Here is a 71,607-nt window from a genome sequence, read left to right as displayed (position 1 = left end):
TTATCAGTTTATTGCCACAAATTCCACAACCCGGAGTTGCTATGAAGGTACAATTATTTTCCAAATATTTGTAGTTAATTCTACTTTCCTCAATTCTCAGTAGGTTATTGCCTGCAAGCTAGCTAGCTAGCTGTAGTTGACTGTCAGCAAATATGCTAGCTAACTCACAGTTTTTTTGTTTGTTAATGTTTTGTTTACAAGCTAGGTAGAGAACAATAAATAGATAGCTAACTAGCTTTATATATCCAGCTAACGTTAGCTATGTTGAGTGAGCTGAGTTCAATCATCTCTATATGTAGCATTGATGCTTAGTAACTAATGTAGCTAGCTATTAGCTACTGTCAGAATGAAGCTAGGTACAGTTTGTACAGTTTGTTGCCGAAATAGGCTAGCTAGCTACTTGGCTAGATTTTCGTATCTAACTGTATATGAGTTAGCTAGCTAGATTAAATAGTTTATTCAGGCAAATTCTCGATAATCAGTATTCATGTTCAATGTCAGTAGTATTGATGATTGTCCCCACCACCAAGGGAGAGTAACACAGTAATAGCTTGATGTTTTGCATATGTGTCTAACGCTAGGCTACTAGCTAGCACGGTCAGTAGATTGACTGTTTGTCTTGCCTTGTTTGTGATTGATATTTGTGATTTGAATGGATAGTTCAAATCCTCCCTCCCAGGAAGAAATGTTCTGGTCAATTATTGATTTTTGGAATGTATGTTAGTTGTCTGTAGGCTGTTTGTTTTCTGCATCTGTATAAATCCTAACGCTCATTGGGCATAATATTTAGCCTTTACAGTGGGAGTTCTAATGTTCATATACAATTATCAGATTGTTACCCACTTAATGATTTTTTTTTTACGTTCTACCATCTATCTTCAATGAATATGCATTAGTAAGGATACAAACACATACTTTATTTAATTTAATCATGATACAATCTCAAACTTAGACAGCTGTGGTATTTTGCAGATATTAATGGATGATGATTGGTAGAACCTTGTGTATATTCAGATCTGTAGGGGACTCAATGCAGGTACAAGTCAATGTACACAAGCTGATTTACCAGGAGAAACTGCACCTTCAAGAGAAACACCCCCACAACGCATCCAAAAAATGTAAATATATTTAGACTAACAGCAGCAGAAAATGGAACAGTATTACAACAGTATTACAACAGTTGTAATGGGGTGCGTGCTGGTGGCAGGGAAGTCAGGCGCAGGAGAATGAACTTGGTATAAACGGAGCTGTTTAATAAGTATTCAAAACCTCCGAAAACCAAAATGTACAACATAAAATAAGAGGGTGCAAAACCCGTCGCTCACCAGAACAACTAGAATGCATAGATACAACAAACAATCACCGACAAGGACATGAGGGGAAACAGAGGGTTAAATACACAACATGTAATTGATGGAATTGGAACCAGATGTGATGGAAGACAAGACAACCAATGAAAAATGGATCAGAGATGGCTAGAAGGTCGGTGACGTCGACCGCCGAACACCGCCCGAACAAGGAGAGGGACCAACTTCGGCGGAAGTCATGACAACAGTATTACAACAGTATTACAACAGTGGTAACAATAGTAGTACACCAATTTATGCACAAATTGACGTGTTGCCTGAGTAAATATATTCCTATATTTGACTATTGCACAGTACTATTGTTCATGTAACAGAGACTAGTATAAAAAGTAATGGGCAAATGATAGGGCCTACGTTTGGAAACGGATTACCTCATTGATAGAGATGGGAGTTGAACTGAAATTGATTTTGTGGAATTATCTTCCCATGTTAATACAGGGGAATGCATTCTCTTGTATTAAATTGCCAGGGAACAGATATTTAGTTGTCATTTGCAGCCTCTCATCGAGGTAATTAGTCAGTTAGTTTATTCGATGCATGAATCATTTCTCCACCACACACCTTCGCTTTCTTACACGTTCTCCCCTGCAGACAAAAGTATCCCATTTAGAGAAATGTTGATAGGATGTGTTGGATGTAGGTCTATTAGGACCGGTCATCATGCAGTCCCTGGGCATGTCTAGTCTATTGTGCCATCGTCAGTCGCCACAGAGCTATGGGCTATGCTTTTCATTTCCTCAGCCATAACAAAGTGACGCCTCCAGCCTCTCATGTGGCTGCAATATTAAGAGTATAATAGCCTGTGTTACCTTGACCACTCTATTTTTAGATGTTTTCACACTTGTAATAACCTGTGTGCAAAACATTGCGCCATCAAGCCAATCTGTTTGTAGGTATCACTGTGATAATGACTATAGTGTGTCTGGTGTTGCACAGATGGGTCCTAGCTCAAGGAGAGGAGGCTTGTCGACACTACAGGGCTGTTGCTGGTGATGTTTGACAGGGATAACTCCTTCTCACGTCTGTGGAGCTCTGCAGTCTCTTAACACTGCTGTCTGTGTTCTCCAGGCGGGGGCCTCGTCCATGTGGGCTTCATGCTGTGGTCTGCTGAATGAAGTCATGGGCGCAGGGGCAGTGAGAGGCCAGCAGCCTGGGTTCGGAGCCGGTGCCGGACCCTTTCGGTTTGCCCCCAGCGCAGGATATTCCACATATCCGCCCACAACCTCAGGGAGCCCCAGCCTCGTATGTAAGGCTTGTGGCCAGGCCTTCTCTGTCTTCAGGAGGAAGGTAGGTGTTGGGTTTGGGGACCATTGGGGTAGCTAGTAGACTTATTGTGTGAATGGCCTATGTCCCAGATGGTTAGAGGGTGTTTGATAGGCTTTGGGGTAATCAAGAAGGAACCTGTTTGGGTGTTTGAGCCATAGAATAGTTTATAATTGGTATTGACTGAGGAGACACTATAACATTTAATGCACTGATATTATTAGATATTTTATTAGATCTGATCAGAGTAGCCCTTATATGTTTATTCAAACATACACACCCTATTACAGTAGGCCTACATGTTAAGTAAGGGCCAGTGTTGATTAGTTCCGTCCTTAGACGTAATCTGATGTGTCCTCCGAGGGAGCCAAGATAAGAGATGCTGAATACAGCCAGTTACGTCATGAGACTGCACTTACAAGCCCATGGCACAGCAGTGGTAATTGCTACACTCCAAATCAAATTGTATTTGTCACATGAGCCGAATACAACCGGTGAAGACCTTATCGTGAAATGCTTACTACAAGCCCTTAACCAACAATGCAGTTTTAAGAAAAATAATAAAATATTTACTAAATAAACTAGAGGGGAGAGAAAAAGTGACACAATAAAATACCAATAACGAGGCTATATACAGGGGGTATCGGTACCAAGTCAATGTGCGGGGGTAGAGGTTAGTCGAGGTAATTGAGGTAATATGTACATGTACGTAGGGGAAAAATGACTATGCATAGATAATAAACACCAAGTAGCAGCAGTGTAAAAGAAGGGGGGGGGCAATGCAAATAGTCTGGGTAGCCATTTGATTAACTGTTCAGCAGTCTTATGGCTTTGGAGTAGAAGCTGTTAAGCTATGTTGAGAAAACCACATGTTTTTGTTCTAATGTAGTCTGTGGTAAAAATAAAAAAAGACAAGGACTTAGGCTACTCCTTTAGTCTAGATTTAGATCAGTGTGAGGTTTTGTGGCTGATGCATGCTAATGCTATGGTCTGAAGTTTGTTGGAAGAATTTCTAGGTAAGCACTGTGCCTCATCAAAGGTCTAACCAGAATTAATCAAATGGCAGGGGGAAGGGGGTCTGTTGTGATGACAGAGGGAGATGACGTCTCCATATTGCTGGGTTGAATTCCTTTACTCTGTCTGAACTGGTCCCTCTGCTGCTCTGCGTCACCATGCCAACACAGCGCTTAATCATGCCGCTTGCGTGTTATTACTGTTTGATGTTTGTGACATGAAGTGAAGAACTGCCTGCCTCCCGTCCGACTGTCTGGAGAGGGAGGGGAACAGATGCACATGATTGAAAAAATGCAGTAACGGAAAAAAGACATCAACCTTCTGCTTCCTAATGGCTTATTTTGGGCTCCAATATCCCACATTCCTCATCTGTCCAACATAGCCTGTGAAGGTTATATTGATGATTTCAGAATCTGTGTTGCTTTGTTCAGAACAAACGACCATTCAAGGTGTATAGAGGGAGATGTTTGCACCATTTAATAATTGAACGAGACATGATTTAATCTTCCATCTGCATGAATGTTTTAGTGGAGACAAGTTCTACATGCAGGATATTGTTAGCCTAGAGTACTGGGCAGGCTTTGTGGATCTTATTAAGGCACAGTGTGCCCTGGTGCCTACATTAGTCTGTGTCCATGTCACTTAGCCTGTCTCTCCACCTGCTTAATGCACACACTCTATCTCTCTCTCCCCCAGCATATCTGCTGCGACTGTAAGAAGAGTTTCTGCACTCTGTGCTCTGTGCTTCAGGAGAACCTGCGTATATGTGCCACATGTCACCTGCTGAAGGGGACGGCCTTCCAGAGACCACAGCTGATGCGGCTGAGGGTCAAAGACCTGCGGCAGTACCTGCTGCTACGCAACGTCCCCACAGACACCTGCAGGGAGAAGGAGGACCTGGTGGACCTGGTGCTGTGTCACCAGGGGAGAGAGGGGGAGGAGGACCCCGACAACCCCCTCTACACCCCGCCCCCCTCCGCCGCACGTTCCACCTCCGAGCTGTCTGCGCTCTCAGTCTCCGCCTCTCAGGGGGAAGCTCTCAGCAGGAGCGACAGCTCAGGGACAACCAACCAGGTACATGTGATGCAGGTAGAGAGTGAGTGTAAAAGGTGTTACGTGTGCTCTGACAGTGACTGAGGTCTAAATTAAGAGATGACTGCTACAAATACCTGTACTTTGCCTGCTCAGCTGGTGCAGAGAGCAGTAGAAGCTTTACTATGAATGGGAACATAGTAGTCCCCAAGGTATCAGTGGACTAAACAGCAGGTGATTCATCCTAATCCCTGCCTGGACTGGAAGGATTTATCGTGCTCTGTGGAGGTTTCTGTCTGAGTAGGCCTGTTGCGGTGACCATATTACCGGCAGACATTACCACCGTAATATTCCACGTGACCGTTGAGTCATGGTAATCTCCTCTTATGCACTCAGGACTTGCATTGGTAGTACCCAATTCACTAACGACCATCAGGTCCACTGGAGGCTGCTGATGTAACATTCCACTGATTCTGCTCCAGCCATTACCACGAGCCCATTCTCCCCAATTAAGGAGCCACCAATCTCATGGGATCAGGTCCAAATGGCCTGGTACTCAGGGCTCTGTTGTCCCTCCAACAGGTCCTAATGGCCTAGTACTCAGGGCTCTATTGTCCCTCCATCAGGTCTCCTGGCCTGGTACTCAGGGCTTGTTTATTGTGGATGTTGTTTCAAAGCCAACGAAATGGACAGTGCTTTCTAAGGTGACGATTAATTCAAAACACCCATATGCATATTAGAGCTGATGCATACTCATAGGCCTATATACTGAATGAGCCCAAGCCTGAAAATAAACACTGAATTAAAAAAATGATTGTGCCATTATACAATACATAGTCTAATAGCCTACCGCATATTACGCATGACAGAAAAACTAAATGATTTTATGTAATTGGTCCAGCCTATACTCCAAATGAGTGTGGACTGTATTATCATGCATACTGGATAGACTGGTTACCTCATGCTACACTCCAATCTTTATATCCATGAGTCTGGGAGAGAACATATAGGCCTAGGCGATGCCGTTGGTTCATTGATTGTGCAGGGTGGCTTACAGAGTTAGCCTACAATTGTAGAGAATTTGTATTTGATTTTGAATAGCTTAGTATTAGGGATTTTTATAATCAATAGGCTGACCTATTACCTTTAGTTACAGAATATCTCAAACCTCCACTGATATACCATCTGGTGATGAAGGGGGTCTCATTGTCATGGAAACCCCTCACAGTGAAGCCTTCAGACTGGGACATTTCCAGGAGCCTGTTTTGGAGCTTGCTCTCCTGTTTATACAAGCCATGACCATCTCTCCTTTATACCATCTCCTCCCCTCTCTCCTTCATTCCTTTCTCGAGCGAGCCGAGTCGGGGTTTCAACAGTTTAATGAAATATGTTTTGTTACTATTGACAGATTTCACTTGGTTACTATTAACAGATTTCACTTGGTTTCCCAAATTTAAGCACTGGGTAGCTGCACGAACAGGGTTAGAGAGCCAATGGCATAGAGTTTGGGGGGAATATCACTTGTCATGCAGTGAGAGGTTGCATGCACCTCTAACAGTGGTTGATGAAATCACCGGAGTATCTTACCTGGCATGAGTGAAAAATGCATTTGAGTGCATACAGGTGACATGTATTTGTTCACCTGCTCGTGTTCCGGCCCATTTGATAATGAGCCATTGTAAATTGAAACACTTTTTTACATAATATTGAAGACAAAATTAAATTGAGAATAGTCTGATGGGTGAAAATATGATCACTTGATGAGAGAACAGCAGAGTGAAGCCTGAGGCAAGGAACAGAGCACAAGCTTTTTTATGCGACTTTCTCAAATCATCAATAGACTGTAGTTGCATCATGCAGCCCATATATGTTTTGATTTCTAATACATTTGTATCATTCTCAAATAAAGTTGCCAAATAACTCTAAACCTAGCATATATAGGACCTGTTTCAAATGACAACTTTTACGCTCAACATAGACACTTTATATGCACACTCGCTCCAGAATGGGAAAAATATCCTTTCTATTTAATTCAGCTAAGTTCAATAATATTCTTCCTACTATGAAGTCATAGAAAATAATGGCACAGAACTTATAAGCATATCTTGTCTGATAAATGACCAAGCCTATGGCATGGCGCATAGCCAGATAACATACAGTAGGCCAACTCGTATTCTGTTCTTCTTCTATTTTAGGCCTGCCTAAAATAGTGGAGTTATTGTGATGGTGTATATTAAATAGATTTGACTTTTTAAAATGTAGATGTTCCAAAGGCGCGCACCAGTGACTTGTATGCCTGGAGATGCTAAACGTGTTTATGCTAATTAACGGTCAATTACCGTGAGACTGGTAGTCTATTGCATGACAATAACCGGCTGACAAAGTGTAACGACCGCCACGGCCCTCCGTCTTTGTCATGTTTGTTTTGTGTGTACAGGATATAGGCGACGCCACGTCTCTCTCCCTCCTGAACCTGGCACCCAGTGAGCACACACCAGAGGTAAATGATAAACCTCACTCCTAGTAGGCTGCTAACTGTAGAAATATGTCACACAGCGTCTGGAGCTTATTCAGAGGGGTGCAACATTCTCCTGTCCTATTTGACCCTTTCTTTCCAGTGCAGTATGTGTCATGTATGTAATGGCTTATGACTCTCCACTCTCTCCTGCAGGTGAGCCCTCAGACGCGGCCGCGAGCGCGGGCCTCTCTCTCAGACATCTCCAGCCTGAGGGACATCGAGGGCCTGTCCGTTAGACAGCTGAAGGAGATCCTGGCCAGGAACTTTGTCAACTATTCAGGCTGCTGTGAGAAGTGGGAGCTGGTAGAGCGCGTCAGCCGCCTGTACAGAGAGACGGAGGAGAACATGAAGTCATGTGAGTAGCAGTGAGCCTGGTTCCAGATCTGTTTGAGCTGGCTTGCCAACTGCTATGGCCATTACCACACCATGTTTGCCCAACAAAATGGTGTGCAGTAGTTATTTTATCTAAATGTGTTTTCTTTCTTTCCTTCAGTGGAAAATGTCAACACAGCTATAACTGCAGGTAAAATGTCACTCCTCTGTCTGTCTTTTGTGATGATATGTAGTCTGTGGAACAGGAATGGAAAGTACAGCTACTTGACATGTAAACCCTTCAGTCCTCGTCAATGATTTTCTAGCTCAGAGTTCCTGTATCCCATCAATGCTTTGTACCAGGGGTAGATGCTGAGTTGATTTCTGTAGTACAAAAATAACATCATCAGTATTTACTGACTGTTGCTTTACTCCTTCCACACAAGTGGTGGCCTTGCCCCCTCCTCCCATCTGCAATGGAGGGATTGGAGGTAAGGTATCTGAAAAGGGCACATTTTCCCCTGGTCTCTCTTACTGTTGACCTGGTCACTCCTACCATCTCATGGCCCCTCAGCCTGCATGTAACACAGGCATCCAACCTCATACACAGCCCTCTGTCATGCATGCAGGAAGTATCACCTTACTTACTACATGTGGTCCCACTACTACTACTACTGCACATCCATCATGCTGTCTTTGTATCTTATCCATACCAAAGGTACCTTCATGCCATCTGAGCATGTCTAGTTACTGGAGGTTCTCAATGCCCCTATTCATTGCCAAGTAAGAACCAGTCACCCATGTGCCATCTTTAAGTTTATTACCTAGAAAGCCAAGATGTCTGTTAATGACTTCACACATTTCTAATAAAGCTAAATCTATACAGCTGAATTCACTGATACACCGTCAGGTGATGAAGGGGGTCTCATTGTCATGGAAACCCTTCATAGCGAACATTTCCAGGACCCTGTATGATGCTTGCCCTCTGGTTTATACCAGCCATGACCTTCCCTAAGATAAGGCACTCTGGATACAAGAGCGAGGAGATATTTTAGTGTGCTCTCTCACTGGTAGTGCCAGTCTCTTCTACCTCTTCAGGGCTTGACATCATCATTGCTCTCCTCCACTCTGATCTGTATGGAATGTCCTGTTCTTCTCTGATTCCTCCCCTCTGTCTTCCTCCAGATGGGGAGAAGGCCCAGCTGACCAACGTGGATGACAACCTGTGCAGGATCTGCATGGACTCCGTGATCGACTGCGTCCTCCTGGAGTGTGGTCACATGGTCACCTGCACCAAGTGCGGCAAGCGGATGAGCGAGTGTCCCATCTGCAGGCAGTACGTCGTGAGAGCCGTGCACGTCTTCAAGTCCTAATGTCTCAATCCACCACTTCCACCATGTCACATCTTCAAAACATTCACATCCAGAGAAACAGATCTGTGTTGTTCTGTCCCAGTTGTGTGTGTTCTGTTGTTATCCCCTGAATCGCTTACATTATTTGTAAACTTGATCATGAATTTGAGAAATGCAGTGTGTTCATTTTTTCCCACTTCATTTCTTTCTTGGGACGAATCAGTGTTTGACCAATGAAAAGGAGGGAAGCAGTCTACCCTTTATATTAACCCATTCCATTTCTAAACACATCCTTGACGTTTTCTCATCTACCGTATTTTTGTGTTATGCTTTTTGCTTACTTATGTTGACTTTTAAACAAGAATGTGAGCTGTGTGTGCGTACCATCGTTCCCAGGTACCTACAGAGTGAACCACTAATTGTGACTGTCCCAATGACCCGAACCGTATCATGTAATGTCTGCCCATATAGTGGTCTATTTTAATTTGGAAGGAAGTCTCACATTTATTTTAATTCTGTCATAACATCTTAACATTGAATGTTAAGATGAATAAGAAAATGGGTGCTAAATACATTCAAATGTTTTTCCTGTTTTCCGTTTGTTAGTATACCAACTTAAATTGTGGATATCGTCACTGTCCTGAAACCTTATCTCCCCAAAAAAACTTCAGGAAATGAGCATATTTTCCCATTAACGAAAATACAATTATGAAACTTCAGAAGCTATTTCAAATACATTTTCTTGGTCCTAGAGTCAAATGTTCAGAGTACAACATTGAGGGGAGTTACTGCTTTCAATAGATGAAAAACACAACTAAATAAAAAAAAAAAGATGCATTATGAGCACGTAATGCCATCAGACAGCAAACATATGCTTAGAATATTTTCAGTTCTCTTTCTTGGAAGTGGAGGGAATATTGTCTTTTTAATTAATACATTGTTATAGTTAACACAACTAATCAAATATATAGCTGCAAGTTAACTGCCACTTGTGGAATATAAAGTATATTGAGGAAAAGTGACTTGCTGTACAGTTGCATATAATGTTTCATATCAGTATGAGATGTACATATCTATTTTTTTCCATTTGATTTGAATGTGTAATTGAATTGAAGATTTCCCTCAGATTAGTTTATTAAAGAGTAAGGTTTCACTGTCCGGTGGATTGAAATGTGTTACTGCATTGGTTTGCTTGAGTGATCTGTCCTCAAATTAGAAGCAGAGCATGATGACAGTCTGTATGGTTGCGTCCAAAATGGTGCCCTATGGGGCTTAGAACAGTACATGGCACCCCATACCCTATGGGGCTTAGAACAGTACATGGCACCCCATGCTCTATGGGGCTTAGAACAGTACATGGCACCCCATGCCCTATGGGGCTTAGAACAGTACATGGCACCCCATGCCCTATGGGGCTTAGAACAGTACATGGCACCCCATGCCCTATGGGGCTTTGAACAGTACATGGCGCCCCATGCCCTATGGGGCTTAGAACAGTACATGGCGCCCCATGCCCTATGGGGCTTTGAACAGTACATGGCACCCCATGCCCTATGGGGCTTAGAACAGTACATGGCACCCCATGCCCTATGGGGCTTAGAACAGTACATGGCAACCCATGCCCTATGGGGCTTTGGTGAACAGTACATGGCAACCCATGCCCTATGGGGCTTTGAACAGTACATGGCACCCCATGCCCTATGGGCTTTGAACAGTACATGGCACCCCATGCCCTATGGGGCTTTGAACAGTATATGGCACCCCATGCCCTATGGGGCTTTGGTGAACAGTATATGGCACCCCATGCCCTATGGGGCTTTGGTGAACAGTACATGGCACCCCATGCCCTATGGGGCTTAGAACAGTACATGGCACCCCATGCCCTATGGGGCTTAGAACAGTACATGGCACCCCATGCCCTATGGGGCTTAGAACAGTACATGGCACCCCATGCCCTATGGGGCTTAGAACAGTACATGGCACCCCATGCCCTATGGGGCTTAGAACAGTACATGGCAACCCATGCCCTATGGGGCTTTGGTGAACAGTACATGGCAACCCATGCCCTATGGGGCTTTGAACAGTACATGGCACCCCATGCCCTATGGGCTTTGAACAGTACATGGCACCCCATGCCCTATGGGGCTTTGAACAGTATATGGCACCCCATGCACTATGGGGCTTTGGTGAACAGTATATGGCACCCCATGCCCTATGGGGCTTTGGTGAACAGTACATGGCAACCCATGCCCTATGGGGCTTTGGTGAACAGTACATGGCACCCCATGCCCTATGGGGCTTTGAACAGTACATGGCACCCCATGCCCTATGGGGCTTTGAACAGTACATGGCACCCCATGCCCTATGGGGCTTTGAACAGTACATGGCACCCCATGCCCTATGGGCTTTGAACAGTACATGGCACCCCATGCCCTATGGGCTTTGAACAGTACATGGCACCCCATGCCCTATGGGGCTTTGAACAGTATATGGCACCCCATGCCCTATGGGGCTTTGGTGAACAGTATATGGCACCCCATGCCCTATGGGGCTTTGGTGAACAGTACATGGCAACCCATGCCCTATGGGGCTTAGAACAGTACATGGCAACCCATGCCCTATGGGGCTTTGGTGAACAGTACATGGCACCCCATGCCCTATGGGGCTTTGAACAGTACATGGCACCCCATGCCCTATGGGGCTTTGAACAGTATATGGCACCCCATGCCCTATGGGGCTTTGGTGAACAGTACATGGCACCCCATGCCCTATGGGGCTTAGAACAGTACATGGCACCCCATGCCCTATGGGGCTTAGAACAGTACATGGCACCCCATGCCCTATGGGGCTTTGAACAGTACATGGCACCCCATGCCCTATGGGGCTTTGAACAGTACATGGCACCCCATGCCCTATGGGCTTTGAACAGTACATGGCACCCCATGCCCTATGGGGCTTTGAACAGTACATGGCACCCCATGCCCTATGGGGCTTTGAACAGTATATGGCACCCCATGCCCTATGGGGCTTTGGTGAACAGTACATGGCACCCCATGCCCTATGGGGCTTAGAACAGTACATGGCACCCCATGCCCTATGGGGCTTAGAACAGTACATGGCGCCCCATGCCCTATGGGGCTTTGAACAGTACATGGCACCCCATGCCCTATGGGGCTTAGAACAGTACATGGCACCCCATGCCCTATGGGGCTTTGGTGAACAGTACATGGCACCCCATGCCCTATGGGGCTTTGGTGAACAGTATATGGCACCCCATGCCCTATGGGGCTTTGAACAGTAGTGCACTATATAGGCTGAGGATAGGGTTCCATTTTGGACATAGGCACTGAGACTGGGTGGAGAGGTTTCCTGCTCTTAAAATACCAAGCACTGTACACAGTCAACTTCCCTTTGGAAGGGTATGCTAAACAAATTGTGCAAGGTCTGGTCTTTGTATTTGGGAATGTTTAACCTTTTATTTTGGTAATTAAAGATGAATTACATTAGTTTGACTTTGTCTACTTGTCTGGTATGTTGTGATGCCCAGACCACTTTGTCTTGGCAGGCCTTTGACAAATGCAATTAACAATTTGATAAATGGGAAATTGCTTCAGGAAAATGAATGCAATCCTGTCGGGTGAACTTGTGTTTAGAGTGCTAGATTATGCCGTTGTCTACGAGAAGACAGCTGCAGAGAGCAGCTTCCATGTGACAAATGCTGAATGGAAAGATACAAGCATGGTTGATACATGATCTCAGAGTTGGGTGAGGGGGTTCCAAAAATATGCTCACATGCCAATGTTATTTCCTGCTCATTGAAAGCGAAGCCACCCGAGATCACCAGTGACCCTGGCATTTCGGAAATATTCTGCCCTATCAAAAAGGTCACAACTGAGGGTAAAAAATGTCATAGTATGAGAAGTCAGATTTTATACAGAGAAATATACTTTTAATGACAATCATAGCACTTGGTTTTAGATTTCCAAATATAAAACTACATCATGTGCATCTGTGTGGCCAACAGCATTCACTTGACATTGTACGCCACAATCACAACACATAAATAATGACAATTATATTATTTGCACAAAACCACAGATATGATTATGGATGATTACTCAAATATAAATAAAGAAAATGTAAAATAATGACAAGATCTGTCAATCTTGGAATTAATGATTGGATGAGCAAATGCTCTTTCAAAGAAACGTACTGCACACCAAGTCTGGAAGCCACTTATTGTATTTATGGGTGAAAAATGATTCAATTACTTTACACACTCACATTATGTGGCGGCAGGGTAGCCTAGTGGTTAGAGTGTTGGACTAGTAACCGGGAGGTTGCAAGTTCAAACTCCTGTGCTGACGAGGTACAAATCTGTCATTCTGCCCCTGAACAGGCACCCTATGAGGCTTTGGTAAACAGTACATGGCTGTCATTGAAAATAAGAATTTGTTCTTAACTGACTTGCCTAGTTAAATAAAGGCAAAATAAAAAATGATGGGCTCTTGCTAAAACATGTGTAACACGAGATTGCATTTTCCTGTTTCATACAAATTTCAAAAGGTTGAGATTTAAAAATACATTTGACTAACTCTTCATATTGGTTGACTGATTCATTTCAAGCTGTATTAATTAAACTACTTGAGCAACATTTATTTAAAGATGCAGAAATCGCACGGCATTTCCTGGTTGCAAAAATTTTAATAGTTCACCCAAATTTTAGTTTGTGGCAAAATAAGCAAGTATAGTGTAGAATACCATCTAAACTACTGTGAAATATATTTTCCATAACCAAAAATATTGTATTTTCAGCTGTTTAAGGCTGGTGTACAAAACCGAAAGCAAGGGGAAGCATAGAAACAACTGAACTCTACCGCTTCTTGGACTTGCTTTCAATGACAGGTCTATAACGCACATTTCTATGTGAAATTGGTCAGGTCACCCCAAAAGTTACATATTGCAGCTTTAGACTTTTATAACGTGTATTTTATCATGGTTTTATTTTCATGTTTTATGCAAAGTAAATCCAGTCCAAGTCAGTAACTACCGTTAAACTGTAATGTCAACTTCAGAGCATCACAGGATCCAAAAATATATATTACCATCGGTGTCAAGGCAAACTGATATAAAGGATCTGTAGGTCAATATTCAGTTCTATGACATGCATCGGAGGTCTGTTCATAGGTTGAAATCTGGAGTGTATCTGGTACTGCATACATAAACTTCACTGAAACTTAAAAATGTTTTGCCCAATGCATGAATTGTTGTATAAAACAAACCTAAACAGTAGAAACAAATCCCCAACAAATTCAATATAACAAACCTTAAAAAAAATAAAAAGAATGTACAAACACAAAAAGAAACACTCATGCACGCTGTTTTCCTTCACCATCTCCTTCTGTCCAGTAGCTTTATGTCTTCCCCTTTCAGCACAAGGATTCTACAACATCCAGAAAGATCGATGCAAAAACATCTGCCCAGTCCATTTACACACCTCTGCTTCTCTCCTCAACTCATGTGACATTGTTCGTTCAGAAATCTAACACGGTATATTCTCCAATGAAGAGGAAATAAACATACAAAACCAACCAGTTCAGGCTTGATGGGGGAAACCTTGTCTTGCTCCATTTAGTGCAAAATGTAGTTCTTATGTTGTGTACATCTTGGCCTGTGTCAGTGTGCCTCAATGAACTAGCCGAGTTTCTGCAGTAATTTGTCCTCTTTGAGGCCAAACTGTACACTTACAGACATCTCAGCTATGAACTGTTCACAGGCCGTCTTGGTCACCTGTTTGCAGTAGCGTAGGTCAATGTGACAGATGCTTCCACAGCGCTTGAAGAAGGTAAGGGAATGGTCTGTCACCCTATTACAAACTGGAGGCGGAGACAAAAACAGAGCCAGGCATAAGGAAACGTGTACAGAGCCGGATTGAATATTATGTACGCTAAAATGCAACAAAGACGATAGTTAAACTCTTAATATAAAATCGAGATAACAGTTTAAGAATAAATACCTCTTCTATAACCTCTAATATTAACAGACATGATAAAAAGTGAAATAGCAGAGTAACTTGAAAACAGCCTCTGTGCGGTTGCCCCTATTGTTCATACTGACTGGCTGAGGTTTCCTACCTGACAGGTTGATCTCTGTGAGGGAGTCCCTGGTTGTGGTCCCTGCGGCCGTCAGCAGGTTGACCGACTGGTCGTTGATGTGGTTGCAGTAGCTCAGGTCCAGTTGTGAAAGTACCGGCATATGTCTGATAATCAGACGCAGAGAGGCGTCTGTGATGTCCAGCCCGGCCAGACGCAAGTCCATAACGTTCCTCAGCTTACAACGGTTGTCCAACTGGCCTGAGGGTGGAGAGGAGGAATAAAAGGAGTAATTTCCTGTCTCGCAGTCAAACATGGCGAGTAATGGCCTTCATTTTGGTCCTTTAAATAAACACATGTGAACTATCTAAAGATCCCCTCACATTTTCTTCCTAATGGGTTTTAAAAAGAGGAGCTTCACAGTCCTGTCACACCCAGGATAACCACCAGGGGGTGGTTATAACGTAGCCGCGTCAATTTCACACAACTCCCCCCTCCGGTTGCCGGTGGTTACCTGGTCTGTTGTCGGTCGGAGGCGAGAGCAGGTCCCTCATCTGGGCATCTTTGAGCCCCTCCACCCACTGCACATCCAAGGTGCGCAGCAGAGGGCAGCTTGAGGTGCAGAGGGCAGACACAGCCACCCACGAGCACCCGGAGAGCAGCAACACCCGCAAACCTGCAGGACAGAGCGGAGTAGTGTCAGATGAGTTGCAACGCCGAAATAGAGACACAGAGGGATGGACAGTCTCTAATCTCGACCCAAACCATATTTCTCTCTCATAGATCAGTGTGACATGGCCATGGTACATACCTGGTAAGCGGTTTATAAGCCAGCTTAGTTGCTTCTTGGAGATGTTGGTCCAGCTGAGGTCCAGTGAGAGGGGCTGTCTGCGGATGATGCCACTCAGCATAAGGGGAGTGATAGATTTACAGCGGTTCAGATCGATTATGGTCCACAGTCTTTTATCACAACACCTGTCAGAGATAGACAATGGAGACACACACTCACTATTTGTAATGGACAGGTGAAGGTTTTAGATACCTAGATTCAAATATACCAAGTGTTTATGTTTTTAAAAGGCCCGCGATGTGAAGTAACACAGTTTGAGTAGAATGGAGCTCTCACCATCGGTTCCATGTCTTGCAGACACGCATGCAGACACACAGCTCCTTGTGTGTGATATGTCCGAAGATCTTCACCCAGACCTCTCGCTGCACCGCGTGGGTTTTCCCGTCCACCAGGGGCAATCTATCCGGCGGGGGGCTGATGGGGGGCGGCCGGATGACGTGGCGCTCCATTTGGACACACTTGGGTGGGGAGCGTGGGGGCAGGGGCCGGGTGCCAGGGGAGCTCCTGTTGAAGCCCAGAGGGGTGATTTGGCCGGGGTAGAAGTGGCGCAGCTCCCAGGGAGTGCAGTTAATTTCCTTGGTCCAGAGGTGTGGCCGCTCCCCTCCTAGGTCACTGCCATTGCGGAAGCTCCTCTTTGGCTCTTCATTCTCACTCTCTGGCTCCACCTTCAGGGGCTGGCGGTTCTCATTGGCAAGGCAGTCCTCGGTCTTCTGGATCTCCTGGTTCAGTGCTTTGCTCAGTTCTTTACTCAGTTCTTTGTTTGGTAATCGGCGTTTGCGGCACGCTTTGGGACGTGGGCCCTTCTCCTGGGGTTCACTGCCCCCCTCACTACTGGGGCCAGCCCATGGAGAGCTGCAGTGAGACTGGTCACTATCTAGAACAGGAATTTTGAGAGGAGGCCTGGGCAGGCTTGTCTTTGTGTCCTCGTCATCCTCGTACTCTGCCTCCTCCTCGGTATCTCCTAAACGCCCTCTCCTCTCCAGGCCTCGCCGGTACAGAGAGGCCTTCTCCTCTTCATTTACCTCCTCCTCTTCAGTCTTGATCTGATTAAGGAACAGATGTCCATCTGACTTTCCCTGGAGATAGGAAGGTTTAGTTAGAGAGTATGTGCAACTATGTATACCAGAGCACATAGCATCCAGACTTTAAACAAAAGGAGTTGCTTGGCATAGCATGAAAATTGCCACCCATAGTGAGAGTGTAACGTTATACTAACAAACACAAACCACATGATAAAATTGGAGTATCTCTACCTTCTTCCTCACATCAAAGTCCTCTTCATAGTCATCGTCGAAGAGCTTCCTCTTCTTCCTCAGTTTGTCCTCAGGTCTGGGCCGAGGCAGGGTGCTAGGGGACAGGACAGGGGGTTGTCTGTGAAGGGGCTCCCATTCCTCAGGTCTGTGTCTGGGAGTCTCATCCCTCTCAGGCTTCCTCTTGACTGTAGACGTAGAGGTGGACTCGCCCTCCTCCTTGACCACCTTCTGCTCCCTCAGCAGAGAGCCAGGGAGGTTGGACGCGTACTTGAACCCTGGTCCCCTTTTTTGCTTGCAGACCAAAAGGTGGGGAAAAAAGGAGACAACTTTATACCTTTTGCTTATCACAACGTTGTCAACAAACTGAGCTACTGTTTCACAAGAGTTAAACGAGATCAACTGTGACTACCACTTCTAGAGAATTAGGTGTTGGTTTCCCCTGTAACAGAAAGGGCATTGGTAAGTAGCACTGTAAGTAAACGAACAGGAAGTAAAAACCACAAAGTAAATGCATTATGAAATGCATCACACTTGAAAGAATGTAACTCTTTGGGGAATGTTTTCCAAAGATCACAGCCCTGTTTATTAAGTCAATGCAAATCCAACACCAGACTACAAAATATGTTATGGCAACTGAAATCAGTAATATACCCAGTAACATGTACATTGTATATTTCTGCACATACTTGAGGATAAATTATGAATTCATACAGGTACTCACTTTTCCTGTTTTGCCAGCGTAGTTGCATTTGGGACATTCCCAACAGTTGGGAAGTTCATCATTCACCACGCCAGAGGCATCTTTAACCTGAAAGCCATGAAGTAAAAGAGCTAGTTGACAAGAAGGGCAGACAGGGAGTCAAGAATAAAGTACAATGTTTTCACCTCAGAGAGAAAGCGGGAACTGAAAGCTGGGTCCACTTAACGTGAGGCGGTGAAAAACACGTCCTTTTCCCCCTCAGACAATCAAAGTGAGAATCTCTGGACAACCGACAACCTCTAGCATCTGATATAAAGACCGTCACACAAATTCCTATTATCAAAATGAAAAATGTATATTCTTCAGCAATACTTTACCTATCACCTTAAGAGTATTATGTGCATGGAATACCAAAGGCAGTCACAACTTCCCTTCATTTGAACAGGTTTGAGCAAGATCATGCTATGGTTTGGCAGAATGGTGCATGAGTCACTTTGCATTTTATTTGCATCCGGCTCGACCCGGCAATGTCAACAACACTGCAAAGTTCTATTCTTATGCCATGTGATTTCAGCTGGACACTTCTCCTTCCCAGACACTATATTAGCCTTCTGTAAGTCAATCTGGAGGAAGGAAATTGATGAGCTGGTTCAGTCCGTGTCAAACAACAACAGGAAGTCCCCACCACACCAACGCCTCAAGCTGCCTTGTAAAACTGTCTGAAAGTCAAACGCAGTGAATCACCTACCACTGGTACAGCAGCAAACATTCCAGGATACAGTATTACCCTCAAATGAGTCACAAAGCATATAAAAACCATTCAGGCGAATCTCTCACACACACAAATGATGAGTCATCAAACTCATCAAGTGGGGGCTTGGCCTCGTATCCAGTCATGACTTGACATGCTCATCCTAGCTCACCTTTAAGCAGTTGGGGTGAACAATCTCACTGCAGATGGAGCACTCCATGAGCATGATGTTGAACTTGTCCTCCTCTTCCTCCAGGGAGTCCTCCTTACCTGCTTCTCCACACACAACACACACAGCCGTGTGGGGCAGGACAGGCTGCAAGGGACCAACACAACATTCCGTGAAACGCATTGATTCAGACACATTGGGTCTACTATGCCAGTGTGCAATACAATTCGGAAATGGTGTTCATAAGTTGCAACTGGTCATTCTGTGTTTCCTGTTTTAGGAGAATCATTAACAGACATTGGTGACGACGCCAAGCCGTAGACAAATGTCCACCGATTGGACAGAATCTAGAGACCATTGACACATGAATGAGTCCTACTGTGCCAAATTAAAAAAATGTTAGCACTCACTTTCTGTTGTCTCGCTCTGTATCATTGTACTTCTGGTCGGTTCTTTTACGCTGACCCTGGTTTTAAACCCTGAACCTCTCATTATGGTTTGTATGTCAAATGCACAGTCTCTGCATGTGGCACAGCACTGCATCATTGAATAAGACAATATTGGCGAACTGAACTCTCTGCTAAATAGTATGAATGATGAAAAGCCTGTGTGGTTTCTTTGGCTTTACTCACTGCAATGCACTGCCTCATGATACAGGACTGCTTCATGCGCCCTGGTCCTCCAAACTTCTTCATGTCTTTACAGAAGTGACAGTCTCCACACTCGGTTCGGAGGCACGCCTCACACTTTCGGCAGCGTGTTCTCCTGCGTCTGGCGCCAGACGCACTGCGATTCGACGGCAGCTTGACCGCTGCTGACGTCCCCATCTTGGGCTTTGGCCGGTTGGCTGCATGCTGCTGCAGAGAGAAAAATGATACAATTCAAGTTGAGGTGGGCAATTTAAAATGGACACCGTCACCCAAGACAGTAAATACCATCGACTTCATTAGTGAACACAAAGCATCTAGTACTGTATGGTCTAATTCTGACATTTACAAAGCTAGTGAGACAGTAGTGCAGAGGCCACCGGCTGTGAGCCACAAACGTTTCTAGATGACAATGCCAAATCTGCATATCAGCGTTTGTCCCCCCCCCCCAACAAAAAATATTCTCCCAATGCCAATGCTCTTCACCCAAGCCTAGAGCCACCAGAAAAATAAAAACATCCAAATGAGAGATTCTCTATGCAATTACTGAGAAGCATTTTTGTGCTGCAGAGGCGAGCGTTTCCTTGGAAACACAGTCCCCCATCTTTTCCTTTTGAATAGAATAATGAGAGGAGGTGGGAACTAGCAGAGACATAATGTACTTTAACTTTAATGGGAGGGGATTAGGATTATTTTGAAATAAATCATTTTCATGACTCCTCTTGCAGCAGTAAGGTACACAACTTGAGGTCATGGGAGATATGCTGGGGAAAAAGTTAAGAGATGAATGTGTTGTAAATGGGGTTATTCATTCCCCTGGTGGCTGTTCTTACTGGCACTAAAAACACTTTGTTGTGGGATCGATGAGTAAAATAGCAGGTAGATCCTAAGAAAGGACCATTCTCCTTCCCTGGCAGGCTATAGCATCGGGAGTGGTGGAGATGGACCTATAGTGATCCCTGAAGGGAAACTAAACCGAATAGATGTACACCTCAAGTAGAATCTGCTGGTTGTCACAAAGAGCCCGCAGTCCCAGTCAAGCATGGTGACCTGCCTACTATCTCCCGCAAAGGACATCAGTGACCCGCACAGCTCATCTATAAAAGGCCTAGACAACGTTTAAACAACCTACACAAAATAAACACACACACACATTTTTTTTTTTTTTTTTAAAGGTACGAATTGCATGGTGTCAAAATATGACAGCTTTAAAATAAATAGACACCAGATCAGTTTTCATCTAGAGGTTTGGAGGAAATATATTCTGTTGAATATACAGAACATGACTCTTAATGACATAATCAATGCTTTTCAATTAGAGAACACAAATAATGAAATAGCACAAGCTCAGTAACAAGAACTTCAAGGCACAGGGAGGGGTGTGAGGACCGTTTATTTGACCTTTATTTAACTAGGCAAGTCAGTTAAGAACAAATTCTTATTTTCAATGACGGCCTAGGAACAGTGGGTTAACTGCCTGTTCAAGGGCAGAACAACAGAACGCTCTAACCACTAGGCTACCCTGCCGCCCCAGTTGACTGCAGAAATCCAAAACAACCACAATCTATTATCAAGCACTGCAAAATCAGAAGGCTAGCACACTCATGTTAGGCTTAAGTAAGCATGTCAACACTGCATGCTTGTGTACTTATGGCCCAAGCACATCTGCCACTGTAATGTAATGTATTAGCCAGTAAGTCCATCAATGAAAATAAACATGAATCACAAGACAGCAACAACACACAGGTTCACCAAAAACATCTTACCACCTAACAATGCTCCTCAATTAAGAATGAATCCACAACAGTGAAAACCTTCCACCCCTGAACTAAACACTGAGATACACACGTCACAGCCCTTACATAATCATCCTCCTGGACTATCCTGGCTAATAAGGACAAAAACCTCAGTTTTATAAAAGCAGATGGAATTCTTGCTGAGGGCTTGAGTGAGAGTGAGACTGAGAGAGACAGAGAGAGAGAACACTACAACAGAGTCATTGAGAACAAAGTGTTCCTTCATGAATACCAAAATAACATTTCACCGGGGACGGGAGACATGCCACAAGAACATTTTCTATCAGGAAGCTTTTCTTCAGGTTTGGAGAGAGTTGTTTTTGATGACATTTCATCTTTGGCCATCCTCAAGCATATTTCCAGATCCAAACTGAGATTCTCAAACATATACCGTTGTTGACAACGCAACATCTAACAGGGATTGGGAAACACAGACGACAATGCTTTTCAGAATAAATATGATTGACCAATCAGTGTGTGTGAAGACATCAGAAAAACAATATGACTATCAGCATTGCACAACATTCAAGTGCGATTGCAACATATTCCTGGCATTGTCTTGAACTGTTGAACTTCCAAAAACAGATCATTTTGAGAGACCTTTGAGCAGAACTCTACAAAATGGTATCCAACACAACAGATCCTTAACATCAAAAAGGCACTAATAGACAGACAGGATCAACGTGTAGGCCCACTAGAATCCCATGTGTGCTGCATGACCTCTTTTCCCCTGGGACACCCTCATCTTCACCCTGACAGAGTCCTTGAGTAAAGTATCTGATACTCTCTTACTCCAAATATTCAAGCGTTGTGTGCAACAGCGTCAGCATGACAAAATGCTTGACAAAGTCTTTTGTGTTTGATGTAAATAAACAACGTTCTACACAATTCTGTTCTACCAAAGGGGCATGAGTTTGTCTTGGTTAAAACAAACAAAATGATACTTACCTAACAAGTGGGTGAGTATGGTCTACAAAGCCCTGACCTCAATCCTATAGAAAATATATGGGCAGAACTGAAAAAGTGTGTGCGAGCAAGGAGGCCTACAAACCTGACTCAGTTACACCAGCTCTGTCAGGAGGAATGGGCCAACATTCCCCAAACTTATTTGACCCAAGTTAAACAATTTAAAAGGCAATGCTACCAAATTCTAATTGAGTGCATGTAAAAGTTCTGAACCACTGGGAATGTGATGAAAGAAATAAAAGCTGAAATAAAATCACTCTACTATTATTCTGACATTTCACATTCTTTAAATAAAGTGGTGATCCTAACTGACCTAAGACAGGACATTTTTACTAGGATTAAATGTCAGGAATTGTGAAAACTGAGTGGTGTATGTAAACTTCTGACTTCAACTGTACACACAAAAAAAAAACGCACCATGTAACAATTTCAACGATTTTACTGAATTACAGTTCACAAAGAAAACAAATAATTGAGATAAATTCATTAGGCCCTAATTTATGCATTTCACATGACTGGGAATACAGATATGCATCAGTTGGTCACAGACACCTTTAAAAAAAATATATATATATATATATATTTAAAGGGCCTCAGGACCTCGTCACAGTATCTCTTTGCATTCAAATTGCCATTGATAAGATGCAATTGTGTTCATTGTCCGTAGCTTATGCCTGCCCATACCATAACCCCACCATGGGGCACTGTTGACAACAGCAAACTGCTCGCCCACACAATTCCATACATGTGGCCTGTCGGACTCATACCCAAATTCTCTAAAACGAAGTTGGAGGCAGCTTATGCTAGAGAAAGGAACATTAAATTATCTGGCAACAGCTCTGGTGGACATTCCTCCAGTTAGCATGCCAATTTCACAGTCCCTCAAACTTTGAGACAACGTTCATTTTAGAGTGGCCTTTTATTGTCCCCAGCATAAGGTGCACCTGTGTAATGATCATGTTGTTTAATTAGCTTCTTGAGATGCCACACCTGTTAGATGGATGGATTATCTTGGCAAAGGAGAAATGCTCACTAACAGGGATGTAAACAAATGTGTGCACAACATTTGAGAGAAACAAGCTTTTTGTGTTTCTGGAAAATTTCTGCAATCTTTTATGTCAGCTCATGAAAACATGGGACCAACACTTTACATGTTGCGTTTATATTTTTGTTCAGTGTAGACCCACACTATGAGGTTGGATTAATACTGTGAAAATTATTATATTGCCATTTTAGTGTAAGAGCTGTTTGAAAAGACCACCTGAAATTTGTCTGTTTTGATGGGAGTCTTGGCCTGCCTGGCAACATCACCAGGCGGTATACATAATTATCATAAAAATAAAAAAGCCCAATAAAAATCCATCAATTTAAGATAAATATCTGTTTTTTTGCATTCGGTGCGTCTCAGTCCATCGCATCTGCAGATGTCTCACTTCAGCATCTGCGTTGAAAAGGTAACAGAGCTCGAGTGTCTGTAGTGCCTCGTGAGGACCCGCAGAAGGCGAGTGGGATAGCTGCCGTTACCGTCAATATTACTCGCCAACGTGAAATCATTGGACAATAAATTAGACATGGTAAAATTAAGAATATCCTACCAACGGGACAGCAAAAATTGTAATATCCAATGTTTTACGGAATCGTAGCTGAATGACGACATGGATATTCAGCTTGCGGGATATACGCTGCACCGGCATGATAGAAGAGCACACTCCGGTAAGACGGAGGGGGGCGGTCTGTGCATATTTGTAAACCACAGCTGGTGCACGAAATCTAAGGAAGTCTCTAGATTTTGCTCGCCTGAAGTAAAGTATATTGTGATGAATTGAAAGCCACACTATTTGCCTAGAGAGTTTTCAGCTATACTTTTTGCGGCTGTTTATTTACCACCACAGAGAGATGCTGGACCTTACTCAGCCAGCTGTATAAGGAAATAAGCAAACAGGAAACCACTCACCCAGAGGCGGCGCTCCTAGTGCCCGGAAACTTTAATGCAGGGAAACTTAAATAAGTTCTACCAAATTTCTATCAACATGTTGAAATGTGCAACCAGAGGAAAACATTCTAGATCACCTGTACTCCACACACAGAGATGCATACAAAGCTCTCCCTCCATTTGGTAAATCCGACCACAACTCTATCCTCCTGATTCCTGCTTACAAGAAAGAATTAAAGTAGGAAGCACCAGTGACTCGGTCTATAAAAAAAGTGGTCAGATGAAGCAGATGCTAAACTACAGGACTGTTTTGCTATTCCGATGGCATTGAGGAGTACACCACATCAGTCACTGACTTTATCAATAAGTGCATCGAGGACGTGGTCCCCACAGTGGCTGTACATACATACCCCAACCAGAATCCATGGATTACAGGCAACATGTGCACTGAGCTAAAAGGGTAGAGCTGCCACTTTCAAGGTGCTGGACTGTAACCCGGAAGCTTACAAGAAATTCTGCTATGCCCTGTGTCATGACGTTGCCCTCTTTGGGGATAACAAGTACCACCCCCTACCAACAGGCTCTGTTAGGCAGGTCATAAATTCCTTGAGGAGTTCTCTCCTCATGGCCAGAGTTTAAGAGAGAGTGAGTTTTCATAGAGAGAACAAAGGAACTTCTTCCACATCACAGAACTTGAGAACTGAACAATATTCATGTTCTGGAGAATGTATAAACGGTTGGTGAAGTAGCCAGCTACGAACTGGTTCGTTTTGTACAATTTTATGAAACTCATAAGAGACAATACAGCCACATTACCATAACTCTGTTTATACAAGAGTCTCAGTTGTGAGGCTTGCATCTGATTGTTGTATAAAATTAATAAGTAAAGATGAAACTATTTGTGAAATTATGTAATGTGATTTTAAACTGTTTAATGAAGGAAACTCCAATTTCCTTTGGAGTTTAACAAAATCATTGGCCCGCCCCATGAGCACAGACATTGATCTGGCGTCATGGGACAGCCCCTTTCTACTGTTACGAATATAACCCCCACCGGGAGGAATTCCCTTCAGACCAGCTTACCTCAATTACCACGAGAGGGCTAAGGTTTCAGACCAGTACCTCATCACAGAGGGAGTTAAGGTTTGAGTAGATTGTTGAATCTTTTAACCATACCACGTGGTTAAACTCAGAGACGATCGATCCGACAGAATAAGAGCTACTCTTCGATACAAACTACTAGTCTGCAGCTAGAAATTATGTACCCGTGAATGCGAAGGCCGACAACCGCCGAAACATCTATTCTATAACAACATTGCTGAATGTTACTCTGAACTATCCATTCTAACCACAGCAGAGAGAGAGAGGGCGGACCAACTCTCCAACAGAAACAAACTTTCCAACAGAGATCACGATGACACAGTAAACGTAAATATATATATTGATTGCAATTATTCCCAAATGAGTGAACGTTCATGTGCAAAGTATTAGCATTTCAATTGTTAGAATTATCAAGTGTGTAGTGATTAATTTGCGTAATTCCCGCCTTTCTCAGTCTACACCAACTTCCCTTTTTTCTACCGAGCCGCCATACCAGTTTAGCCCACTAGGGCACATCCCCTATCATTTCCTTGTAACCATATCCACTCTGTTTGTACATGCATTTCTGTGATTATTTAGTTAATCATTTATTTATTAAACAGAGACAATTGAAGTATGGAGCATTCATAGTGAAGACTGGGTTCGTGCAGGATGACCAACAATTTACGACGTATCGAATGAGACTAACGTGAGGTAAAGAATAATTCATTAATTAGAAGACCAATTGATCAGATATTAAAATATCTGAAAGTTATATTAGGAACATTATATCTTTGTAGTCTGAATATTTCCCTTGGTGCCCCGACTTCCTAGTTAATTACATTTACATGATTAAGTTAGTTTAATCACGTAATAATAATTACAGAGAATTTATTTGAATTTAAAAAAAAATAGTCTTCAGTTTAATGATGCCAAAGACACGGCACCAGCGACGAACCATCAAACAGGCAAAACGTCAATACAGGGCTAAGATTGAATCATAATACACCGGCTCCGACACTCGTCTTATGTGGCAGGGCTTGCAAACTATTACAGACTACACAGCCACGAGCTGCCCAGTGACACGAGCCTACCAGACGACCAAAATCACTTCTATGCTAGCTTCAAGACAAGCAACACTGAGGCATGCAGGAGAGCATCAGCTATTCCGGACGACTGTGATCACTCTCTCCGTAGCCGAGGTGAGTAAGACCTTTAAAACAGGTCATCATACACAAGGCTGCGGGTCCAGACGGATTACCAGGACGTGTGCTCCAGGGCATGTGCTGACCAACTGGCAGGTGTCTTCATTGACATTTTCAACATGTCCCTGATTGAGTCTAATACCAGCATGTTTCAAGCAGACCACCTGTGCCCAAGAACACAAAGGCAACCTGCCTAAAATACTACAGACCCATAGCATTCACATCCGTAGCCATGAAGTGCTTTGACAGGCTGGTAATGGCTCATATCAATACCATTATCCCAGCGACCCTAGACTCACTCCAATTTGCATACCGCCCAAACAGATCCAAAGATGATGCAATCTATTGCACTCCACACCCTCTCCAAACCAGGACATAAGGAACACCTACGTGAGAATGCTATTCATTGACTACAGCTCATCACTTAGCTAAGGACCCTGGGACTAAACACCTCCCTCTGCAACTGGATCCTGGACTTCCTGACGGGCCGTCCCCAGGTGGTGAGGGTAGGTAGCCACACATCTGCCACGCTGATCCTCAACACTGGAGCCCCCCAGGGGTGCGTGCTCAGTCCCCTCCTGTACTCCCTGTTCACCCACGACTGCATGGTCAGGAACAACTCCAACACCATCATTAAGTTTGCAGACGACACAACAGTGGTAGGCCTGATCACCGACAATGACGAAACAGACTAGAGGGAGGAACTGGCCGGGTGGTGCCAGAATAACAACCTGTCCCTCAACCAACTGTGCAGTTTTTACCCCCAAGCCATAAGAGTCCTGAACAGGTAATCAAATGGTTACGAGGACTATTTGCGAGGACTATTTGCATTGTATGCCCCCCCCCCCTCAGATGTTACTATGGAATACTGAAGTATAATTACAAGCATTTCATAAGTGTCAAAGGCTTTTATTGACAATTACATGAAGTTCATACAAAGAGTTAATATTTGCAGTGTTGACCCTTCTTTTTCAAGACCTCTGCAATCCGCCCTGGCATGCTGTCAAGTAACATCTGGGCCACACTGTTGGCATCACTGGGGCGGCAGGGTAGCCTAGTGGTTAGAGCATTGGACTAGTAACTGGAAGTTTGCAAGTTCAAACCCCTGAGTTGACAAGGCACAAATCTGTCATTCTGCCCCTGAACAGGCAGTTAACCCACTGTTCCTAGGCTGTCATTGAAAATAAGAATTGGTTCTTAACTGACTTGCCTAATTAAGTAAAAAATATTTTTAAAAAATGGGATTGGGATTAAGGTCTGGGGAGTTTCCTGGCCATGGACCCAAAATATCAATGTTTTGTTCCCCAAGCCACTTAGTTATTAATTTTGCCTTATGGCAAGGTGCTCCATCATGCTGGAAAAGGCATTGTTCGTCACCAAACTGTTCCTGGATGGTTGGGAGAAGTTCCTCTCGGAGGATGTGTTGCTACCATTCTTTATTCATGGCTGTGTTCTTAGGCAAAATTGTGAGTGAGCCCACTCCCTTGGCTGAGAAGCAACCCCACACATGAATGGTCTCAGGATGCTTTACTGTTGGCATGACACAGGACTGATGGTAGCGCTCACCTTGTCTTCTCCGGACAAACTTTTTTCCGGATGCTCCAAACAATCGGAAAGGGGATTCAGAGAAAATTACTTTACCCCAGTCCTCAGCAGTCCAATCCCGATACCTTTTGCAGAATATCAGTCTGTCCCTGATGTTTTTCCTGGAGAGAAGTGGCTTCTTTGCTGCCCTTCTTGACACCAGGCCATCCTCCAAAAGTTTGCGCCTCATTGTGCATGCAGATGCACTCACACATGCCTGCTGCCATTCCTGAGCAAGCTCTGTACTGGCGCCAGGACCGTCTCTCAACTTTAGGAGACGGTCCTGGCGCTTGCTGGACCTTCTTGTGCACCCTGAAGCCTTCTTCACAACAATTGAACAGCTCTACTTGAAGTTCTTGATGATCCGATAAATGGTTGATTTAGGTGCAATCTTACTGGCAGCAATATCCTTGCCTGTGAAGCCCCTTTTTGTGCAAAGCAACAATGACGGCACACGTTTCCTTGCAGGTAACCATGGTTTACAGAGGAAGAACAATCATTCCAAGCACCACCCTCCTTTTGAAGCTTCCAATCTGTTATTCGAACTCAATCAGCATGACAGAGTATTCTCCAGCCTTGTCCTCGTCAACACTCACACCTGTGTTGAGAGAATCACTGACATGATGTCAGCTGGTCCTTTTGTGGCAGGGCTGAAATGCAGTGGAAATGTTTTTTGGGGGATTCAGTTCATTTGCATGGCAAAGAGGGACTTTGCAATTAATTGCAATTCATCTGATCACTCTTCATAACATTCTGGAGTATATGCAAATTGCCATCATACAAACTGAGGCAGCAGACTTTGTTAAAATTAATATTTGTGACATTCTCAAAAGTTTTGGCCACGACTGTACATGCTACCACAATCAGCCGGACAAAGCGGTGTCTGTATGTAGCCTCGCTACTTTTATAGCCTCGCTATTGTTTTTCCCCATCTTTTAACTGTCGTTTTTATAACTTTACTTACACATTGTTCACCTAATACCTTTTTTTGCACTATTGGTTAGAGCCTGTAAGTAAGCATTTCCCTGTAAGATCTATACCTGTTGTATTCAGCGCATGTGACAAGTAAACTTTGATTTGATTTGTAGCGTCTGAACGGCTTGGCCCACAAAGTCTTATGGAAAGATGAGACGCTCATGAACATGTCGGTAGTGTTGCAACAAATGCTTTCTGGTCTTTCATATATCTCTTTGATGTAGGAGAGACACTTCAGAATAATCTTCCTTTTGAGACTGTTCTTCAATGTGTTTATATAGGCTAATACAGTGCATTCGACAAGTATTCAGACCCCTTGACTTTTTACACATTTTATTCTAAAATGGATTAAACTGCCCCCCCCCCCCAATCATCAAATCTACACACAATACTGCATAATGACAACGCAAAAACAGGATTTTAGAAATTTTTGCAAATGTAAAAAGAACAACAAAAAAACTGAAATCTCACATTTACATAATGTGTCATTGTTGGATGGGGAGCGGCGGTGCAGAGCAATTTTCAGGTCTCTCCTGAGATGTTTGACTGGGTTCAAGTCCAGGCTCCGGCTGGGCCACTCAAGGACATTCAGAGACTTGTCCCGAAGTCACTTCTGCGTTGTCTTGGCTGTGTGCTTAGGGTCATTGTCCTGTTGCAAGCTGAACCTTCACCCCAGTCTGAGGTCCTGAGCGCTCTGGAGCAGGTTTTCATCAAGGATCTCTCTGTACTTTGGTCCGTTCATCTTTCCCTCGATCCTGACTAGACTTCCAGTCCCTGCAGCTGAAAAACATCCCCCAGCTTGATGCTGCCACCACCATGCTTTACCGTAGGGATGGTATTGGCCAGGTGATGAGCGGTGCCTGGTTTCCTCTTGACGTGACGCTTGGCATTCAGGCCAAATAGTTCAATGTTGGTTTCATCAGACCAGAGAATCTGGTTTCTCATGGTCTGAGAGTCTTTTAGGTGCCTTTTGGCAAACACCAAGCGGACTGTCATGTGCCTTTTAATGATATTGTGGCTTCCGTCTGGACACTTCCATAAAGGCCTGATTGGTGGAGTGCTGCAGAGATTGTTGTCTTTCTGGAAGGTTCTCCCATCTCCAAAGAGGAACTCTAAAGCTCTGTCAGAGTGACCATCGGGTTCCTGGTCACCACCCTGACCAAGGCCCTTTTTTTACTTCACCTTTATTTAACCAGGTGGCCAGTTGAGAACAAGTTCTCATTTACAACTGCGACCTGGCCAGGATAAAGCAAAGCAGTGCGACAAAAACAACACAGAGCTATACATAAAACAAACGTACTGTCAATAACACAATAGAAAAGAAAAATAGATTTATTTTCTATGTACAGTGTGTGCAAATGTAGAAGACTAGGGAGGTAAGCAATAAAGAGGCAAAATAATTACAATTTAGCATTAATACTGGAGTGATGGATGTGCAAGTAGAGATACCCTCTTGCACCCCAGTAAGTAATAATATGGGGATGAGGTAGTTGGGTGTGCTATTCACAGATTGGCTGTGTACAGGTACAGTGATCGGTAAGCTGCTCTGATTGCTGATGCTTAAAGTTAGAGCGGGAGATAGAAGTCTCTGATTTTTGCAATTCGTTCCAGTCATTGGCAGCAGAGAACTGGAAGGACAGGCGGTTATACCTGCTGGAGCACGTGCTACGGGTGGGTGTTGCCCTTCTCCCCTGATTCCTCAGTTTGGGCGGATGGCCAGCTCTAGGAAGAGTCTTGGTAGTTCCAAACTTCTTCCATTTAAGAATGATGGAGGTCACGGTGTTCTTGGGGACCTTCGATGCTGCAGACATTTTTTGGTACCCTTTCTCAGATCTGTGCCTCGACACAATCCTGTCTCTGAGCTCTACGGGCAATTCCTTCGACCTCATGGCTTGGTTTTTGCTCTGACATGCACTAACAACTGTTGTACCAACTAGACAGGTGTGTCTTTCCAAATCAGATGGACTCTGAAGGATAATCAATGGAAACAGGATGCACCTGAGATCAATGTTGAGTCTCATAGCAAAGGGTCTGAATACTTATTTATCTTTAATACATTTGCAAAAATGTCTGAAAACGTGTTCTCGCTTTATGGGGTATTGTGTGTAGATTGAGGGATCTTTGTTAAATCAATTTTTGAATAAGTCTAATGTAACAAAATGTGGAAAAAGTAAACGAGTCGGAATACTTTCCAAAATAATATTCATCATAATAATTCAAAATATTTTTCACCATGGAGAATTAAAATTATAAAACAAATAGCTAAATTATCATTGGTACAACCTTCTAACAACAATTCCATAAAGCTTAGTTGACCGACCCCCCCCCACTGGCTTAGACTGAAGGTTTAATTAAAAAGAGTTTAATTCCTCTCTGCCAATATTAGCTAGTTTTCAGGTTACAGATCCCTCTTGTTAGGCTCATCCAATTAGTCCCCTCACTCAGACCAATGCTAGACAGTCATAGCAAAATTCTTGCTTGAGAAATTGCTCTTGGCTAAGAAGCTATTTTTGTTTCCTTTTGACCACTAATTCAAGAAACAAAATAACAATTATTTTATTGCATTTGGCCTTTAAGACCTTTTTATAGTATTTTTAACCAAAGTGGTCTCTCGCTGGTATGAAATATTACAGAATCTAGTCAAAAATATGAAGACTAATGTGTTTGTCTACAGAGTCTCGAGCTTTAATAGTTCCAGACAAGGAACAGAAACAAAACAACCGATCAGCACTTACTGTAACTTGTCTGACTAATGTGCTACGAATGTTAGGTAAGTTTGTTGAGGCCCTCAAAGACTAGGCTTAGATGGGGGCCTGGTCTTAGTAAGGCCCTCTGACTCATAGTTTCACTGTGGATATCAGTGCTAGGGTAGGAAGTCACATGGTTCACCATCTGCCTAGCTCCAGTGGACCCCAGGACGCCACACCACACAAAAGGGGGGTCTATGACATCTCTACAACTGTGCCAAAAGAATAAGATTGAAATCATCTCCTTCATGAACAATGACTGTGCGAGTGGGTGTTTAAAGGGAAATGTCACAATTGTTCTACTTCATATTCATCATCATCATCTTCAGCACCACCCCAGAATCAACAATGTGAAAAGGGTGCGTTTCTGTTTGTGTTAAAAAAAGATGGAGGAAGAGAAATGTTTCCATTGATGTCGGTGGGCATCATGTGCTTTTAACCCATTCTAAGTAGGCATTGCCTACTAATTGGTTGATGTCATTGGAAATACTTATCTTCCGCTTATCGTTTTTACTGCATCACATATGTTTATGTTGGCGTGGTGCTGGAGATGATGAATATGAAGTTAAATTCTCTTTACATTTCTCTTTAATGTATTGTGCTTCCTAACTCATAGCCCCCCAGGAAACCACCATTTGTCTTTTAATTGAAGCTGAGAGAGCAAGGAGTTTGAAGCTGGGTTGTGTTTGAATCAGTACTCAGTGAAACAATCCTACATCTTCATCCATAAGGTCCTGGATCCCACTGGTCTAGCGTGTATTTTCTGCTTGCGGGGTAACCTACAACGAAAAGTAGCCAAACAGGCAAGAGCGGTCAAGTAGTGCTGTAAGAGCTAACCGTTTTTCTGTAAAAAAGGGGTAAATCGGTTACGGAATTGGCGGCAGAGAGAAAAGTAATTGCTGTTTTTTTCTCCATACATTTTCCTTGGAGTTAAAGAAATCTGCCTTTTGAAATCTAATTCCTGCAATTCTACATATTTGGGCATGGCTATTTCTGTGTTCTTGTGCTCAAACATAACAAAACCAATGGAGAACCCAATTGGGGCCCCTGGGCATGTACCCTGCTTGCCCTGTCAGTAATCCAGTCATGCCAGAAATACTCCTACATTTGTTTTTAGACATTTCTATTCTCCCTGACTGTTAAGCTTTTATTTTTGTGATTTCTAATTCTCAAAGATTACAAATGCACGGTATTTGCATGTGCAAAGTATTCAGAACTTCACTTTTTCCACATTTTGTTACGCTACAGCCTTATTCTAAAGTACATGTTGTTTTCCTCAATCTACCCCATAATAACAAAGTGAAAACAGGTTTAGACATTTTAGCAAATGTATAAAAAAATAAAAAATGCAAATACCTTTTTACACAAGTATTCAGACCCTTTGCTATAAGACTAGAAATTCAGCTCAGGTGTATCCTGTTGCCATTGATCATCCTTGACATGTTTCTACAACTTGATTAGAGTCCACCTGTGGTAAATTCAATTGATTGGACATGATTTGGAAAGACCCACACCGGTCTATATAAAAAGGTCCCATGGTTATTAGTGCATGTCAGAAACAACAGGCATGAGGTCGAAGGAATTGTCCATAGAGCTCCAGAGACAGGTTTGTGTCAAGGCACAGATCTGGGGAAAGGTACAAAAATATTTCTGCAGCACTGAAGGTCCATAAGTACACGATGGCCTCAATCGTTCTTAAATGGATGAAGTTGGAACCACCAAAACTCTTTCTCGAGCTGGCCACCCAGCCAAACTGAGCAATCAGGGGAGAAGGGCGGGCCTTGGTCTGGGAGGTGACCAAGAACCTGATGGTCACTCTGACAGAGCTCCTCTGTGGAGATGGGATAACCATCTCTGCAGCACTCCATCAATCAGGCCTTTATGGTAGAGCGGCCAGATGGAAGCCACTCCTCAGTAAAAGGCACATGACAGCCCGCTTGGAAGACTCTCAGACCATGAGAAACAAGATTCTCTGGTCTGATGAAACCAAGATTGAACGATTTGGCCTGAATGCTAAGCGTCACATCTGGAGGAAACCAGACACCACTCATCACCTGGCCAATACCATCCCTACGGTGAACAATGGTGGTGGCAGCATCATGCTGTGGGGATGATTTTCAGCGGCAGGAACTGGGAGACTAGTCAGGATCGAGGGAAAGATGAATGGACCAAAGTACAGAGATCCTTGATGAAAACCTGCTCCAGAGCGCTCAGGACCTCAGACTGGGGCAAAGGTTCACCTTCCAAAAGGACAACAACCCTAAGCACACAGCCAAGTCAACGCAGGAGTGGCTTCGGGACAAGTCTCTGAATGTCCTTCAGTGGCCCAGCCAGAGCCCGGACTTGAACCCAATCTAACATCTCAGGAGACACCTGAAATTCGCTGTGCAGCAACACCTCCCATCCAACCTGACAAGAGCTTGAGAGGATCTGCAGAGAAGAATGGGAGAAACTCCACAAATACAGGCGTGCCAAGCTTGTAGTGTCATACCGAAGAAGACTAGGTTGTAATCGCTGCCAAAAGTGCTTCAACAAAGTACTAAGTAAATGATTTGAATACTTATGTAAATAATATTTCCATTTTATAAATTTGCTAACATTTCTAAAAACCTGTTTTTGCTATGTAATTATAGGGTATTGTGTGTAGATTGTTGAGGAAAAAAAAAACAATTTAATACATTTTATAATAAGGCTGTAATGTAACAAAATGCTGAAAATGTGAAGGGGTGTGAATATTTTTTATTTATATATATATTTTGTTTATGTGCGGTGCGCCTCTGCTAAATTAAGAGGGTAAACACTGACAGCTCATTGTTCCCTCTCCCAAACCCCCTCTTAAAAAGCCACAGAACATGGTGAGGCCTTAGTTATATGAGCAATGAGGGTCAAGAAAATCATGTTATGTGAGAACAATTCACAGGATATGAGGTATTTTCTTAGTGATCCAGATAGTTGAGACATGGAAGAAATATGTATGTGTGTAAAGCGAGCTAAACCTGAATGTGACATAATGGAGCTACAGCTGGCATGGGCTGAGGTAATGTAATCGATTTACTTTAGTTTAAGTAACAAACCAAGCCTGAGGTTAAGTGAAGTGAAAGGCCCCACATGTACAGCCATGCTGCCTCCTACACTACCTCTCCCACACCCTCACTGTTCACACAAAAATACCAGTCACAATGGCCCATCATTTTCCATAATCACAGTAGCTTGACCAAGAACACAATCTGACAGGTCAGTGTGTGACAAAAACATCTAGTAGTCAGAGAGACCATGTATATTCACTGTGTCCTCTTCAGGTTTAATTTAAAACACAAAAACTGAGCTCTGAGGATACTGGATCACATAAGAAAATCAAGTATGGAGATCAAATAACTACTTTGGTGGGTAGCTCATTCCTTTCTTTCTTGGGTCTGTCTGACACAAGTCGTGGATACAAGAGCCAGGGACAGGAGAAGGCGTATGTCTAAAACCTGTGAAATAGCTAAGCTAGCTCTTGCCCAGTGGATGAGTTACCGAAACAAAATGTTTCCCTTTTCCCTCCATTCCCCTGATCAAATTACTACCCTATTCCTGCTCATGATTGCAAGTGAGCAAAGATCGAGAGAAAAGAGGACGGTGGGGGGAGAGAAAATACGTTCTACTCACGATTACAGATCTAAAGCAAAGCCCCTCTTGAAGAAAAACAACAGCATGCCGATTAGAAACCCAATGTGTTCAGTGTCAATGTTCTGTTGTCTAACCTGTTCAGATTCTGATTCATAATCCTCTTCATCTGCACTCAGTGACAAGGCCATAGTTCCTCTCTTCTCATCGTCTGTCCAGCGTTTTAGAGAAAACTGACATGGCTGAAGCTTCCAGCCCGGCTGCTGTTCTGTTCTCTATTCACCGCTCTCTCTCTCTCTCTCTCTCTCTCAGTCGCCCCCCTCTCCCTCTCTTCACACACAGGAACAGGCAGCTGCATAGGCACACACAAGGCGGCAGGAAGCCTCATGCATATGCGTTGGGAAGGTCAGGGGGAACAGGCCAAGCCAATGGAGAGACAGATGGCATTCGGTTAAATGTGTAGATACATGTGAATGCACTCCTTCGCGCCCCCACCCCTCTCCCCCTTCACAGTTGTGAGCTATAATTTGTATGAATTGTTTTAGCTCTTATTTTTTATTTCTATTTTATTTTTAAAGTAAACACCACAAACTCATCTCGGGGAAGAAAAAAAAGTCGAAACTAATCTACGCCCTTTCTGCTAAAAACCTTAGGGCATCTAGCCTCGGGGGATGCCTTGCTTGACCACACCCTCCTTCCTTGCTCCTGGCCTGCCCTGCATCTTCCACCAATCCAATTGTTTCTTATGGACAGAAAAGAGCAGAAGCTCTGAGCTGTCCTATCAGGTCCATTGTCTACTGTCCGGCGCCCAGAGTCAGAAATGGTGGTGGAACTGGGGGTAGGGAGGGAATGGTCAGGAATAGCACAGACGGAGGGTCATTAGAGAAGACAGGGGCAAGGGTAAGACATCTGGGTCGTCGGGAAGGATGAGGGCGGTTGTATGTTCTAAGACAATATTTTTCATAATGATTGAGGATGTATTTTACTTGGTGACAGATATAGGAAGCCATCAGCTGCTCTGGGTTTGATTGCTCTTTCTTAGTGTCTACGGATAGGCCATTTGCTCCTCTATCTCGTGATTTCTTGGTGTTCCAGTAAGTACTGATGTAGGACATTGAGTACTTTCTTTGGATTAATTAAATGAACTGCTGCAAAAGTATTACCAATTTCACAAAAGTGTGTCATCATCATTATACTGTAAGTCTGTTCTAATAATGTCCATACCATATTTTGTTGTTGATCAATTCATTTCTTGCATCTGTGCATATGAACAAATGAAATGGAATATTGCGCAATGCGCATTATACTGGAAAACGATTCTACAAACCTCTGAAGTGTTTGTTTAGGTGAGAAAGACTCACAAAGCCTTTGATTTTCTCATCTGTTTGTTGAGAAACATTTATTGTCATAGGACACTGAAATGACACATTTACTGCCATAGCCATCAGTCACACTCTTTGAATAAGTCTATGTGAAACTCTTGAAAATGAGGCAGTATATGCTGTTTTCCTTTTCTGGTCACAAGGGACTTCATCTACTTTCTGTTTCTAGGAGCTTTGCCAGGACATTTAGTTCAACACTGAGTTTGACAGGCTGCAGACTGCCCCCAACAACAGGCAATAACAGATACAATAAGATTGTTCTGCATGCCTAATTGAGCCTTGTCTTCTCTGACACCAGGGACATAGTACATGATTGTGTCCTCACTCACCTTTTCTTGAGTACTTGGTCAGTGCATAAACCTGTCACCAAAACCAATTAGAATCATTTTAACTGTGCAGATACTCTCAAAGCCAGCAGCAGCAGCACTTGTGTGAGGGGAGAGAGGAGTGTGAGAACACATACAATCAAAGCAATATAAAATGAAGAACACATTGCACTAGTATAAATGTGCACACCAAATAGCTTAAAAAGGAAGACCAATAAAGATGAGTTAAACACATTAAAGTATTTGGGAAAAAAAGCAGTCCTTACAAAATTATTTCTAATCCTTCATTCTCAGGCTTCATTGATTTGTCATAATATAGGATATGGCCTCCACAAGGTGGGAGTCAAAGATGGCTGCTCAATAGCATGTTTCCTATCAAATCCAGTAATTGGATAAAACATTAATAATAAGTGCACTAATGAACACGGCCAAGCCAATAGCACATTGAGACAGTTTACAACACGTCCAAAGTCACAGATGCATCGAACTGTTGCAGATAGAATTCTGGTACTAGAATCTTGTCAATCTTCTATGGCTGAAATGCAAGAAGTGAAAATATATGTTATACATTTATGCAATTCTATAGACTATGGATGGACAATCAAATATAATCATCCCATTGTATTTAACACATTGTTTGCATTATTTAGACGAAGTTGACGAGGGCTATTCAAACATGCACCCATACAGATCTCGACTCGACACAACCCACAAAGAAATGTTCATAGGCGCACTACAACTTCCGCAAGAAGGCAAATAGAAACAGCATTGGATTGTGGGTAGTATCGTGTCATTTCCTGAATTAGTTTAGAAGTACAATTGTATGTCAAGTCGCATGAGTCCGCAGCGCGTGTATTTTTAATCGACTCTTCAACTTGGAAGAACTACAGGTTGACTGATTGAAAAGTTATTACCAGTAGCCAGCAATGAGTTTGAACGAGCATTCGTTGCAAGCTCTGTCTTGGAGAAAACTTTACTTGAGTCGAGCAAAGCTGAAGGCTACGAGCAGAACTTCAGCTCTCCTGTCGGGTTTCGCAATGGTGAGTACCAGGACCCAGTCATATGGATTGGAGCGGATGACAATTTTGACAAAATGTAGTTATGACGCACTATTTCTTAAGACTACACCTACCGGTAGACTATCCTACCAGCCCGGTCTCATAGACGACGTAACATAGTAAACGTAAATTCTAGTAAATCAAATTAGTATGATTTGCAGCCTGGTCTCAGATTAGATGTAATATAGTCAAAGTAAATCAGAGACATTGAAAATAGTATTATTATATGTTATGTTTGGTATAGTTATATAAGACAGCAGGTTACCTAAGGCAAAAATTAAAGTAGGGTTGTTGGATGGGTGGGTGTATAACGCAAGTTCAAATCTTATTACGGACAACTTTAGCATTTTAGCCAATTAGGAACTTTTGAACTACTTACTACTTAGCATGTTAACTAACCCATCCCCTAACCTTAACCCTTTTAGCTAACCCTTTAACCTAACACCTAAACTTAACCCTAACCCCTAGCTTAGCAAACATAAGCCACCTCACTAACGTTAGCACCTATTCCAATTTGTTAGGCAGGTGGCTAACATTAGCATAAAAAATTTGAATTAATAACATATCTTAAGTTTGCAAATTCATAACATATACTAATTGTAATTTGTAACATATCATACGAAATGTATGATGGACAGCCACAAATTTTAATACATACCGTATGAAACGTAACATACTAATTGGAGCGTCCTCAATTTACGTTTACTATGTTATGTCTACCCATGAGTCCAGGTTGCAGCATCCTACCAGTATTTGACTACAATGCTGGATAAACCAAGACTGTTTTGATTGAAAATAACCGGCAAACATATTTAACGATATGCATTAGGCCTACAATTAAGTGTATTTCTGTATGAAACTGGTTACATTGCAATTTTGATGCATAGATTTGCATATGCATAGTTGAGTGCATTTTAAATGTCTCTGCAAGTTAAACCACTATGCAAGGCCAGATGCAAATTAAGGATGGCATTAGTGAGTCATATCTTAACCTACCACAAGTAAACTGCAGCAAATCTGACAGTCACTCACCCAACAGAAAGTTGGACCCAGTACAGTTGTCAGCTGGTCAAAAACGCTAGGCTAGGCTACATCTTCCTGTACAGTCCTGCACCCAATAGAGGGTTGTTAGGTGATGTATGACGCCTCCTGGCGGCCATGTTTGGAAGACCACCGCATCAGTTCGTCTGACAATAACAGCTGTCTACCCCAAGCTGCATGATAAGTGTCTAAAACTACACTGCTCAAAAAAATAAAGGGAACACTTAAACAACAAAATGTAACTCCAAGTCAATCACACTTCTGTGAAATCAAACTGTCCACTTAGGAAGCAACACTGATTGACAATACATTTCACATGCTGTTGTGCAAATGGAATAGACAACAGGTGGAAATTATAGGCAATTAGCAAGACACCCCCCAATAAAGGAGTGGTTCTGCAGGTGGTGACCACAAACCACTTCTCAGTTCCTATGCTTCCTGGCTGATGTTTTGGTCACTTTTGAATGCTGGCGGTGCTTTCACTCTAGTGGTCGCATGAGACGGAGTCTACAGCCCACACAAGTGGCTCAGGTAGTGCAGCTCATCCAGGATGGAACATCAATGCGAGCTATGGCAAGAAGGTTTGCTGTGTCTGTCAGCGTAGTGTCCAGAGCATGGAGGCGCTACCAGGAGACAGGCCAGTACATCAGGAAATGTGGAGGAGGCCGTAGGAGGGCAACTACCCAGCAGCAGGACCGCTACCTGCGCCTTTGTGCAAGGAGGAGCACTGCCAGAGCCCTGCAAAATGACCTCCAGCAGGCCACAAATGTGCATGTCTGCTCGAATGGTCAGAAACAGACTCCATGAGGGTGGTATGAGGGCCCTACGTCCACAGGTGGGGGTTGTGCTTACAGCCCAACACCGTGCAGGACGTTTGGCATTTGCCAGAGAACACCAAAATTGGCAAATTCGCCACTGGCGCCCTGTGCTCTTCACAGATGAAAGCAGGTTCACACTGAGCACATGCGACAGATGTGACAGAGTCTGGAGATGCCGTGGAGAACGTTCTGCTGCCTGCAACATCCTCCAGCATGACCGGTTTGGCAGTGGGTCAGTCATGGTGTGGGGTGACATTTCTTTGGGGGGGCCACACAGCCCTCCATGTGCTCGCCAGAGGTAGCCTGACTGCCATTAGGTACTGAGATGAGATCCTCAGACTCCTTGTGATACCATATGCTGGTGCGGTTGGCCCTGGGTTCCTCCTAATGCAAGACAATGCTAGACCTCATGTGGCTGGAGTGTGCCAGCAGTTCCTGCAAGAGGAAGGCATTGATGCTATGGACTGACTCGCCTGTTCCCCAGACCTGAATCTAATTGAGAACATCTGGGACATCATGTCTTGCTCCATCCACCAACGCCACGTTGCACCACAGACTGTCCAGGAGTTGGCGGATGCTTTAGTCCAGGTCTGGGAGGAGATCCCTCAGGAGACCATCCGCCACCTCATCAGGAGCATGCCCAGGCGTTGTAGGGAGGTCATACGGGCACGTGGAGGCCACACACACTACTGAGTCTCATTTTGACTTGTTTTAGGGACATTACATCAGTTGGATCAGCCTGTAGTGTAGTTTTCCACTTTCATTTTGAGTGTGACTCCAAATCCAGACCTCCATGGGTTGATAAATTTGATTTCCATTGATGATTTTTTTTTTTTTTTTTGTCAGCACATTCAACTATGTAAAGAAAAAAGTATTTAAGAATTTCATTCAGATCTAGGATGTGCTATATTAGTGTTCCCTTTCTTTTTTTGAGCAGTGTACTTTATTCAACACCATGGTAAATTATTGTGCAGTATTTGGCTGCTCTAACAAGGCCAGAAAGACGACGTGAAAAAATATTTTTACAGATCCTGAAACACCAAGGAGATAAGACTCAAGAACTGTCAAAAAGCAGAGACACCTTTTTCCCGTCAAGACCTGAACTCGGACAGCTGTTATTACAGGAGCTGCTCTGATCATTTCATCATTGGAAGAAGCTAATCTCTGCTTCAGTTGCACAACGCCAAGGGACCATTGCAAATGCCCATAAGGCTAATGTCACCATACTGATGGTCCAGTGGTTCCCAACTCCAGTCCTCAAGTAACCCCAAAAGTACACCTTTTTATTGATGTCCTGAACAAGCACACCGGATTCAACTTGACAACTAATCGTCAGGCCCTCAATGAGTTGAATCAAGTATGTTTATCCGAATCAGGTATGTGTGCTGTTGGGTTGGACTGGAGTTGAGAAACACTGCTGTAGGCCTATGGCTGCATTGACATAGCCATTATCATCAGCTGCAAAATGGGTTCACATGGCTGTCACTCTCTCTGGATATCAATCAAATAAAACTATTTACAACTGATCAAAAAGGTCATGTTCATTTGAGATTACAACACAGATAAGTCAGAGACAGATTCCCTTCCCCTCTGTGTTGCAGGATTGTGATCTGTGATTAACACTGACACTAGTTCATCTTGTATAATAGTTAAGTTAAATTTAAACACTTCTCTTCGAAGAATCAACACTTTGACTATATGAAATAAAAAGTGTACGGGTAAGCTAACTCTTATGTAAAGGTTTAGACATTTTAGTAACAAGTACCTCGGCTATTATTATGAAAGCGTCATTTCATCTTTACAAAAAAGTCAATACCAGAGGTAGCCAACCTCACACCACTGATCCCTAATCTCCTTGGTGAGCAGACTTCTATTCCAGCCCAGCAAAATCACACTTGATTATCAACTAATTCGGTTTGAGAAGTTGAATCAGGTGTATTAATGCTGGGCTGGAATAGAAGGGTTGGCTGCTCCAATTGTAATAGGTTTATTAATTGTTTGACTTTTTTGAAACTATTTTTAGTTACAACATTTACACACAACACATGGTATGCAATGATGTACCCTTATTCTATTGGGACATTCATTGGGACCTCTTCATCTGCATACAGGTTTTCACAGCTTGCTTTATCTGACGACAGAAAGCATCACCAAGAAACAGGCTTAATCATACTCAAATAAGACTGCACTGATTGTTATGTTTCTATATCTCTCTTTCCCCAGTTTCTCTCGCTAGGGACTGGAACTCCTATCTTTTCATAATGTCCACCTACAACAGTACATACCCTATCCAGAGTAGCCTACTCTATCCCTTTGACAGCTGGTGCCGTTAATCCTTCTACCCTCTTCCATGCCATGGCTGTTAGCTAGCTAGCTACAAATGACTTTCGAGTTTGTTTTTAATTTACGATGATGATGATGATGATGATAAATACAGTGCATTCGGGAAGTATTCAGACCCCTTGACTTTTTCCACATTTTATTACGATACATCCTTATTCCAAAATTGATTCATTGTCCCCCTTCAATCTACACACCCCATAATGACAAAGCAAAAACTGTTTTTTAGAAATTGTAGCATGTATTCTAAACTGAAGATCATGATTAGGTGATTATTGGAGTCAGATGTGTTAGCTGGGGCAAAACTGACACTGGACCCTGTTTTAGTCAGTACTTTGTTGAAGCACCTTTGGCAGCGATTACAGCCTCAGGTCTTTGTGGTTATGACGCTACAAGCTTGGCACACCTGTATTTGGGGAGATTCTCCCTTCTCTGCAGATCCTCTCAAGCTCTCTCATGTTGGATGGGGAGCGTTGCTGCACATCTATTTTCAGGTCTCTCCAGGGCCGTTTGATCATGTTCAAGTCCGGGCTCTGGCTGGGCCACTCAAGGACATTCAGAGACTTGTCCCGAAGCCACTTCTGCGTTAGGTATCTTTACTTTTACTCAAGTATGACAATTTGGTACATTTTTAACCACTGTAGTTAAAGTAAAAGTTTTCAAGAATATAAATAGTAAAGTAAATTAAAGATGCCCATAAAAAATACTTAAAGAGGAGGAATGCTGCAGCAGCCCGCAAGGTGTGCTGCAGTATGACAACTTATAAAGGAGCAACCACTATTCTTTAGTACTTGAAATTATTTTTACTTAAGTACTTTATACCACTGCTACATTTATACTTGAGGATGTTAATATTTTCAATTAATATATATTATCATACTTACATCAACCAATTGTATATTATTTAAGGGTTACTGGAATTCTAAATGTATCAAGAAATTCCCCTTATGAGAGTACATATCCATCCTCATTCAGTAACTGACCAACCAAAAATTATTTTTATTCTCAAACCACTTTAGAAAAAAAGTGACTTATTTTCTTTGTTGTAGTATCTGTGAGGGGGAAGTATGTTTTATATGCTAAAAGTGCCTGCTCATGGAAATTGGCCAATGTTACACCAAAATAGAAATTCTAAACCACAAACTGAGAAAAACAGTAACTAAAAAACTTATGGAAGACATTCTTAAAGTACAGTGCCTTCAGAAAGTATTCAGACACCTTGACTTTTTCCACATTTTGTTACGCTACAGCCTAATTCTAAAATGCACTAAATATTTTTTTCCCCCTCATCAATCTACACACAATAAAGTCAAAGCAAAAACATGTTTTTAGACAATTTTGCAAATAACAAAATGGAAATATAACATTTACATAAATATATAGACCCCTCACACAATACTTTGTTGAAGCACCTTTGCCCGCGATTACAGCATTGAGTCTTCTTGGGTGTGACGCTACAAGCTTGGCATAACTGTATTTGGGGAGTTTTTCCCATTTTTCTCTGCAGATCCTCTCAAGCTCTGTCAGGTTGGATGGGGAGCTTTGCTGCACAACTATTTTCAGGTCTCTCCAGAGATGTTTGATCAGGTTGAAGTCCGGGCTCTGGCTGGGCCACTGAAAGACATTGTTTTTGTTAAACAAATCAAAATATATCGGTGATTCTTCAAAGTAGCCACCCTTTGTCTTGACTACTTTGCACACTCTTGGCATTCTCTCAACCAGCTTCATGAGGTAGCCACCCGGAATGGATTTTAATCAACACGTGTGCCTTAAGTTAATTTGTGACCCGATTTCAGGAAACTATGTGTATGTCGCTAATCACGACTTAATAGGAGAGCCTTTTGAACGTAAAAAATATTCTTATCAAAATGTTATTTTTTGGGGGCAGAAATGCCTTCTCGAACATGTGAACTTTCAGGTGCCTTTTAATAACAAGTTTTTATGCCATCTGTAAATACAAATAAAGAAGTTAAATTACCAGCCTAGTTGGTTTAGCCAAAGAAAAAGACAGTAACCTTCTCACTAGCCATGATTGACTGAGATAATGAGTGGGCTGGACATGCCGAGAAGTTTCAGATTGTTCAGCAGCGTAGCGTCTTGTCTATAAAATGAGCTGCTCGTTATGCGTAGATAATTCTTTCTACTGCAGTTTTTTTATAAAGAGAGAACGTTAGCAATGGAGAACGGCAAATATGTTGCTTCTGCTCTCAATAACATTGCTGCCCTGAATTTATCAGGCGCTATCGACAAAGGTCAGTATGAAAAAGTTGTGCCATTCTAACTCTGAAAATTAATCAGATGATGAGGAAATCCCTGATGTTAGGTAAAAACATTTTCAGTTGAAGACATTGAAGTCTTCTGATGATGGTGATGGGAAAGAAACAGCGATCAACAGTGTTGTTGTCACGGAAGAAGTTGACCAAATTTTGAAATCCGTGGAACACAACGGGCCAAACAAGCTGTGCAAACTAAACGGAAACAACACAGGATGTCTTTTATTTAATCCAAGGGGTTGCAGGCTGCCATGAAGCTTTCTTCCAAGTATATGGGTAAGAATCTAGCTACAGTTTCAGCTATTATACGTTTCTAATTTTGTCAGTTGTTTTTATTGCAAGTTAAGGCTTGCTGTTAGCTAGCCAGCTGGAGTTTGATGGCTGGCTTGCTAGCTGATGTTAACGTTGAACCTAGTTTATTCGGGTAACTTTAGCTATGACAATCGGTTTGTTTTGCTAGTGATGTTACTCTGAATTGGGATTATAGTTCAATTTTTAGCTAGCTAACATTAGCTGGCTGGCTTGCTAGCAAACATTAATTTATGTGTATGAATTGTGTGTGATGTTTTCTCCAGAATGCCATTTCGCATGGCTAGTTATAGCCTAATGTTAGCTAGCTAACATTGAACTTATTTGGTTAACATTAGGTAGTTATGACAATCTGTTTGTATTGCTAGTTAAAGCTTGCTGTTAGCTAGCCAGCTAATGTTAGATGGCTGGCTATCTAGCTAACATTACGTGTATGAACTGTGTGTAGTGATATCAGAATGCCAGAATTTTTTTCTGGAATTTGTTTTTTAGCAGAAGTAGAACACGACTGCCTCTCCTCCACCAGTCACACAAGGAGAATGGTCTAATGCCTCCCATCAAAAAGAGAGCTGGCCCAAGCAAACAAAGGCAGCAGCGCAGTCATCAACTACATGCACCATTTCTTCACCAACTACAGAGTTGGGGAAACACATGTGGACCTGAATAGTGATAACTGCAGTGGCCAAAACAAGAACACATTTGTGCTCTGGCAGACCATGCACAAACTCCATCACAGTCTGGACCTTCACTTCCTGATCACGGGCGCCACCAAGTTTGCCCCCGACTGGTGCTTCGGCCTCATCAAGCAGGGCTTCAGAAAGACCAGAGTGAACAGTTTGTCTGAGATTGCTGGTGTTGTGAAGGACAGCACTGTGACGGGTCAACATCCAACAGCTGGTTGGACTGGAGGACGGTACGGTACTGGTGGAAAGCTATGGCTGGCAACATCTGACTCCGTACTTCAGGCCACTGCCACAGATCAAGCAGTACCAGCACTTCAGCTGAAAGTAATTTTCATTGTATTGCATGAGGTTATTCTTCTTGGGAGGTGAATTGATGTTGTAAAGGGTTGTAATGTCTTCTGATTTATTTCTTTATTTTTTTAGTATCTCCCTGTTTTACTGCTTCGATGCTCTGGAGCCTGGTGTTGTTGCCAAGGAGCATTGACTGTCACGACCAGGTTTCAACTGCTGCGCAACGCTGACATCCTTCCTCCCATAGGTCTGCCTGTACAAGCACCACCTGGACTGGACACAGCTAGACAAACTTATCTTTTGAGAAGACCAGGGAGTTTTGTGACGAAGAGGCTATGGACATCACATGCCCTGCACCAAAGTCGGAAGTTTGCATACACCTTAGCCAAATGTGTTTAAACTCAGTTTCACAATTCCTGACATTTAATCCTAGTAAAGATTCCCTGCCTTAGGTCCGTTAGAATCACCACTTTATTTTAAGAATGTGAAATTTCAAAATAATAGAGCGAATGCTTTATTTGTTTTTATTTCTTTATCACATTCCCAGTGGGTCAGAATTTTACAAACTCACTTAGTATTTGGTAGCATTGCCTTTAAATTGTTTAACTTTGGTCAAACGTTTCGGGTAGGCTTCCACAAGCTGGGTGAATTTTGTCCCTTTCCTCCTGACAGAGCTGGTGTAATGCTTTTTCAGTTCTGCCCACAACTTTTCTATAGGATTGAGGTCAGTGCTTTGACTTTGTCCTTAAGCCATTTTTCCACAACTTTGGAAGTATGCTTGGGGTCATTGTCCATTTGTGACCAAGCTTTAATCTTCCTGACTGATGTCTTGATGTTGCTTCAATACATCCACATAATTTTCCTTTCCTCCTGTAGCAAAGCACCCTACAACATGATTCTACCACCCCCGTGCTTCACGGTTGGGATGGTGTTCTTCGGCTTGCAAGCCTCCCCTTTTTCCTCCAAACATAACCATGGTCATTATGGGCAAACAGTTCTCTTTATGTTTCGTCAGACTGGAGGACATTTCTCCAAAAAGTACGATGTTTGGCTCCATGTACAGTTGCAAACCGTAGTCTGGCTTTTTTATGGCATTGGCTTCTTCCTTGCTGAGCGCCCTTTCAGGTTATGTCAATTATAGGACTTGTTTTACTGTGGATATAGATACTTTTGTACCCGTTTCCTCCAGCATCTTTAAGGTCCTTTGCTGTTCTGGGATTGATTTACACTTTTCCCACAAAAAGTGCGTTCATCTCTGAGACAGAATGCGTCTCCTTCCTGAGCGGTATGAATGCTGCGTGGTCCCATGGTGTTTATACTTGCATACTATTATTTGTACAGATGAATGTGGTACCTTCAGGAGTTTGGACATTTCTCCCAAGGATGAAGCAGACTTGTGGAGGTCTACAAATTTTTTTTTCTGAGTTCTTAGCTTATTTTTCTTTTGATTTTCCCATTATGTCAAGCAAAGAGGCACTTGGTTTGAAGGTAGGCCTTGAAATACATCCACAGGTACACCTCCAATTGACTCAAATGATGTCAATTAGCCTATCAGAAGCTCCTAAAACCATGACATAATTTTCTGGCATTTTCTAATGAGGTTTAAAGGCAGTCAACTTAGTGTATGTAAACTTCTGACACACTGGAATTGAGATACAGTGAATTATAAGTCTAAACAATTGTTGGAAAAATGTCTTGTCATACACAAAGTCGATGTCTTAACCGACTTGCCAAACTATAGTTTTGGTAGTGTGGTTTAAATTGGTGGTGGTGTTGAAAAACAAGTTTTAATGACTCCAACCTAAGTGTAAACTTCTGAATTCAACTCTATATATAAAAAGGAATATTGATATGTGGTCGTAACATGATTTTGTGACATACGGTCACATGATATCGTTGCGGTATCAAGTGTCCACCACACAAATATATGGCGCAGCCCCATAAATATGGCGCATGCATCTGTTTATGTACTCTACATGTGCACCTCACTCAGGTTTCAACTCAGTTTGCATGGCCTTAACTTATGTATGGGATACTATGTGATGAGTGCATGTGTAACAGTATGCTAATGTATTGGTGTGAAGGCATTTGGGCAGTGGCCAAAAGTACTTAGGTAAAACTATCTGTACCTTGTTTATATTTTTGGCAACTTTTACTTCACTGCATCCAGAAAGAAAATGTACTTTTCACTCCATACATTTTCTGACACCCAAAAGTACTTGTTATATTTTGACAGGAAAATTGTCCAATTCACACTTATCAAGACAACATCCCTACGGCATCTGATCTGGCAGACTCACTAAACGCATGCTTTTGGAGTGTGCCCTTGGCTATCCTTCAATAAACCATTTTTTTAATGAAAAAAATAAGAGCTTGTGCCGTCTTGTTTAATATAAGGAATTTGAAATGATTTATACTTTTACTAAAGTATGACAATTTAGTACTTTTTCCACCAGGATGTGGCTGGGTGTTATGGCATTTCTTTCACATGACCCATCAATTCCGACAAGTGTGTCTGGGTAAGCATCTAATATTTATAAACTATTTTTATCTGGACACTTTCTGTTTGCCTGGAATTTTTCCTTGTAGGCTACCACCATTTTTAGTCTTAATCTTTACTACACTACTCACTGTATAGCACATGACCTCATGTGAATCCTTAAAGAGATGGGCGGAGCTTGCTTAAGAGGGTGTGAACAATGCTGAATGGGCATAGACAAAGGAGAGCTCTCCAGTAGGTACCAAAACATTTAACTCACTTTTGAGAAAAGGGACCTTATCAAATGTATCAACATTCAAAGCAAAATTACTTGTTCCAAAAAGCATGCTGTATAATATACCATTTTGTAGTTGAGACTACTTTTATCCAATGTAAAAAAAAATACAACAAATTCTGCTACATAAGACCGAAACCAGGTGGTGAGTCACATTTGTGGAATGTCTTTCCTTCATGCATTTCAGCCAATCGGTTGTGTAGGGGTGGTATACAGAAGAGAGCCCTATTTGGTAAAAGACCAAGTCCATATTATGGCAAGTACAGCTCAAATAAGCAAAGAGAAACGACAGTCCATCATTACTTTAAGACATGAAGTCAGTCAATCTGGAAAATTTCAAAAACTTTAAACGTTTCTTCAAGTGCAGTCGCAAAAAAACATCAAGAGCTATGATGAAACTGGCTCTCATGAGGACCTCAACAGGAAAGTAAAACCCAGTTACCTATGCTGCAGCCCAAATAAATGCTTCAGAGTTAAATAAGACACATCTCAACAACTGTTCAGAGAAGACTGTGTGAAGCAGGCCTTAATGGTCGAATTGCAGAAAAGAGACCACTACTAAAGGACATCAATAATAAGAAGAGACTTGCTTGGGCCAAGAACACAAGCAATGGACATTAGAACAGTGAAAATTTGTCATTTGGTCTGATGAGTCCAAATTTGACATTTTTGATTCCAACCGCCGTGTCATTGTGAGACGCAGAGTAGGTGAGTTGATGATCTCCGCATGTGTGGAGATGTTTAGAATTCAAGGCACACTTAACCAGCATGGCTACCACAACATTCTGCAGCGATATGCCATCCCATCTGGTTTGCGTTTAGTGGGAGAATAATTTGTTTTTCAACAGGACAATGACCCAAAACACACCTCCAGGCTGTGTAAGGGCTATTTGACCTAGAAGAAGAGTGATGGAGTGCTGCATCAGATGACCTGGCCTCCACAATCACCCGACCTCAACCCAATTGAGATGGTTTGGGATGAGTTGGACCGCGGAGTGAAGGAAAAGCAGTCAACAAGTCCTCAGCATATGTGGGAACTCCTTCAAGACTGTAGGAAAAGCATTCCTAGTGAAGCTGATTGAGAGAATGCCTAGAGTGTGCAAAGCTGTCAAGGCAAAGGTTGGCTACACGATAGCTAGCTAGCTAATACGAATTTAGCTAGCTGGGTGGCGATATTTAATTTCGCTTGCTAGCTATTCAGTATGATAAGTTAACTAGCTAATAATACAGTACATTTTTTATAATTTTCTAAATATATTTACTAAAGTGAATAGGTTCTTCCACTGCCTCTGTATTCTGGGTGCTTAGAAAAAAACTAAATAATGGGAAATCTTCCTGAATTGCTTTTCGGTGGTAGCAAAACACAGCATGCCATGTGGACGATTGGGGGACACGGGCAACAAAGTTCCACCAGACTGACTGACGTCTTCCAACATGGCGCCCTGTGTGGCTGCTACATGATTTGTAACAACTGCAACCCCTCTGGAGAAAAAACATGGAATTGTCACATGCAGTGGTTGAGCTTTAAATTACATCATTGTGTTTGTTCAGATTGTTCTGATTCCTCATCCTGTTTGCACGTCGCTCTTTCAGTCAAGCTGTAACCATGTGAAATCGTCTCTTTCAGGTGGCTATGGTGGAGGTGCAGCTGGAACAAGATCATGTGTATCCCCAAGGGCTGCTGATAGCCTTCAGCGCCTGCACCACTGTCCTTGTGGCAGTGCACCTTTTCGCCCTGATGATCAGCACCTGCATCCTGCCAAACCTGGAGGCCGTCAGCAATGTTCACAACTTGAACTCGATCAACGAGTCGCCCCATGAGCGCATGCATTGCTACATTGAGCTGGCCTGGGCCTTCTCCACTGTCATCGGCACCCTTCTCTTCCTGGCCGAGGTGGTTCTGCTGTGCTGGGTCAAGTTCCTGCCCCTCAGTCCCACAACTGTTAAAAATAGCACCGACAATTATGGAAGGGCGGCAGCCATCGTCTCCACCTCCATTATGGTGCCGTTTGGACTGGTTTTCATTGTGTTCGCTGTGCACTTCTACCGCTCTCTAGTGAGTCACAAAACTGACCGGCAGTTTCAGGAGCTGGAGGAGCTGTCCAATATCACCCGGCTGCAGAACCAGCTGGACTACAGGGCGGAGACGACCAGTCTGCAGCCCTCCGCCGTCGACTTCCCCTGACGGGAGCACACACAAGTAGGGAGTTGGAGCAGTACACAGCTGTAAGAAATGTATTATTGACTTGTTTTTTTGTATCTATTTGCATGAGCACCATGAGAAAGGATACTTTATATAGTAATATCATTTCTTCAGATGTTTTGTATTGGGATTTGGACTCTGCTTTAGGCATTTTTCTACTTGTGTAAATAGTTGGAGAGGTCAGAAGAATTTGCTTTGTATTGTTCACTAGTTTGGACTCAAGCCACTTTTTTTTTTATTTTTTACTTTGCTGCATGTCTATTGTCTTCCTTATGGCTTCAGAAACGGATCTGAATAGCTGAATGTGAGTGAGCATCTGTGTGAAATTGGTTTTTAAATGTTTTGTACATCTTCATTACATAGATGATATTTGTAGTTATGTCACATACACAACTACACTAAGTTCTGTCTAAGGTGGCTGGGGAACACAAAGTGTGGGACGAACATACTGTAATAACATTTTGTGAAGTAGTTGGATTTTAATTTAACAAAATGATAACCGGCCAATTTCCATGAAAGGAAAACTGGTCAGAGCATAATATGTAATAACTGCTGTAATAGTGCTGGTGCAAGGGGAAAGCAGAATTGAGATTTTTAGTCAGTCTGGAATATTTACCTCATATTTTAACATTTCAAAGTCAGTACAATTGATCAGATTTGCTCTGATGGTCATTTGATGAGTTAATGTATTTTAAGCACGCTACTGTTACATGATAGACAAATACAAGTGTGGAATTTGAAATGTACACTACCGTACAAAAGTTTGGGGTCACTTAAATGTCATTTATGAAAAAGCTAATTTGTCTATTTAAAATAACATCAAATGTATCAAATACAGTATAGACATTGTAAATGACTTGGAAACGTCAGATTGTTTATAGAATATCTACATAGGCGTACAGAGGCTCATTATCAGCAACCATCACTCCTGTGTTCCAATGGCACGTTGTGTTAGCGAATCCAAGTTTATAATTTTAAAAGGCTAATTGATCATTAGAAAACCCTTTTGCAATTATGTTAGCACAGCTGTAAACTTGTGCTAATAAAGAAGCAATAAAACTGGCCTTCTGTAGGCTAGTTGAGTATCTGGAGCATCAGCAGTTGTGGGTTAGATTACAGGCTCAAAATGGCCAGAAACAAATAACTTTTCTGATACTCGTCAGTCTAATCTTATTCTGAGAAATGAAGGCTATTCCATGTGAGAAATTGCCAAGGAACTGAAGATCTTGTACAATGCTGTGTACTACTCCCGTCACAGAACAGCGCAAACTGTCTAACCAGAATAGAAGAGTGGGAGGCCCCGGCCCCAACTGAGCCAGAGGGCAAATACATTAGTGTCTAGTTTGAGAAACAGACGCCTCAAGTCCTCAACTGGCAGCTTCATTAAATAGTACCCGCAAAACACCAGCCTCAACTGCGAAGAGGCGACTCCGGGACGCTGGCCTACACTACACTCCATTTCTGATCTTTTTAATGGACCAAAAATTTGATTTTCTTTCAAAAACCAGGACATTTCTAAGTGACCCCAAACTTTTGAACGGTAGTGTATTTGTTTAACCTTTTCCTCTACATTATGTAATTATTAGACAGGTTGGTTGGGATATGGTTCCCAGTTCCTCATGTCAGGCTGAAATACCACCTTCAATGTGAAGTACTTTTCTTAGAGATTGTAAAGCTGTTTCTTTTGCATTTATGACAAATCACAAGTAGCTTCTTCTAAAGGAAATACTTCAAACTAGAGGGCAAATTAATAAATGCATTTTTATGGAGGCAATATTTTCAGATCTTTGTCAACCTTATGTGATCCAAGTGCACATATTTACTTTCATCAAATAATGGCACATGATCTTCTGTTTTATTTATGAGTCAATTGTGAAGTGTTCTCTTCCGAATGGTCCACCAACCAAAGGACATCCAGCCAACTTGACACAACTGTGGGAAATATTGGAGTCAACCCGCATAGAAGGAGTCCTTAATGTTTTGTACACTCAGTGTATACTGTATGATGATTGTAACATCCCCCTTAAATGCCATTTGAGGCCAAGATTTATTAGAGGTCTTTGAGTGCCTGGGGCTTGTGAAACCCCACATACTTATGTTTACACTGCATTGTCTGGTGCCAAATCATTGTCTTATACTGTATTTCTGTTACATTGTGGTGATACTCCAAAGGGCAGAGGATTGGATTGATATGACCTCTTTATTAGACAATCATTGTGCATTTTGTATATTTGATTACGTTATGCATAACAACCCTATGCCTACTGAATAAAGAATAATAAGAAAATCATCTTATGTTGCTTCATTTATTCATAAAGTTTTTAAATACTTATACGAGATGTACTTTGAATTACTGTTAGAGTCAACCTTCTTTTGAATGAAAAATATTGGATGCATCAATATAGAAAACAATGTCCTGCTCAAATGGTTGAAGACCCAATTTCCTTATTTGTGGGTCTATAACTTGAGGGCATTGTCCGTTTCTTTTAAAGAAATACATTTAGAAGATATGTCAAGAGTTAGCAGGAAGGAAAACCACAAAGGAAGTGGGTTAGCACAGGGTAAAATGAAGTGGACACGCAGCATCAAAAGTGTAAGAGGACTTGTCGTAGGGAGGAGTCATCTGTGTTTTCCCTGAGAGTATAGGTCCAGAGTACTGTCAGGAGCTCACGGTGGGGGATAGCATTATCTCTTGGGTCACAGAAAGGCACAGAATCCTTTCCATTTTGCCTTCCTTGTTGCTGCAATGGCTCGTTTGATAGCCTCTCTGAATATGTCCTCCACATTCTCCTTGTATTTGGCTGAACACTCCAAGTAGAGGTCAGCGTTGATCTTCCTTTTGGTCTCTTCACCCTGCTCAGATGGAGGGAAAAATAAAAAAAAAGTGATTATTAATTGAGAAGCACCAACAAGACATAACTATTCTGAGCTAAATCTTCCTGTTGAGAGTTTCTGATTTCAAATGGACTATATTGCATGACATGAAAAGGTTCCCTGCCTGACACGAACTAGCCAAAAATAAAATGTCAGATAAATAGATTTAGTCCAGGAGAAAGGGTGATTCAGAATTGTGATTATCACTCAGATTTGGGGTGAGTGGGGATTTGCATTGTCATTACGGTCATTAACATAATCTCATCACTGCTTTTGATCTTTTGAAGGTGTTTTTGGTTCAACCCTTCTGATCAAAGTCTACCTTTCCCAACAAACCACCCTAATTCAACCACTTGTATTGCATTTTCAATAAACCCAATAATAATGACATATGTAAATTGTACGGCAGATATACAGTATATTCAATGTCTATAAATTATACATAAGGCTATGTAGGAAATCTCTACCTGGATGTATGTGATGGGGTTCTCGCCTGAAGACCACAGTTTCTTTGCCAAGACCTTGTCTTTCCGCAGGTCTGTTTTGCATCCTACCAGTATAATGGGCACGCCACGGCAGAAGTGATGCACCTCGGGGAACCACTGAAAGATATGCTAAACAGAGTTAGATATTCTAAACATTCCATGTCATGCAGTGAACATACATGTATAGTCAGTGGGATCTTTGTACAGTCCATAGAATAATCCCTGTGAGGGTGACTGCATCTACTTTGCAAAACAAATTTACCATGAACCTGATAAATACTTGCTTGAGCAAGTATTCAAAATATATTTCTGATTGTCAGCTGACATTGTCACCCATCTTCAGGTACATTAATTATGTTGTAGATGTCATGAAACTTATGGCACTGTATGTTAATGTTTCTTCCTCCTCCTGTGGACTGAAACAGACAGAAGAGCAGTAAAGTATGAAGAGAGTGCAGTACCTTGATTAGCAAATTGTCATAACTTGAGGGGCAAGTGACATCATAGCAGATCAATATCAGGTTGGCACTCTGATAGGACAGAGGACGTAATCGGTCATAGTCCTCTTGACCTGAAATAGATGGATGTGTATTATCAATCTGTCATGAAAATCACATAGCCCAAAAAATAAAATAAAAACTAGTTGGCTACTTAAATCAATGCCAGCCTCATCTGTTATTCCTTTATCTTTATTTAAAATCTACTATGACTCTCCTGAGTCACTCTCACTTAAAGTACAGTACATTATGATTCTTTAACAACCAGATGGCGTCTGTTACTGTATTTCTAAGATACTGTAGATCTGACTACTTATGAGCACAACACGCCCACTAAAGACTCAGGATACCTGTTCAGCAAGTGTTAGTGCACTGGTGCTCTCAAAAGCATGGATATGTAAGACCTGACCTGCAGTATCGTAGATGTTCAGACGAAACTCATCGCCTCTGTACCGCACGTTGGCGACACATTTTTCAAACACAGATGGTACATATTTCTGAAAGATAGACAAAAATTGAGTTTCAAGTCCAGTTTTTTAAATGTTATTTCAGAGATGGTAGCTAAAAAGGTTGAAGTTAACTTTGCTCTTTTTGTCATCTCATGTGCATATATAAATTGTGTTGTCACTTACATTCCTCACAGTAATTTGTCTACATGCAGAGTAATAATAGTATCTGAATAAATAATGTAAATAGATGGCCTTTTCCCTGAAAAGTGTAAATAGAGAAGAGAAGCAGCCAACTGATGAGCTGGCTTTGTCAGTTGTCTTACCTCTGGAAAGTCTCCTTTAGTGCAAACCTGGAGTAGGGAGGTTTTCCCACATCCACCATCACCTACTATCACAACCTTAAACTCCTCTCGCCTCCTGGTATGCCCACTGCTCACCCCTGACATGTTCTGTAGCATGCTAGATGAAAATGTGGCAAAAGAGCCTCCACTTGTTGAAGGAGATAATGGAGACAGACACTTGAGATAACAATAAATTGCACAAAAACCTGAGTAAGAAAACTAGCTTAACCGAGTGAGTTACTAGCACTGGACTACCGGTCCATTGTCACCTTCTACCAGTGGTTTTAAGGAGGCTCCTCTTGATTGAGTACCTACCCCTCCTATAAAAGAAACCCCCCTTCTTTCCCTTCCTGAATGGACACATTACCAACACCTTATCAAGGAACACAAAAGCCAGAAAAGATTGAATTAAAAAGGAAGATTATCCTATCGACCTGACAATCTCTTGTTCATTAGTTGCAGAACTAAATCAACTGTTAGCAAGAGAGTGAACAAATGGAAACGCTTAATCTATGTCCTGGAAACCAGCCAAGTAGCATTATGGCTATATGGTAGAATTGGCACTGTTCCTCCCTTTCAAAACAGATGGAATTCATGTCACCGAGTGGATCAAATGTTAAGGGATGATGTACATTATTCAGATAGTAGATCCTTTATGTGCTAATGTATAGTGTACTTGTTTGTAGAATCCAATAAGCCAAATTTCTCTCTGCTACTGCACGGAGCGCCAAGTCTAGGACCAAAAGGCTCCTTAACAGCTTCTACCCCAAGCCATACAACTGTTGAACAATTAATCAAATGGCTACCGGACCATTTACATTGACGACCCCCCCCCCCTTACTCACTGTTTATTATCTATGCATAGCCACTTTACCCCACCAACACGTACAAATTACCTCGACTAACCTGTACCCCCACACATTGACTCGGTACAGGTACCCCCTGTATATAGCCTTGTTATTTTACGGTGTTACTTTAGTTTATTTGTTAAATATTTTCTTAACTATTCTTGAACTGCACTGTTGGATAAGGGCTTTTAAGTAAGCATTTCACGGTAAAGTCTACACTTGTTCTATTCGGTGCATGTGACAAATAAAGTTTGACTTGATTGTAGATTTAGGTACTTTCGCTAACAACTAACTAACTATCTAGATCCTACATTTTCCAATTTTCATCTAGCCTAGCTGTATACATTTTAATGTAGGCCTATATGGACAGAATCATGATATTATTTTATTCTGTTTAAAGTAGCGACCCACTGGGCAATTTCAACTTGGAAATTTGGGTAGTATTTGGTTGTTATCCAACGGAATAAAAATTTCTGTTTTTGGTTTAGTTGCCATCTAAATGTGTTACCACTGAGCTTTCAACCATTTTAAAACACAACAACATTCAAATTGGAATAGATATTTTCTATTTATACAACAATTTAGTGTTATCACTGTGCTTCATCTAATAGCACAACCAAATTACCTGGATTGCAGTTGAGATTAAATTAAAAGTACATGGTGCAAGTGATCAATGCTGTTCAGATTATTACAGCAATTGGGAAGATCTCCACAGACCTGTGACCTTTGCATACTATCTTGAACAAGCATGCTTTCAATGACTACATAAAAATATATTTATAGACAGTAGGCCTCAAAATGTGGCCGTGGATGTGTTACTTATTTTAAGGTTGGGTAATTACTGTTACATCAGCTTCTAAGATATATTACAAAAATATTATTGAGTCGTGTTTGGTTGACAACACAATCAAACATTTAAAGGCTCAATGTAGCTGTTTTTATCTCAATATAAAATAATTTATTGGTAACAATTAAGTACCTTACTGCGATTTAAAACAATTAAAATGGTCAAAAAAACAAACAAAAATATCTTCATAGTAAGAAAGCAATTTCTCAATCAATAATTTTGTTATGATTGTATGGGAGTGGTCTGAGTGGAGAGGGGAAAACTAAAAATGTGCTATTATTGTCCAACAAAACAGGCTGAAATTTCAGGACGTAATTTCAAACAGCTCTTACACTAAAAGGGTATTATCATGAAGCCTTTTCATAATTTCACACTATTATTCCAACCTCAGTGTGGAAAGATACATATAATCTTTTGACTGCAATGGCCCTATCTAATGCTTGGATAGTTTTATCTGAGCCACTGGCTTAATCCTCTTCAACTTTTATGTTTGGTTTAGTTGGAGACCTGAAGCCAACATAACTTGTCGACAAGTTAACAAATGACAGGCTAATAGGCTATTTACTATATTGCAAAAGTGATTTTGAATTGTGTTTGGTTGACAACAAAATCCAGTTTGTCTACAAATAATTAATTTATATGTTGGATTCACGTCACCATCTCAACCTAGAATCAAAGTTAAAGAATAGGACCGGATCAAGTCAAACTTTATTTAGTCCTATTCTGTAGCCCTTTAGACTCATACCCATATATGGATTGAAAATGGTGGACTTGGAGACTAATACACTCTTAAATTGGAGCACAGTAACGTGCTATATACTGTATAACGCCAGAGCTCAGGCTCTGCGCTTCACAGCTCTGTATGGGTTTTGACTGACAGCACCATTCATGACAAGAAGTTGCTACCATCCCTCCCGTTAATTGGCCAACTTTTGCTAAGTGTTTGCTGTCTGAGTGAGGAAAAATGTTGTAAATTATGAGGAATCAATGTATTTTGAAAGATGAGACGTTGACAATTACAATAAATACCACTTTGATGTCATACAAGCAAGCCAAACTCCTGTGAGTTCAAATGTGCATGTCCCAAATCAAATCAAATTTTATTTGTCACATACACATGGTTAGCAGATGTTAATGCGAGTGTAGCGAAATGCTTGTACTTCTAGTTCCGACAATGCATATCAACGTTTATGATCACTTATGTTTGATGTACAGTTAAAAGATGACGTGGGGTTATACCCTAGGTTTCCCTGAACAGAATGAGCCTGTTTGTAGTATGGTGAAGAAAATTTGATTTAGTCCTATTCTGTAGCCCTTTACACTCGTACACATGTGGTTTGAACATTTTCGGACTTGGACACTGATACCCACCTACGCCACATCCACGCATCAGTTCTCATGACTCCATTCTATTTGCACCTAAATTATGAACTGCTTCTCTGAATTGCCTTGTGAAAGCCTTGCATTGTAAAATCATATTTTTGAACTTAGCTTGTCTTCCCTGCAAACAATGAGCCATTAGGATGTCCCCGGGACGTCACTAAATGGTCACCTAAAGACATCAGGATGTTCTGTCTGGGCCCCCGGTAGGTTTTGTATACTTCCCGGTTTGTCTTGGGGGAGGTTTTTAGGACTTTCTTGGGATGTTGTGTCATCATGGCCCCTGAACATTCTTGGGACGTTGGGTCATGACCCCCTGGAGGTTTTTGTCTAGTTCTCGATTTGTCCCAGAGACGTCACCTGATGGTGACAGAGAAACATTCTCCCCCCCCACCAAAAAAAAAGTTATACACCGGGCATGCACATCCTAGTACACATCACCCCTCGTTACTGTCATCAAGCCTATCAAGGCCCTGATTGGTGAACCACTGATCCAGCTTTGTTTACATGTCCTTACCTGGGATTTGAACTCACAATCTCTTGGTTCACAGCATGGCAATCTTCCTGCTGCACCACCATGTCCATCACTGACAGATTTCACCTGTAGGCCCATTCCTACACTTTGCACTTCAAAGTAAATCTCAGCTCTGTTAAAACACACTGAATAAAAACAAATACATGTATCATAGACATAGTGTTTCAGGAGTAATATTAAAAGAGAATAATATGCCCCACCAATATTGGAAAAATATTTTGAAAACTCTGAAATATAGTGGTGGAAAAATTCCCGAATTGTCATATTTGAGTAAAGATACCTTAATAGAAAATTACTCAAGTAAAAAGTGACTCACTCATTAAAATACTACTTGAGTAAAAGTCTAAACGTATTTGGTTTTTAAGTATCAAAATGTAATAGCTAAAATATACTTAAGTATTGAAAGTAAAAGTATAAATACATTTAAAATTCCCTATATTAAGCAAACCAGACAGCACCATTTTCTAGCTTTTTCATTTATGGATAGCCAAGGGCACACTCCAACATGATTTACAAACGAAGCATTTGTGTTTTGTGAATCCACCAGATCAGAGGCAATAGGGATGGTCTCTTGATAAGTGCATTAATTTGACCATTTTCCTGTCCCGCTAGCCATTCAAAATATAACGAGTACTTTTGGGTGTCAGGGAAAATGTATGGATTAAAAAGGTCCACTATTGTCTTTCGGGATGTCGTGAAGTAAAAGTAGTCAAAAATCTAAATAGTAACGTACAGATACCACCACCCCCCCCCCCAAAAAAAGTAGTGCTTTAAAGTATTTGTACTGAAGTACTTTACACCAGTGCTGAAATACATTAATGAAAGCAATGAGAGAATAGTCAGATTACTAAAATAAATATATATACACACAAAAGTATGTGGACACCCCTTATATTTTTGGATTTGACTATTTCAGACACATCATTGCTTACAGGTGTATAAAATTGAGCACACCGCCATGCAATCTCCAGACAAACATCGGCAGTAGAATGGCCTTACTGAAGAGCTCAGTGACTTTCACTGTGGCACAGTCATAGGATGCCACCTTTCCAACAGTTCTTCACATTTCTGCCCTGTGAAGTAGAAACCTCTAGGAGCAACAACAGCTCAGCCACGAAGTGGTAGGCCACACAACACTCACAACCAAGTTCCAAACTGCCTCTAGAAGCAACATCAGCACAATAACTGTTCGTCGGGAGCTTTATGAAATGATTTTCCATGGTCGAGCAGCCTAAGATCACCATGCACAATGCCAAGTGTCGACTGGAGTGGTATCAAGCTTGCCACCATTGGACTCTGGAGCAGTGGAAACCCGTTCCCTGGAGTGATGAATCAAGCTTCACCATCTGGCAGTCCGACGCACAAATCTTGGTTTGGCGGATGCCAGGAGAATGCTACCTGCTCGAATGCATAGTGACAACTGTAAAGTTTGGTGGAGGAGGAATAATGGTCTGGAGCTGTTTCATGGGTCGGGCTAGACAACTTAGTTCCAGTGAAGACAAATCTTAATGCTACAGCATAGTTACATTCTTGTAAATTCTGTGCTTCTAACTTTGTGGAAGGCCCTTTCCTATTTCAGCATGACAACGCACAAAGCGAGGAATACAGAAATGGTTTATCAAGATCAGTGCGGAAGAACTTGACTGCAATGCACAGAGCCCTGACCTCAACTCCATCGAACACGTTTGGAATAAATAGGAACGCAGACTGCGAGCCAGGCCTAATCAGCCAACATCAGACCTCACTAATGCGCTTGTGGCTGAATGGAAGTGAGTCCGCTCAGCAATGTTCCAACATGTAGTGGAAAACCTTCCCAGAAGAGTGGAGGCTTTTATAGCAGCAAAGGGAGGGACCAACTCCATAAGCTGATGATTTTGGAATGAGATGTTCGACGAGCAGGTTTCCACATACCTTTGGTCATGTAGTGTAGCAAAAGAGTGCAAGCTGCACTGCTAAGTGCAGAGACGTATTATAGGTAATGATGTAGGGGACTTCTGAAATTTTACAGACTTTGTGGCACAGCACTAAGAAAAGCATACCCCAAATCCACAGGTTGTGAGTTCAAATCCCAGGTGTGGTCATAATGAAAAATCAGTACTAAGTGATCATATATTCATACTGTCATTGATGAAAGAGGAACACCATTTTAGCTGAACAGCGTACCACTTACAGTGGGGCAAAAAAAGTATTTAATCAGCCACCAATTATTCAAGTTCTCCCACATACAAAGATTAGGCCTGTAATTTTCATCATAGGTACACGTCAACTATGACAGAAAAAAATTTTGGAAAAAAATCCAGAAAAATTCATTTAAAAAAATCCTACAATGTGATTTGCAAATTATGGTGGAAAAAAACAATTCAGTATTTGGTCAATAACAAAAGTTTCTCAATACTTTGTTATATACCCTTTGTTGGCAATGACAGAGGTCAAACGTTCTGTAAGTCTTCACACACTGTTGCTGGTATTTTGGCCCATTCCTCCATGCAGATCTCCTCTAGAGCAGTGATATTTTGGGGCTGTTGCTGGGCAACACGGACTTTCAACTCCCTCCAAAGATTTTCTATGGGGTTGAGATCTGGAGACTGGCTAGGCCACACCCAGGACCTTGAAATGCTTCTTACGAAGCCACTCCTTCGTTGCCCGGGCTGTGAGTTTGGGATCATTGTCATGCTGAAAGACCCAGACACGTTTCATCTTCAATGCCCTTGCTGATGGAAGGAGGTTTTCACTCAAAATCTCACGATACATGGCCCCATTCATTCTTTCCTTTACACGGATCAGTCATCCTGGTCCCTTTGCAGAAAAACAGCCCCAGAGCATGATATTTCTACCCCCATGCTTCACAGTAGGTATGGTGTTCTTTGGATACAACTCAGCATTCTTTGTCCTCCAAACACGACGAGTTGAGTTTTTACCAAAAAGTTCTATTTTGATTTCATCGGACCATATGACATTCTCCCAATCTTCTTCTGGATCATCCAAATGCTCTCTAGCAAACTTCAGACGGGCCTGGACATGTACTGGCTTAAGCAGGATTTGAGTCCCTGGTGGCGTAGTGTGTTACTGATGGTAGGCTTTGTTACTTTGGTCCCAGCTCTCTGCAGGTCATTCACTAGGTCCCCCTGTGTGGTTCTGGGATTTTTGCTCACTGTTCTTGTGATCATTTTGACCCCACTGAGTGAGATCTTGCGTGGAGCCCCAGATCGAGGGAGATTATCAGTGCTCTTGTATGTCTTCCATTTCCTAATAATTTCTTCCACAGTTGATTTCTTCAAACCAAGCTGCTTACCTATTGCAGATTCAGTCTTCCCAGCCTGGTGCAGGTCTACAATATTGTTTCTGGTGTCCTTTGACAGCTCTTTGGTCTTGGCCTTAGTAGAGTTTGGAGTGTGACTATTTGAGGTTGTGGACAGGTGTCTTTTATACTGATAACAAGTTCAAACATGTGCCATTAATACAGGTAACGAGTGGAGGACAGAGGAGCCTCTTAAAGAAGAAGTTAGAGTTCTGTGAAAGCCAGAAATCTTGCTTGTTTGTAGGTGACCAAATACGTATTTTCCACCATAATTTGCAAATAAATTCAATGTGATTTTCTTTCTCATTTTGTCTGTCATAGTTGAAGTGAACCTATAATGACAATTACAGGCCTCTCATCTATTTAAGTAGGAGAACTTGCACAATTGGTGGCTGACTAAATACTTTTTTGCCCCACTATACGTTAACCCCCCCATACCATTTCATTACTTATAAAATGGTAGGGGACACCTAGGACTATCACATGACAAAAACCTCCAGGGGAACATTAGACAACGTCCCAAGAACATCATTTGGGACGTCACCGGGACAAACCGTGAACTACACAAAACCTAGAGGTGACCATGAAAAAGTCCCAAGACCATTCAGGGGACCATTAAACAACATCCCAAGAACGTCCTCTAGTCGCCCCCGAGACAAACCAGGAAATAGACAAAACCTCCAGGGGACCATGACACAACGTCACAAGAATGTTCAGGGGACAAAGCGGGAACTATAAAAAGGTCTCCCAGAGAACGTTCCCTTAGGACCATCACATGACGTCCCAAGGACTAGTAAAATGAAAGTCCTGAGAACGTCCCTAAAAAAGGTCCTGACGTGGTCGTCAATGGGAACGTCGCCGAATGTCCTCAGGACATTCCCCGTTTTCTGGGATGTTGGCAATAGAACCAGCTTTCAAACTATGCCCTGATCCAGATTGCAATTTCTAATGGACTGTTTTTTTCAACAGTAATTGTGTAAAAGGCAGGGATGCAGAGCTGTGTGTAAAATAAAAAGTGTTTTCTTTAATTCCTCAACAGCACAGCAAGGAGAGCTCAGAAAACCACCTAACAGTTGAAGACTCTTCTTTGAGTCATAAATGTGTATTGAAATTATTTAGGAACTGTGCACACTTTGAAGAGGTGTGTGACCACTTGGATACACCAGTTAGATCTCACTGAAACCCTTAAACATTTTGTCTCATGTTGCACCTACTCCCAATTTTCCAAGAACATTCTTACCATGTTACAGAATGTATCCAGAATATTTACAGATTTTGTAAAATCAACAAATGCAGCAAAAAGTACATCTCAAATGCACATTAAATAAACAGTGTAATGTTTGGTTTCAGTCTTGTGTCAGGTGAACTTGTGTATTGAACTTTGGTCTAATAATTTTTCCATAATCGTCAAACTTCATTTTCAATTGTTACCATGCTTATGCGTTTCATATTTATTTCTGTAAGAAACATTTCAGTTTATCCCTATAGGCTAATTCCCATGAGTATAAGGGGTTATTAACTAAGATTTTTGGTTGAGATAGAGACATAAATCCAACATATTAAATATTAATTTGTATACTAAATGGAATTAAAGCCAGACTAAGTCAGTGGCACAGATGGAACTATCCAAGCAGAAGATACAGTACATATCCCACAAATGTTGATATTTGGTTGTGTTGACAACCAAATCCAAAATTAAATAAAAATGTCACATGACTACACCTGTTGTTTACGAAGCAACAGGGGAATCCTTACTTGGCCCTACCGAACATTAGAGAGAGAGAAAAAAAGAGAACTAAGAGAAAAATAATAACGCAAGGAATAAATACACAATGAGTAATGATAACTTGTTTATACACGGGTTAGCAGTACCGAGTCGATGTAATTGAGGTACATACAGTGCCTTCAGAAAGTATTCTTACCCCGTGACTTCAGTGGAGGCTGCTGAGTGGAGAACGGCTCATAATAAAATGCTGGAATGGAGCGAATGGAAAGTATTTGATACCTGTCACGTGTGCTCCCTCTCCGGCCTCTAGGTCACCAGACTGCTCGTTATGGCCCACACCTGTCACCCTCGTTACGCACACCTGCGCATCATCATCACCATCTGTCACTCCAGTGCTTAATTGCTAAATTGTAATTACTTCGCCAATACGTTATTGCCTTACCTCCCTAATCTTACCTCATTTGCACACACTGTATATAGACTTTTCTGTTGTGTTATTGACTGTACGTTGGTTTATTCCATGTGTAACTCTGTGTTGTTGTTTGTGTCGCACTGCTTTGCTTTATCTTGGCCAGGTCGCTTGTAAATGAGAACTTGTTCTCAACTGGCCTACCTGGTTAAATAAAGGTGAAAAGAATCGGACTCACCTGGACTCAATCACTTCCCTGATTACCTTCCCTATATATGTCACTCCCTTCGGTTCCTTTCCCAGGCATCACTGTTTCTGTTTCAGTGTCATGTCTGTGCATTGTTTGTGGTTCTTGTTTAGTATTTAGTTGCAGTTTATTTATTGAAACACTCACTCCCTGAACTATCTTCCCGACTCTTAGCGCACTTGTTACAATACCATTAGCCCATCCTCCCCAATTAAGGTGCCACCAACCTCCTGTGCTTGACTTACTCCATGTTTTGTTGTTACAGCCTAAATTCAAAATGGGAGACATTTTTCTCATGTACACTCTATAGCCCATAATGACAAAGACAACATTTGTTGTTAGAAATGTTGGAAAATGTATTGAAAATGAAATACATAAAATATTTACATAAATATTCACACTCCCAATACTTTGTAAAAATGCTTTTTGGCAGCAATTACAGCTGAGTCTTTCTGGGTAAGTCTCTAAAATCTTTCCACACCTGGATTGTGCAACGCTTGACAATCAAATTGATTGTTGATCATTTCTAGACAACTGTTTTCAGGTCTTGTCATAGATTTACAAGTAGATTTAAATGAAAACTTTAACTCAGCCACTCAGGAACATTTACTGTCTTCTTGGTAAGCATCTCCAGTGTATATTTGGCTTTGTGTTTTAAATTATTGTCCCGCTGAAAGGTGAATTAATCTCCCAGTGTCTGGTTGAAAGCAGACTGAACCAGGTTTTCCTCTAGGATTTGGCCTGTGCTTAACTTTATTCTGAAAAACTCCCCTGTCCTTAATGATTACAAGCATACCCATAATATGATGTAACCTCCACTGTGCTTGAAAATATGGATGTGTTATGCTGGATTTGGAATATGTTTTATTCTGTACAGGCCTCCTGTAATTATGAGTAGCCATTAAACTCTGTAACTTTGAAAGTTACCATTGGCCTCATGGTGAAATCCCTCAACGGTTTCTATCCTCTCCGGCAACTGAGTTAGGAAGGACGCCTGTATCTTTGTAGTGACTGGGTGTATTGCCACAGGAGGCTGGTGGCACCTTAATTGGGGAGAACGGGCTTGTGGTAATGGATGGACTGGTATAAATGGAATGGTATCATTCATCTACCAATAGATGCCCTTCTTTGCAAGGCATTGGTTGGAAAACCTCCCTGGTCTCTGCGTTTGAATTTCAATGCTCGATTAAGGAAACTTACAGATAATTGTATGTTTGGGGTACAGAGATGAGAATTTTTGGAGGACTATGTTCAACACTATTATTGCACACAGAGTCCAACTTATTGTATGATTTGTTAAGCACATTTTTACTCCCAAACTTTTTTATGCTCGCCATAACAAAGGGGTTAAGACATTTCAGCTTTTCCTTTTTATTTAATTAGCAAACATTTCAAAAACATAATTCCACTTTGACATTGTGGGGTATTGTGTGAAAAAAATCTAAATTTAATACATTTTAAATTCAGGCTGTATCACAACTAAATGTGGAAAATGTAAAGGGTTGTAAATACTTTCTGAAGGCACTGTATAGGTAGGGTTAAAGTGACTAGGCAACAGGATAGATAATAAACAGTAGCAGCAGCGTATGTGATGAATCAAAAGAGCTCTCGAGCCACACCACTACAGCCCTGTCAATGTGGATGGGGGCGTGCTCCGCCCTCCATTTCCGTTAGTCCACAATTACGTCCTTTGTCTTGCTGAGTTGAGGGAGAGGTTGTAGCCCTGGCACCACACTGCCAGGTCACTGACTTCCTTCCTATAGGCTATGTTATCGTCTTCGGGGATCAGGCCACCGTCGTATCATCAGCAAATGTAATGATGGTGTTGGAGTCATGCGATGCAGTCGTGGGTGAACAGGGAGTACAGGAGGGGACTAAGTACACAACACGGAGGGGCCCCAGTGTTGAGGGTCCATGTGGTGGATGTGTTGTTGCCTACCTTCAACACCTGGGGCCGGCCGTCAGGAAGTCCAGGATCCAGTTGCATAGGGAGGTGTTCAGTCCCAGGGTCCTGAGCTTAGTGATGAACTTGGAGGGCACTATGGTGTTGAATGTTGAGCTATAGTCAATGAACAGCATTCTCACGTAGGTGTTCCTCTTGTCCAGTTGGAAGTTTGCAGTGTGGAGTGCAGTAGAGATTGCGTCATCTGTGGACCTGTTGGGGCGGTATGTGAATTGGAGTGAGTCCAGGGTGTCTGGGATGATGGTGTTGATGTGAGCCATGACCAGCCTTTCAAAGCATTTCATGCCTACAGATGTGTACAGAGTGCTACGGAGGGATATTCATTTAGACAGGTTACCTCGGTGTTTTTGGACACAGGGACTATGGTGGTCTGGTTGAAACATGTAGGTATTACATACTGGGTCAGGGAGATGTTGAACATGTCAGTGAGGACAGTTGCCAGCTGATCAGCGCATGCCCTGAGTATGTGTTCTGGTAATCCATCTGGCGCAGGGGCCTTGTGAATGTTAACCTGCAGTGGCAAACTGTGACCTTGGCCTTCAGTTTAGACCTTGGCCTTCAGTTTAGAAACAATGCTTTTTGATGACAAAATCATCTGAGCTGTGCTTTGGGCTGCAGCTCACACAGAGACAGCACACAGACACAACAGTGACACATCAACAACAGTGACACATCAACAGTAGCGGTGTGTGTAGATCACCGGGGAACCAAGTCAGGAAAAAAAGCCATATCAATTTATGTTGTGATAATTGCGTTGTTTAGACTACTCTATAATCCCATTAGAAATGCATTCATAAACCACTGTGATATATGAGGCCGAAATGCCATACATTGTTTCACAGTTCCAGAAGACAACAGTCACACTCACACAGTGGCAGAATAAATTCAACCACACATAGGCCTAACTATTGATTCAGGACCACGAACTGCGAGCCAGAGCAAAGGAAACAGGCGCGCTGCCTCCGCTATTTCAGCACCAAATAATAAACCAGTAGATCAGCACACAAAATAACCGAGATCTAAAGTTTAAATGCAACAATGTTTCACACGCATTATATCAAAAAGATTATTAGCAAATAGCAACAGACAAAATACTGAGGCTTATTTTCTCATTGAGGTTAAAGCCAAGGCTGACAGTCGGTCCTAATATGTTTCAGGATGGAGAATGTTTTTTCAACTGAGGTAGTAGATATAGGAATGGTCAAGACCAGCCAGGTAAGGGACAGATCGAAAATTCCCCCAACCTCCACACTGTTAAAAATGTGTTCACATAACCCTCCCCTTGTACTGTAAAATAAATTGAACACCCTCCTCCTCAAATAATTAACTCAAAATAATGTTTAAGACCACACATAAATAACTGTACAGACCCTGCGTTTATAAACGTGGACATCGACTTTGCCACTTCAGCATGCTTTTGTGGCACAGTTGATGCCACATGAGGCTACAGGCCAGAAGGTTGAGGGTTTGCCGACCACCACAGACAAACTTACTCTCCCTGTCTGTTTTACTACAGATCAGAGCCGGCTGCAGACAATGATCAGCTAGGGGGAAATCCAATTTCCAACATTTTGAGGCCATATTTATAATTATATAAAATATTTGCAACAAATTTTCCACCAACAGGTTTCTATGCCAATGCACACACAACCAACAAACAAAGCATACCGACCTCGGGCCCTTAGCCTATATATTGTGGTGTTGAAAACTATGTCAATCTCGGGCAATTAGAAAATACACCGAACAAAAATATTATTGCAACATGTAAAGTGTTGGTTCCATGTTTCATGAGCTGAAATAAAAAATCCCAGAAATGTTCCATGAGAACAAAAAGCTTATTTCTCTCAAATGTTGTGCACAAATTTGTTTAAAATCCCTGTTCGTGAGCATTTCTGGTGTACCTTGTGCTGGGGACAATAAAAGGCCACTCTAAAATGTGCAGTTTTGTCACACAACACATTGCCACAGAGTTTTGAGTGAGCATGCAATTGGCATGCTGAATTGAGGAATGTCCACCAGAGCTGTTGCCAGAGAATGTAATGTTAATTTTTCTACGATAAGCCACCTCTAACATTGTTTTCGAGAATTTGGCAGTATGTCCAACCGGCCTCATAACTGCAAACCACGTGTAACCACGCCAGCCTAGGACCTTCTTCACACCACAATCCTGGTTGTTATGGATCGTTTCTCTAAGTCCTGCCGTCTCCTTCCTCTGCCCGGTCTCCCTACGGCCCTACAGACTGCGGAGGCCTTGTTAACGCACGTCTTCGCCACTCCTCCACTAACCTCTCCCCCTTCCAGTGCGTACTGGGGTACCAGCCGGTTCTGGCTCCTTGGCATCAGAGTCAGACCGAAGCTCCCGCGCTGAGGAGACATGGGACGCCGCCCATGTTCACCTTCAGTGCGCCGTGCTGCGCCAGAAAGTCAGTACAGACCGTCACCGCAGTGAGGCCACGGTGTTCGGAACCTGCCCCTCTGCCTGCCCTGCCTGATTCTGGGTCCGCGGTTTGTGGGGCCTTTCAAAGTCCTGAGGAGACTGAAGGTGCGGGGGCCTTAAAGTACCTCGTGGAGTGGGAGGGGTACGGTCCGGAGGAGAGATGCTGGGTTCCGGTGGAGGACGTGTTGGGAGGAGTTCCACCGTCTCCATCCGGACCTCCCTGCAACTCGCCCTCTGGGTGGTCCCCGAGGCCGGTGTCGGCGCGCTGCTGCAGCTGCGCTTCAAGGTGGGAGGGGGGGGGGGGGTACTGTCACAACTTCCGCTGAAGTCGGTGCCTCTCCTTGTTCGGGTGTCACCGGCTTTCAAGCCATCGCCGATCGACCTTTCAGTTTTCCATTTGTCTTGTCTTCCTACACACCTGGTTTGAATTCCCTCAGTATCAGACGTGTATATAACCCTCTGTTCCCCCCCATGTCTGTGTGTGGAATTGTTTGTTGTTTCGTGTATGTGCACGCTAGACTGGTTTGCGCTGGGTTATGTCAACCCATATTGTGTTTAGTGTTCTTAGTGCCGTGTGTTTTGTTCGCCGAAATAAAAGGCTCCTTTGACTCCCCAACTTCTGCTCTCCTGCGCTTGACTCCCTTACAGACAGTTATGCATACCTAACACTTTGTGACATCTGATGTAACAAGGGCTTTATAAATACATTTGATTGATTGGTAACTACTATCAATAAATGTGATAAAAGATTAGGATTTATGATTTTCAATTGACTTTTTATGTCTCCTACATTACGGGAACCCTGGAGTGTTTATTCACCAGGAGGTTGCTCCATCTGACTCTTATGCTCAGAAGAAAGCAAAATGTTGTACTTCCGGCTCCTTGTTGGACTTTACAGCCCTTGGACATTGCCAGTGGGCAGTGATGAGCACACCCTCCAAAACTGAGTCTCTGCAAATGATACATCTCTACTACTATGTTCATTAGTATTTTTCCAACAGATAATTCAATCTTGTGTTTATGAAACAAGAGACATTGTTTAATACACATATGGTGTCTCTACATTCAGGACACCAATCCTCTGCAGAGACTGACTGATGGGAGTTCATAATTGACAAGGTACAGTGCATTCGGAAAGTATTCCAGTACCTTCCCTTTTTCCACATTTTGCTATGTAACTCTTGTTCTAAAATGTATTCAATAAAATGTTTTCCTCATCAATCTACACACAGTACTCCACAATTACAAAGTGAAAAATATTTTGTTGCACATTTATTAAAAATAAAACAGAAATACCTTACGTACATAAGTATTCAGACACTATGAGACTCGAAATTGAGCTTAGGTGCATCCTGTTTCCATTGATCATCCTTGACTGGAGTCCACCTGTGGTAAATTCAATTGATTGGACATGATTTGGAAAGGCACACACCGGTCTATATAAGGTCCCACAGTTGACAGATCTGGGGAAGGCTACCAAAACATTGAAGGTTCCCAAGAACACAGTAGCCTCCATCAATCTTAAATGGAAGAAGTTTGGAACCACCAAGCCTCGTCATAGAGCTGGTCGCCCGGCCAAACTGAGCAATCGGGGGAGAAGGGCCTTTGTCAGGGAGGTGACCAAGAACCCGATGCTCACTCTTACAAAGCTCCAGAGTTCCTCTGTGTTCTTGGGGACCTTCAATGCTGCAGAAATATTTTGATATCCTCCCCGCTCCCTAGACCCCACGGACACCCGGGAGGGACTTAATCCCGACCAAGAGAACACAGGAAATTCCCCCTAGATAGCGCTTTAGAAAAAAAGGTGCTATCTAGAACCTAAAAGAGTTATGCGGCTGTCCCCACAGGAGAACCCTCTGAAGAACCCTTTTGGTTCTACCTGGAAGGATAAGGGAGGTAAGGCAATGAACAGGCCATAGTGGCTAAATAATTACAATATAGCAATTAAACATTGGAGTGATACATGTGCAGAAGATGAGTGTGCAAGTAGAGATACTGGGGTGCAAAGGAGCAAAATAAATAAAATAACAGTATGGGGATGAGGTGGTGGGATGGGCTATAGATCACTGCACCTGTACATAGCACATCTGTAAACAGCCCATCTATCTACATACCTCATCCCCATACTGGTATTTATTTATTTTGCTCCTTTGCACCCCAGTATCACTACCTGCACATTCATCTTCTGCCAATCTATTCCATGTGTAACTCTGTGTTGTTGTTTGTGTCACACTGCTTTTCTTTATCTTGGTCAGGTCACAGTTGTGAATGAGAACTTGTTCTCAACTAGCCTACCTGGTTAAATAAAGGTGAAATAAAAAAATGAATAACAAAATGAGGCGATTGCAAAGGTCACTGCAGAGAGCCACACCCTCCCCTGTCTCCTCGGTCAGTCCCTGCCTCTGTCATCGTTCTCACCATGAGTTGGATGTCCTCCACAGTGTCTGGAGGGATGGCCTGGGTGAGGGGGACGCCAAGGAGCTACATGTCACCTATGACAGGCTGCTGCAGCAAGACAATGGCTTCAGCTGGCTCAGTGACACTCTCTGGGTCCCCCTCAT

At 42.4% G+C, this 71,607-nt stretch overlaps 4 protein-coding genes across 10 annotated transcripts in view; 2 read left to right on the top strand and 2 right to left on the bottom strand.

Annotated features, from left to right (window-relative positions):
- rnf34a (ring finger protein 34a) overlaps positions 1 to 10,016 on the top strand; it is a 10,088-nt gene extending 72 nt beyond the window's left edge. Inside the window, exons 1-9 of one of the 5 annotated variants that reach the window (XM_064937476.1) lie at positions 1 to 47; positions 1,015 to 1,118; positions 2,436 to 2,654; positions 4,341 to 4,718; positions 7,114 to 7,176; positions 7,348 to 7,549; positions 7,688 to 7,717; positions 7,953 to 7,997; positions 8,692 to 10,016. The exon at positions 1 to 47 is cut by the window's left edge and continues 72 nt beyond it. In XM_064937476.1, the coding sequence (XP_064793548.1) occupies positions 2,451 to 2,654; positions 4,341 to 4,718; positions 7,114 to 7,176; positions 7,348 to 7,549; positions 7,688 to 7,717; positions 7,953 to 7,997; positions 8,692 to 8,879 (1,110 nt within the window). In that variant the 5' untranslated portion in view covers positions 1 to 47; positions 1,015 to 1,118; positions 2,436 to 2,450 and the 3' untranslated portion in view covers positions 8,880 to 10,016. The remainder of the gene's footprint in view (positions 48 to 1,014; positions 1,119 to 2,435; positions 2,655 to 4,340; positions 4,719 to 7,113; positions 7,177 to 7,347; positions 7,550 to 7,687; positions 7,718 to 7,952; positions 7,998 to 8,691) is intronic. The other 4 variants (XM_064937478.1, XM_064937475.1, XM_064937477.1 and 1 more) reach the window with 4 other exon arrangements.
- Positions 10,017 to 12,785: 2,769 nt separating this feature from the next.
- On the bottom strand, positions 12,786 to 36,168 carry LOC135514188 (lysine-specific demethylase 2B-like). Of its 3 annotated transcripts, none has more exons than XM_064937474.1 (10): positions 35,350 to 36,168; positions 19,306 to 19,530; positions 18,677 to 18,820; positions 17,775 to 17,861; positions 17,066 to 17,353; positions 16,077 to 16,876; positions 15,762 to 15,925; positions 15,465 to 15,626; positions 14,993 to 15,211; positions 12,786 to 14,734 (listed from the first exon to the last, which is right to left on the bottom strand). In XM_064937474.1, the coding sequence occupies exons 1-10, from the start codon at positions 35,401 to 35,403 to the stop codon at positions 14,553 to 14,555; spliced, it is 2,325 nt and encodes a 774-aa protein (XP_064793546.1). In that variant the 5' UTR covers positions 35,404 to 36,168; the 3' UTR covers positions 12,786 to 14,552. The 3 variants fall into 3 exon arrangements, with proteins under 3 accessions (XP_064793546.1, XP_064793544.1, XP_064793545.1); XM_064937472.1 differs by having other exon boundaries at positions 17,054 to 17,353; positions 35,350 to 36,167; XM_064937473.1 differs by having other exon boundaries at positions 17,054 to 17,344; positions 35,350 to 36,167.
- Positions 36,169 to 37,697: 1,529 nt separating this feature from the next.
- Positions 37,698 to 53,000, top strand: LOC135514187 (calcium release-activated calcium channel protein 1-like). The gene is made up of 2 exons (XM_064937471.1): positions 37,698 to 37,960; positions 50,135 to 53,000. Exons 1-2 carry the CDS (start codon positions 37,847 to 37,849, stop codon positions 50,690 to 50,692), a joined length of 672 nt encoding a protein of 223 aa, XP_064793543.1. The 5' UTR covers positions 37,698 to 37,846; the 3' UTR covers positions 50,693 to 53,000.
- A 351-nt stretch (positions 53,001 to 53,351) lies between these two features.
- LOC135513554 (rho-related GTP-binding protein RhoF-like) lies at positions 53,352 to 55,473 on the bottom strand. Its single transcript, XM_064936440.1, has 5 exons — positions 55,339 to 55,473; positions 54,976 to 55,063; positions 54,531 to 54,640; positions 54,052 to 54,186; positions 53,352 to 53,563 (listed from the first exon to the last, which is right to left on the bottom strand). Exons 1-5 carry the CDS (start codon positions 55,471 to 55,473, stop codon positions 53,408 to 53,410), a joined length of 624 nt encoding a protein of 207 aa, XP_064792512.1. The 3' UTR covers positions 53,352 to 53,407.
- Between the last annotated feature and the right edge of the window lie 16,134 nt (positions 55,474 to 71,607).

Source organism: Oncorhynchus masou, chromosome 25 (assembly GCF_036934945.1).
Source record: "Oncorhynchus masou masou isolate Uvic2021 chromosome 25, UVic_Omas_1.1, whole genome shotgun sequence".
NCBI lineage: Eukaryota > Metazoa > Chordata > Actinopteri > Salmoniformes > Salmonidae > Oncorhynchus > Oncorhynchus masou.
This window is presented reverse-complemented; position numbering and strand designations above follow the sequence as displayed.

Coding starts and splice junctions, on each gene's coding strand:
- LOC135513554 (XM_064936440.1), bottom strand. CDS start 55,473: ATGCTACAGAACATGTCAGGGGTGAGCAGTGGGCATACCAGGAGGCGA. Junction 55,064..55,338: donor CTAAAGGAGACTTTCCAGAG/GTAAGACAACTG, acceptor TCTATCTTTCAG/AAATATGTACCATCTGTGTT. Junction 53,564..54,051: donor ACCCCATCACATACATCCAG/GTAGAGATTTCC, acceptor CCATCTGAGCAG/GGTGAAGAGACCAAAAGGAA.
- LOC135514187 (XM_064937471.1), top strand. CDS start 37,847: ATGAGTTTGAACGAGCATTCGTTGCAAGCTCTGTCTTGGAGAAAACTT. Junction 37,961..50,134: donor TCCTGTCGGGTTTCGCAATG/GTGAGTACCAGG, acceptor CGTCTCTTTCAG/GTGGCTATGGTGGAGGTGCA.
- LOC135514188 (XM_064937472.1), bottom strand. CDS start 35,403: ATGGCCTTGTCACTGAGTGCAGATGAAGAGGATTATGAATCAGAATCT. Junction 17,354..17,774: donor ACGCTGGCAAAACAGGAAAA/GTGAGTACCTGT, acceptor CCCCACCTTTTG/GTCTGCAAGCAAAAAAGGGG. Junction 16,877..17,053: donor ACTTTGATGTGAGGAAGAAG/GTAGAGATACTC, acceptor TCCTATCTCCAG/GGAAAGTCAGATGGACATCT.